Source organism: Rana temporaria, chromosome 3 (genome assembly GCF_905171775.1).
Source record: "Rana temporaria chromosome 3, aRanTem1.1, whole genome shotgun sequence".
Lineage (NCBI taxonomy): Eukaryota > Metazoa > Chordata > Amphibia > Anura > Ranidae > Rana > Rana temporaria.
Genome location: NC_053491.1, coordinates 341,422,841 through 341,494,929, shown reverse-complemented (window position 1 = coordinate 341,494,929; position 72,089 = coordinate 341,422,841).

The following is a 72,089-nucleotide window of genomic DNA, read 5'->3' as shown; positions in this document are numbered from 1 at the left end:
TATGTGGTCCCTAGGGTATCTCCAAAATAACAACTGGCGCACTGCCAGGCATGAACACACGCAAATGCAAATGCAGTGTAAGTCCGGCAAGCATATGTAAACAATGATCACACCACATATGTGAGTTATCGCCACAAAAGTCACAGTTAGAGCAATAATTTTAGGGCTGTGATTAGCAATTAACTCATAACTTGTAAAAGGCTGTCACCCATGGGTAGTTTTAGGTATTATAGTTTGTCGCTATTTCACGGGCATGCACAATTCAAAATCTTGACATGTTTGTTATCTGTTTGAAGATCAGTATTCCTGAGCAAGTTTCTTGCATTTATTTTGCACGTGTTCTTTTTTAACCTTTTACGTGTGAACATGTGTCTTCGCGTTTATTTAACCACTTAAGGACCGCCTAACGCCGATATACGTCGGCAGAATGGCACGCTGGGTACAATCACGACCCTGTCCGAAGCTCCGCGGCCGCGGACCCGATCACCGCGGAGTCCCGCAAACGGTCACAGGAGCTGAAGAACGGGGAGAGGTGTGTGTAAACACACCTTTCCCGCTCTTCACAGTGGCGCTGTCATTGATCGTCTGTTCCCTGATATAGGGAAAGGCGATCAATGATGTCACACGTCCAGCCCCGCCTCCCTACAGTTAGAAACACAAATGAGGTCACACTTAACCCCTTCAGCTCCCCCTAGTGGTTAACTCCCAAACTGCAATTGTCATTTTCACAGTAAACAATGCATTTTTTAAAGCACCTTTTGCTGTTCGATGTGTCCGCCATAATGTCGCAGTCATGAAAAAAATTGCTGATCGCAGCCATTAGTAGTAAAAAAAAATTATTAATAAAAATGCCATAAAACTATCCCCTATTTTGTAAACGCTATACATTTTGCGCAAACCAATCGATAAACGCTTATTGCGATTTTTTTTACAAAAAATAGGTAGAAGAATACGTATTGGCCTAAACTGAGGATTTTTTTTTTATATATATATATATTTTTGGGGGATATTTATTATCGCAAAAAGTGAAAAATATAGATTTTTTTTCAAAATTGACGCTCTATTTTTGTTTATAGCGCAAAAAATAAAAACCGCAGAGGTGATCAAATACCACCAAAAGAAAGCTCTATTTGTGGGAAAAAAAGGACGCCAATTTTGTTTGGCAGCTACGTCGCACAACCGTGCTATTGTTAGTTAAAGCGACGCAGTGCCGAATTGCAAAAAGGGGCCTGGTCCTTTACCTGCATATTGGTCCGGTTCTTAAGTGGTTAAGCACATACGCGCATTATTTTTTTATTTATTTTTTGTTTACACTTCAGACTCCAACCTCATAGAGTGTGCGTTTGTACGCTCATGTTCTGCTTGCCAGCCCTTAGCGTCTCTATTTTGGTTTTGCATCATTAGTGTCACTTTTTCTTGTTTTGTTTTCCTCTTTCTGTTTCTTTTTCTCTTTTTTTTTTTATGTTGTTATTATTAATTTTATTTATATATATATTTAAATTTGCAATTTATCCCTCTTTTTTTCCCCTCACCCCGTCCCCTTATCTCACCATAAATAATCTCTTATGCCTCAGATTCTCTCTGATTTTCTCTTTAGATTGCCTTTAGATCTCTTCCCTTAAATTTTCAGCGTAACTCCATGATTTCTTAAAAGCCCTCCAGTTATCCCATTTCTACACATACGCCCATTAAATACTGACCAGCAATTCCAATTTCTGTGTTTTTTTTTTTTATTTATTTATTTATACACTGCTGACCCTCTAAATGAAAAATAAATAAATACAGGTTACTTTTTTTTTTTTTTATATAATAGGAATGATATCAATTGGCACTATATAAATCATGAATAATAATAATAATAATAATAATAATAATAATAATAATAATTTATTAAAGTATTAGCAGGCTCTTAATAAATAAATATATTATTTAAGGGTTCTTAAGTTTAAATATAAACTTGTATTATATGAATATGTGTATGACGTCAGAAATTAATTGTTAATTTAAAAAAAAAGAACATTTTAAAAATATAGTTACAAATACACACATTTTGATTGAAATATAGATTATATTCATATAAAAAAATGCATAAAAAGCAGTAAATGCATCAGAAGAACCCATTACATAAACACAGATCTGCTAAATCCAGATTAACACATATTTTGTATGTAGTGACATTAAAAATAAATCATACAAAATATATGATAAACCCCTTCTAAGGAATGACATTCGTCTCCTGAAAGCTTGTCTAAAAAAAAAACTGCTGATGCAAATAAAATAAAATGTTATGCACAGTAGTCTATGTACTTCACACATCACAACACAGATCAAATATATGAACAAAAATGTTATATACATTGGTATTGCAGCTTCCCAGTTCTTAGGCCGCGTACACACGATCAAAACCGATGAAAACGGACTGAAGGACCGTTTCATCGGTCCAAACCGATCCTGTGTGCGCCCCATCGGTCAGTTATCCTTGCTTTAAAATTTAACCCGATGGACGCCTAACCGATAGGTCAAAACCAATCGTTAGTATGCAAAAGCATCGGTTAAAAACCTGTGCATGCTCAGAATCAAGTCGACGCATGCTTGGAAGCAGTGAACTTCGTTTTTTTCAGCACGTAGTTGTGTTTTACGTCACCGCGTTCTGACACGATCGGTTCATTAACCGATGGTGTGTAGGCACATCAGACCATCAGTCAGCTTCATCGGTTAACCGATGAGAACGGTCCTTCGTGTGTACGCGGCCTAAGATGTGGTGAATATTTGTCCTTTTTCAGGTTATTTTTCTTTATTTTCCCTGGGTGATCCTGCCAGGAAAAAAACATCCTGTTGTAGGGTGACAACGCTCATGCAATGTACTTTGTCTATGGAGGAGCACTACAGAACATGAAGGGAGGGAGGAGTGTTCTGCAGTCCAGAGAATGCTGAGAACAGAGTAACTAATAACAGTCAGCATAGGCAGAGAACACAGGAACTGATTAGCCAACAAGATTTTAGGTAGGATTAGCAGGTATGTTTTACAGTTGTGAAACAGATATAACAAAACACTTTAAATTGTATATTTAACCACTTAAGACCCGGACCAATATGCAGGTTAAGGGCCTTGCCACTTTTTGCGATTCGGCACTGCGTCGCTCCCATTCAAAATTGGCATCCTTTTTTCCCCACAAATAGAGCTTTCTTTTGGTGGTATTTGATCACCTCTGCGCTTTTTATTTTTTGCGCTATAAACAAAAATAGAGCGACAATTTTGAAAAAATTGCAAGATTTTTTACTTTTTGCTATATTAAATATCTCCAAAAAATATATAAAAAAATTATTTTTTTCTCAGTTTAGGCCAATATGTATTCTTCTACCTTTTTTTGGTAAAAAAATCGCAATAAGCGTTTTATCAATTGGTTTGCGCACAATTTATAGCGTTTACAATATAAGGGATAGTTTTATAGCATTTTTATTAATATTTTTTTTTTTTACTAGTAATGGCGGTGATCAGTGATTTTTTTCGTGACTGCGACATTATGGTGGACACATCAGACACTTTTGACAAATTTTTGGGACCATTGTAATTTTCGCAGCGAAAAGTGCTATAAAAATGCACTGATTACTGTGAAAATGACAATGACAGTGAAGGAGTTAACCACTAGGGGGCACTAAGGGGTTAAGTGTGCTCTAAGGGAGTGATTCTTACTGTGGGGGGGGCGTGGCTGTAGGCATGGCGTCACTGATAGTCGTTCCCTATATCAGGGAACAGACGATCAGTGTCATTGCCACACAGAAGAACGGGGAAGGTGTGTTACACACACCTCTCCCCGTTCTTCAGCTCCTGTGACCGATCGCGGGACACCGGCAGCGATCGGTGTGAATACTTTTTCAAGGCACTGTAATTAATAAATACAGAGCTGCATTAAAGTGTGTCTTAACATTCTGGAGTTCTAAAATATTTACTATATGATAAAGGTTGAGAGAAAGCAAGAAGATGGAGTCCCTAAACGTTCTGGAGTTGAAAAGGCTGAATTTCTTGGTCAATTTACTTTATACTTATCAGGTACAAGAAAACATGGGCTAGAGCCAGATGCTTCTTCAAACAACTGTTTGGATGTCCATCCTGCTGTTCCTTGGATGAGAAAGCACGGCAAAGCAGTGTAGATAAGCTGGTCAGTGCCAAAGCCTTATCCCCTGAGCTGATGCTAGTCAGAAACCATATGCAGGCTTGGATGGCAGGCTGCCTCTGTTGATCAGTGACAAATGGAGAAAAGAAAGTCGGAAAAAGTCTCCCAAAACAAACTTTTATCCAGAGGAAAACCTAATCTTTGCTTTTCTTAATTGTAGCGCTGAGGCAATACATTAAAGCGGGAGTTCACCCATTTCTAAAAAAAAATTTTTTCTTCCCCTAGATTCCTGCTCGTTCGGTCTAGGGGAATCGGCTATTTGTATTAAAATAGGTGCAGTACTTACCCGTTTTCGAGCTGCATCTTCTTCCGTCGCTTCCGGGTATGGTCTTCGGGAGCGGGCGTTCCTTCTTGATTGACAGTCTTCCGAGAGGCTTCCGACGGTCGCATCCATCGCGTCACTCGTAGCCGAAAGAAGCCGAACGTCGGTGCGGCTCTATACTGCGCCTGCGCACCGACGTTCGGCTTCTTTCGGAAAATCGTGACGCGATGGATGCGACCGTCGGAAGCCTCTCGGAAACCTGTCAATCAAGAAGGAACGCCCATTCCCGAAGCCCATACCCGGAAGCGACGGAGAGGATGCGTCTCGTAAACGGGTAAGTACTGCACATATTTTTAAATAAATAGCCGATTCCCCTAGTAATAACGAGCAGGAATCTAAGGGGGAAAAGTGCCCTCTAAGGGTGAACCCCCGCTTTAAGTCCATTTTACAAAGGCTGACAGCTCATCATTTTAATTTCATTGCAAATAAGGTCACATTATATATTCAACACCAAGAAAAATCCATTCAAATCTGTTCTTATTCTTAGCACAAAAACCGCGTGAGACGACTAAAACAAGACAAAAAGCTTTTCTTCATTTTTTTGATTGCAGAATTTGATTTGAGCAGCTAAATGGACCTGACATCATTTATATGTAGCACCCTCTAGTGTGTGCTAGAAGTAGTGTTATGCCGCACACACGCGGTCGGAATTTCCGATGGAAAAAGTCAGGCGTAATTTTTCCATCGGATATTCCGACTGTGTGTATGCCCCATCTGACTTTTTCCGTCGAAAATTACGTCAGACATAGAAAGAGACGGAAAAAAAATATATATTGTAAATTCTGTTCCTCTGTATGGAATTCCGACGGAGAAAAAAAAACATGCATGCTCGGAAGCATTGAACTTCATTATTCTTGGCTCGTCGTAGCGCTGTACGTCACCGCATTTTCGACGGTCGGAATTTGGTGTGTCCGTGTGTATGCAAGACAGCTTGAGCGGAATTCCATCTAGTAGTTACTAGTTAGTAGGGGATGACTGTGTCCTCTATTTCATACCGGGACATTGTATTGTCCCAGAATTAAGGTGCACGGGACCTGGGACAGACATGTCAATTGCGGGACAGTCCCGGGCATTCCGGAACACATGGGCACCCTACACTAGATGCGGTGCAAATTCACAGTGAAAAGGGTCCTGCACGAGTTGGGTGCAAATGCATGGCTCAAATCACACCCCAGAGACACTGGGGCAGATCCACATACATCTGCGTGGGCGCAGCGTATGTGAGATACGCTACGCTGCTGTAACTTACTTTGCTATTTTTTTAATCCTGAAAGAATTTGTGCCGTAAGTTACGGCGGCGTAGGGTATCTCTTGCGGCGTAAGGACGCGGAATTCAAATGCGGCGAGTAGGGGGCGTGTTTCATTTAAATGAAGCGCGTCCCTGCGCCAAACAAACTGCACATGCCTCATCCGTCAAAACTCCCAGGGTGCATTGCTCCAAATGACGTCGCAAGGACGTCATTGTTTTCGACATGAACGTAAATGGCGTCCAGCCCCATTCACGGACGACTTACGCAAACGATGTAAAATTTTCAAAATTATACGCCGGAACGACGGCCATACTTAACATTGAGTACGCCACCAGATAGCAGCTTTAACTATACGCCGGAAAAAAAACGAACGGAAACGACGTAAAAGAATGCGATGGCCGCTCGTACGTTTGTGCGTGCATACTCGACGCGGATTACGACGGGAACACCACCTAGCGGACGTCGAAAAATTGCATCTAAGGCCCCGTCCAGACGACCAAACATGTCTGCTGAAACTGGTCCGCGGACATGTTCGGTCGTCTGTACGTCCGAGCGGACAGGTTTCCAGCGTACATTTGTCCACCCGACCGTTTTCGAGCGGACACATGTTTCTTAGCATGCTAAGAAACATGTCCGCTGGAATCCTGTCCGTCGGGCATGTTCGGTCGTCTGTACAGACTCACCGTACATGTCCGAGCGGCCGCCATCCCTCGCATGCGTCGAATCACTTTGACGCATGCGTGGAAGCATTGACCTTCCAGCGTCGCGCACGTCGCCGCGTCATCGTCGCGGCGACGGCGCGGACACGTCACCGTGCTGTCTGTTCACGCGGATTTCTGTCTGATGGTGTGTACAACCATCAGACAGAAATCTCCGGCCGGACATGTCTGCTGAAAACGGTCCGGCGGACCGATTTTAGCGAATAAAACAGTCCGGTCGTCTGTACGAGGCCTAAGACCCGAAGGCGTACGAAGACATACGCCTGTCGGATCTAACCCAGATGCCGTCGTATCTTGTTTTGAGGATTCAAAACAAAGATACGACGCAGGAATTTTGAAATTACGCCGGCGTATCACTAGATACGCCGGCGTACTTTCTTTGTGGATCTACCCCACTGCATGTAATTCAAACAGGAATGTGCTACGGTTCCTGTGTGAATTACATACGGCATTCCCGCACCACATCAGTGGTAAGGCTGGGTTCACACTACGGTTTTCCCGTCCGTCAGCCGCATACGATTTATATGGAAAACCGTATGCGGCTGAAACGGACGGGAACGTATGGAACCGCACACATGTGCGTTTTCCATTAACATTAATGTTAAAGGAAAACGTATGCGTTTGCCATACTGTCTTAAAAACGACCGCAAAACCGTGGTTGAACACGGTTTTGCGGACGTTTAAAAAACGTTTTGCCAGCAAATCGTACGCACCCGGATGCATCTGAGTGCATACGATTTGCAATGCATTCTCTATCTATACGTTTTCCCGTCCGGGCCCGTACGTTTTCAATACTGAAATCGTATGCGGCTGACGGACGGGAAAACCGTAGTGTGAACCCAGCCTAACCCAGGCTGAGTGTCAGAATATAAAGCTGTCCTATCTCTTGGCTGATATGAAAAAAAACCTCTGAAAAACTGTCACACAACAAGGATTCTGTAAGGAATACATGAAAAAACAATAAGAAAAGCTTTGTTAAAGTACATATTCTAACCTCCTCCAGCAGACCAGACAGTGTATCTGAGACAGGAGACAGGTCAGACTCCATGGGGGGCCTTAAATCCTGACACTTACTGATGTTTGTGCTGTGATTTGAACAGAATACAACTGAGTAACAGCACGCACATATCCCTGAGAGAGAAGACTGCGCTATTACATGGGAATTGTCATTTTTACCTGTTCCTGAACAAGCACTCAGGTTTATGATTTACTGTACTGTTCTTTTATAGCTACATCCAGTTTTATCCGTAAAGTGTTGGCCCACCCAAAACTGATATTCCACATTTTGCTGGATGCTTGGCAGTTAAAGCCCATACTCACGATCAGAAAATCGTACAAAAAATACCAATTTCAAAGCGATCGTACAATAATCTGATCGTTAGTACACAGCTTCTGTCCAAGATTATCCAAAGGGACAAACAAAAAAAATGTTTCTCGTACAATACCAGATCGTCCGATTTTTGTTTAATCAGTACAGTTTTTATCTAAAAATACAAATTTACTACAACACATAACATCACTTCTGAATTTTTACTCTGACCTATGAGAATTTTCGAAAGCCTCGTAAACACGATCGGATTATCCGACGGGAATTGTGTGATGACAGGCTGTTTTCGGAAAATTCAACCTTTTGTATGCTCCATCGAACAATTGTTGTCGGATTTTTCGCAGACAAATGTGGCATAGTAGGCTTTAAAATTATCCGCCAACAATTGTGTGTTGTCGGATTTTCCTATCGTGTGTACACAAGTCTGTCGGACATAACTCCAAAGTACAAACACGCATTCTCAGAAACAATGCTCACCATGACACAACATTAGCACAACACAATCAAATTACTTGCCTGACGAAGAGGTCCTGTGTGGCCTTAAAACGTTGCACTTTTTTGTAATGCCTTATTTGTAATACATTTTTGGACGCTGTCTGCGATCCGTGGTGTGGGATACATTGGGATAAAGAGGAAGTAAACCCTCTCTTAAAAAAAAAAAAAAAACCCTGCAAGACAAAGGCATAGCATACTAGCTCATTATAAATTACTTACCGGAGAACGAAGCCCCCTCAGCGGTCCTCGGACACCTCCTCTGTCGCTGCCATGATACCTGGAGTGACTAGGGGGTATCGCTGCTCCGACGCTGTGTCTGGCCAGGGCAGCGATGACGTCACTCCCGCGCACGCGCGCGGGAGCCGCCACTAACGGCATGATGTCGTTAGTAGCGGCACGCTCAGTGCACCTGAGCCCTGTTTTCTACAGCGTATGCGGCGTAGACAACGGTGCCATCTTTCTTGGAAATATCTCCTTACCCGTGTAGGTTAAGAAGATATTTGTTGCACCTACAGGTAAGCCTTAATCTAGGCTTACCTGTAAGTCAAAGTGGTCTGTAAGGGTTTACAACCACTTTAACAGTACCTTTTGTTATCTTTGCACACGAACAAGGGTAACTCTAAATGTGTGTCATGCTGAAATCTCCATATGTTTTTATATATGTTTTTGCCCGGGGGGGGGGGGGGGGACTCAGAGAAAAAGCAAGCACTGCAGTGAATTGTGCATGTGGCAAATTTGCACTAACAGTGGGAATACATATGAGTGCATATTGCACAAATCGCATGGGATGGGTGAGAAGTGATTAAAGGGGTTGTAAAGGCAGAAGTTTTTTTTTATCTTAATGCACTCTATGCAAGGGAGGACACTGATATAAAGGTCCCCCCCCCCTTCTATCAGTGTCCTCACTCCCCTCTTACATCAATGAACCTCTTTAGCTTAGGCCTCGTACACACGGACGGACTGTCTGCTGAAAACGGTCCGCCGGACCGTTTTCAGCGGACATGTCCGCTCGGAGATTTCTGTCTGATGGTTGTACACACCATCAGACAGAAATCCGCGCGGACACGATACGCGTTGACGTGGCCGCGCCGTCGCCGCGACGATGACTCACAGGAATCACAGGAACCGTCTCCATCTTGGAAGCAGAGGAAAACTGTTGCGACAATGCATTAGCCCTTTCATTCTTAGTACCGGGTAAGAATGAAACTATATAATTGAAGCTTGACAAGAAAAGGAAGGGGAAGCGGAGAGAACCCAGACATACCTTATATAGAAAAAAGATTCCCCTGGCAGCTGGTTCTTTCCCATGGAGGATTGGATCTGAATTCCCCTGGACCCGGTGTTACCACTGTGCGGTTAACCTGTTTCAGGCTATTCCCTCTTATCAATCTGGTAAGAGGCTGTCTATGTGGTGGCGGTTTCACTGATGATTTTGTCCTGCACTGCGGTGTTGTCAGTCTCCAGCTGAATACCATTTATCGCTACATTTATTGCTTCATTATTATTGGGACACTTTTTAGGACTGTTTCACTGTGATCAATTTATTTATTTTGTTCCGGCATCACAGCTGGTTGTATTGAGTTGGTGCAGTTTTTTTCTTTTTTCTATTTGTATTTATGTGTATATGCACTGTTTACTGCTGCCTTCCGGTTTAACATACCTATATATATTTTTTTTATTCTTTATTAATTTAATTTATATTCTTGGGTTAGCGCGAATTTTCTTGTCTCCAATACCTCTTATAGAGGTAATATTCGAGGCAGGTACCTGCACAGAGACTGGAGCATCAGCAGGAATGGCCTGCAACATAGGTTGTACTGGAACAGGATCCAGATGAGCAGTGTGACTCAGGAGCATCCGTAACGTTATGGAAAACTGATCAATCCTGTGATCCTGCTCATCCAATCTGGAAAAAATATTACCAATAAGTGGATTGCCTGCATCTTATGAATTCATGGCCTTTGCCTACTGTCAGGAACCATGAATCAGACTGAGAAAGAAGTGCAGTAAAAATCACACTATTTAATAAAATGGTATAAACAGAACAAATGTAGTCAAAACATAGCCAGAGTTCGGAAAGCAGGACGGGTAGTCAGAACAAGCCAGAGAAACGGGAGTTCAGAGATCAGCAATGTCGGGTGCAGCAAACAGGTTGGGAACCAGAAGGGAAATCAGACAATCAAAATTCTTTCACAGGAAAACACAGCAGAGAGAGTCCGGTTATGTTGACCAAGGCAAAGCCACAAAAGATCTGATTCATGCATTTTAAATAGCTAACTGATGAGCAGGAAATTTAGACCAGGTGAGTCACTGTGGAATAATATATGTGGAAAAAGTTACTAGTGAAAAAAATGCATAATATATATAGCAGCCAGCATCAACAATAAGACATTATTGTGTAAATCAAAATAAAAAGCAAAAAATGCAGCGCTACAGAAAATGACAAGAACCCTAGAGATCCCTCAAGGATTAGTGTACATACAGTGCAATATGAAACATAAATAGTATGTGTCTCAAAACTGGTGAAATAAACATAATGCAAGTGCTCAGTACTTGAATGCGAACAGCAAGGATGTGATCCTGCAAATACACTTGTACTCTATACAGAGCAGAACATCAGTTTCCAAGGGAGGAACCCAGCAGAAGCCATGCAAAGGAAGCAAGTTTGTGCAGGAGGAAAGAAAAAGTGAAATCTGTAAATAGGGAGGAAGTTGTCCCTAGTTTTGTTTGTTGGACATTGTTCAAGTTGGGCATCCCATAATCCCTTACCCCATCCAAGTTATCATCCCCTAATAAAACAACAAAAACAAACCAAAGGACTGATTACTGTGCCTGGATGCAAGAAGGAAATGATGTGTGACTGGCTGTGCAACAGTGAGAAACCCTGACATCTGCAACTAGTAGCATCAAAATCTGTGGCGGTGCTTCCATAGTGGGCGCAGGAGCACTGCCCCCTCTCTCCTGCACCGTCACTTAACAATACATAGATTCATGCATTGCATGAATCGATGTATTCTCGCCGCTGCCACCCACTATTCAGGTGGTCAGCCCTGTTGAGCGCCGGCCATCGGAATAACAGCGGTGGGTGTGTTTTTGAAGTGTCTATCAGAGCCAGCGGCGGGGGGGCAAACTGGCGGTCTTTGATGGGGCAATCTGGCGGCATTTGAGGGGACAATCTGGTGGCATTTGAGGGGGCAAACTGGCGGCATTTTATGAGGCAAACTGGTGGCATATTACGGGGCAAACTGGCGGTCTTTGATGGGGCAATCTGGCGGCATTTGAGGGGGCAATCTGGTGGCATTTTAAGGGGGAAAATGGCGGTATTTGAGGGGACAAACTGGCGGCAATTGATGGGCACAGTGGCAACAATTTATGGACACAGTGGCTGTGTTTGATGGCACAGTGGCTGCATTTGATGGAACAGTGGCTGCGTTTGATGGCACAGTGGCAACAATTGATGGCACAGTGGTGACAATTGATGGGCACAGTGGCTGCGTTTGATGGCACAGTGGCGACAATTGAGGGCACAGTGGCGACAATTGATGGCACAGTGGCGACAACTGATGGGCACAATGAGGCTGCAATTGATGTTTTTTTTTTTTTCATTTGTTTGCACCCCCCAAAAAATTTGGAGCACCAGCCGCCACTGATCAAAATCTGTATCCTGCAACATGCAGCCCTATTAAATATTACTTATAAAGAGATTCAGAAGAATTGTGGATAATTCTACAAGAAAAAAAAGTTCCCAATGATGCCAGTCGAAACCGGTGTGGCATCTGAATTTGTAATGAGTTGACCAGTACTGCATTAAGTATGCCTTATTTCAAGAAAAAAAAGTTAGAATTGAGTAAATATGCTGAGAGAAAATATTTGGGCACATATATAGTACTTCTTATTGCTCAGAGCTCATGAAATTTCATGAAGTGACTCACTAAGGTTACAGGGGATCCAGAACTGAGACTTACAGATTCTGGCTTAGCATAATCAGTAGCTGTTTGACATCATTCTGTATAAGGGATGAACTAATGTGCTCTGAGCTCTTCACTCTTTAATTATATGCCACTGTCATCTGTCTTGTTCCAAAGAACATAAGCAGCATGTTTACTTTTTGTCCAGGGTAATCACCCTGTTTGAGGACATAACCTTCAGGACAAAATAATCACTTATGCACCTTTTTGACACGTTTTTAATGTCTTTTTGGTGCGTTTTTGATGCAGTCCAGTGCATTTTTCCCCCCTTTTTATTTCTTAACCTTTAGGGTCAGTTCACACCACATGCAGTCCAGTGTGGTGAAAACCCGGTAGAACATGCTGCATTTTTCCAGCACTCGACTGTTCTGGAACGCTGTAAAATGCATCAAAAACGCACTGAAACATACTGGAATGCACATAAAAGCACCAAAAATGCACTGGAACAAACATGTCCTTATTTAAGGTTAAGTGGAAAAAAATGCACGGGACTGCATCAAAAATGCACCAAAAATGCGCATGCAGAAAAGCATCTGGAACGCATCCAGACTGCGTTTTTATGGTGTGAACTGGCTCTAAATAAGGACATGTGTGTTCCAGTGCATTTTTTGTTGCGTTTCTGTCGGGGCAGCCATCACAAATTTTGGGGTGCCTTACACAGCTTTAGGCAGGGCCCCCCTGGAGCAGAGAACCAGCCGCGAGATAAGTGGGATGGGGGGTTGGTGTTGACGAACAAAACAAAGTCAAGTCAAGTCTTGAATGAATGAATGAATGAAAAACTTATATAGCGCGGCACATGCGAACTGAATCGCCTCTGGGCGCTTGATGTTTCGTGTCTCATGACATCAAAAGAGCAGAGTTTTAATCTGTCTTCTGAAAGTCAGGTGGTTTTCCTCCAACCGAACGCTGAAGTCTTGTCTTCTGTATCCTGCCACGAGTTGCTAAAGTCAAACGAAAAAAAAAATGGGGGGGGGGGCGGGTCCCTGTCGAGATTTTTTAAAGGTGGGGGGTCAAACAAAAAAAATTGTTAAAAAAAACGGGGGGACCATCGGCCCCTTACAGGTGTAATGCCTGTACCCCTCTGTAAGCAGGCGGCCCTGCTTACAGTTATTATTACCCTGTTAATGGCCTGTTCATTAAGCAGCCAAATCTTCCGGTCTGTAAGTGGTTAACCACTTCGTTACCGAGCCTGTTTTTCAGATTCAGTGTTTACGAGACTAAAACAGTTTTTTATGCTAGAATATTACTTAAAACCCCCAAACATTATATATATTTTTTTTTCTAACACCCTAGAGAATAAAATGGCAGTCATTGCAATACTTTTTGTCACACCGTATTTGCGCAGCGGTCTTACAAGCGCACTTTTTTTGGAAAAAATTCACTTTTTTAAATTAAAAAATAACACAACAATAAATTTGGCCCAATTTTTTTATATATTGTGAAAGATAATGTTACGCCGAGTAAAATGATACCCAACATGTCACGCTTAAAAATTGCGCCCGCTCGTGGCATGGCGTCAAACTTTTACCCTTAAAAATCTTGATAGGCGACGTTTAAAAAATTCTACAGGTTGCATTTTTTGAGTTACAGAGTAGGCCTAAGGCTAAAATTATTGCTCTCGCTCTAACGATCGCGGCGATACCTCACTTGTGTGGTTTGAATACCGTTTTCATATGTCGGCGCTACTGCGTATACGTTCGCTTCTACGCGCGAGCTCGTCGGGACGGGGCGCTTTAAAAACATTTTTTTTTGCTTTTCGCATTTATTTTTAGTTATTTTACAATTTTTAACACTGAAATAAAAAAAAATAAAAAAATTATCACTTTTATTCCTATTACAAGGAATGTAAACATCCCTTGTAATAGAAAAAAGCATGACAGGTCCTCTTAAATATGAGATCTGGGGTCAAAAAGACCTCAGATCTCATATTTGGGCTTAAATGCAAAAAAAAAAAAAAAAATTTGGAAATGTCATTTTCTCAAATGACAAAAAAAAAAAATGTCTCTTTAAGAGGCTGGGCGGGACTGACGTTTTGACGTCACTTCCGCCCAGCAGAGCTATGGGGGACGGGCGAAGGAGATTTTTCCTTCAGTCTCGTCCCCGCTCAGCTGCCGGATGGTCGCGATCCCCTCCGCCGCTACCGACGGCTCCGGTAAGTGGCGGAGGGCGCGTTACAGCGGCGGGAGGGGGGGGGCCCCTCTCCCGCCACCGATAACGGCGATCTCGCGGCGAATTCGCCGCGGAGACCGCCGTTATCGTGTACAGGACCGTCGGCACTAAAGATGGATACCTCAGTTGTGGCAGCAGCTGCTGCCGTTACTGAGATATCCATCTTTAAAAACAGGACGTCATTTGACTATGGGCCAGTAACCAAGTTTAAGGAAGACCTTTTTGAGGCTGTCATCCTCTAGGGGTAGAATAAGATAAAGTTCTCACCTCACTTACTGCTCGTTCTGCAGCCCCCTTTCACTACATGAACTGCACCATACCTCACAACTTTCTGAGATGGGAATGAGGGACACCTATCAGCAAAAGTATGCAGGCATAGGACACACCCCCTTGCCACACCCCCTTAAAGGAGAATTGAACAAAAAAATAAGGTTGGTTAAACCCACAAGTGCTTTTTTTACCACTTCTATTTCTTTATATTGGCTCTTGGAATTTACAAATGCAGCAATTTAGAAATCAGATGAAAGTTTAGTGCTGGGAAACACTTTTTGATAGATAAAAAGTGCATTTTATATACATCTGTATAGATCAGACCAAAATGAGGGACAACTGAGGGGATTGAGGGACAGAGGGACATTGCTCCGAATCAGGGACAGTTCCTCGAAATCAGGGACAGTTAGGAGGTATGACTGCACAGACAGTGCAAGGATGCTGAATATGAAGAAGTGGGGTCTAGTAGATGGTGGGTGAACTTTGCAGCCCTCATACACAAATTTCAACAGTAAACAAAACAAAAAAACAGGCTATAAATATTTAAATATTTACACATTCCAACTTTCCATCTATTAAATCTTCTGCCCTTGTTGTTTTAACTTTGGATAGTAAACATTTTTTTTTCTACCAGTAAATACCTTATACAGCCCACTTCCTGTTTCTTGTCTGGTATAAAGCCTAGGCCAGGGGTCGGCAACCCGCGGCTCCGGAGCCGCATGCAGCTCTTTTAAACCTTTGCCGCGGCTCCGGGGCACCTTTTGATGATGATTTTTTTTTGATGATGATGATGGTGGGGGCTGGCATGATTTTTTGATGATGATGGTGGCGGCTGGCTTGCAATGGTGAGGGGAGCTGATGATTTTTTTATGATGATGGTGGGGGCTGGCATGATTTTTTTGATGATGATGATGATGGTGGCGGCTGGCTTGCGATGGTGAGGGGAGCTGATGATTTTTTTATGATGATGGTGGGGGCTGGCATGATTTTTTTGATGATGATGATGATGGTGGCGGCTGGCTTGCGATGGTGAGGGGAGTTGATGATTTTTTTATGATGATGATAATGGTGGGGGGGGGGGGGGAGCTGGCTTGCGATGCAGATGGGGCTGATGATTTTGTAATGATGATGGTGGGGGGGGGGGCTGATGATGATGATGGTGAGGGGGGATGATGATTTTGTAATGATGATGGTGAGGGGGGCTGATGATTTTGTAATGATGATGATGATGATGATGGTGGGGGGGGGGGGGGGGCTGATGGTGATGTAATTAATGATGGTGATGGCGGGGCTAATGATTTTGTAATGATGATGGTGGAGGGGGGGGGCTGATGATGGTGAGGGGGGGGTGATGATTTTGTAATGATGATGGTGAGGGGAGCTGATGATTTTGTAATGATGATGATGATGATGATTGCATTTGCTGGGCATGTAGATGTGGAATCTTATCCAATATTGGGCATGTGGAGGTGGAATCTTATCCGATATTGGGCATGTGGAGGTGGAATCTTATCCGATATTGGGCATGTGGAGGTGGAATCTTATCCGATATTGGGCATGTGGAGGTGGAATCTTATCCGATATTGGGCATGTGGAGGTGGAATCTTGACAATATCAGATAAGATTCCACCTCCACATGCCCAGCAAATGCAATACTGTACAATATCAATTAGCAGTGTTATATTTGTTTTAAATGTCGCAATGGTTTTGCGGCTCCCAGTTTTTTTTTCATTCAGAAACGGGTCCAAGTGGCTCTTTATGTATTAAAGGTTGCAGACCCCTGGCCTAGGCTTATGACATCATGCACACACTCTCTCTCACTCTCCTGAGACTTTGCCAGGAAGGGAGGGGTGATGAGTCATAAGAGGACTAATGAGAGATGCAGAGCTGGAGGTGTGTCTGTGTAAATCCAGGAAGTCAACAGGCAGCAGCTTCAGCTGCCCACAGTTAAAATGGATGCGGTCAGACTTAGTGAAGGGAGATTTCTGCAGCATATTTGGCAAGTACAAAATCACAGTATATATAAAATATGCAAAGTGGTTGGAGGGAAGCTTCAGAATGGCAAAGATGTTTTTACTACAAATTCCACTTCCACTTTAAGGACTCGTGCACACAAACACATTTGGGCATACAGCCACAGCCAGGAGCCTATGCCAATCAATGAAAGGCTATTGGACATAGTGGCTGAAGCAGCGGTTGAGCAGAAGGGGAGGATCAGGATAAAGCAAATAGGTTCCACAATGAGGATAATAAGCATGCTTTACTGCATACTGTTGTGGGTTTAGTAATACTTTAGAATATATCACTGCAACTTTTCATTATTAGTGAATGAATCTACCTTTTCATCAGATCTTGTATTCTGCCTTTGCATTCTTCACTAAAGGGCTCTTCAAACTTTCTAAACCAAGGGCCAGTTTACTGTTCTTCAGACTTTGAGGGGGCTGGACTGTGGGCAATGTGAGTAGAAAATGCCTGACGTCAATGGGAGTAAACAATGGCCGGTCATTGGTATCACTGGGAGGATAATGCCCCATTGTTGTTATCAGTACAAGGAATAGTGCCCCATTATTGGTGTCAGTAAGAGGAATAGTGCCCCATCGTGGGTGTCAGTGGGAGAAATGGTGCCCCATGTTTGGTGTCAATGGGAGAAATAGTGCCCCATTGTTGGTGTCAGTGGGAGGAATAGTGCCCCAAGGAATGAATAAAGGCAAGCAAAGGGTCACATCTGCGGCAGTTTAGAAACCACTGTTATAAGAAATTTTAAATATTCAGTGCCTTGAATAAGTATTCATACCCCTTGAAATTTTCCAGCTTTTGTCATGTTACAACCTAAAAAAAATCTGGGATTTTATGTGATAGACCAACACAAAGTGGCACATAATTGTGAAGTGGAAGGAAAATGTTTTTCCAAATGTACAAATAAATATGTGAAACGTGTGGCATGCATTTATATTCAGCCCCCCCTGAGTCAGTACTTTGTAGAACCGCCTTTCGCTGCAATTACACCTACAAGTCTTTTTGGGGATAACTCTCTACCAGCTTTGCACATCTAGAGAGTGACATTTTTGCAAAATAACTCAAACTATGTCAGATTGAATGTAGAGCATCTGTGAACAGCAACTTTCAAGTCTCAGTTAGATTTAGGCCTAGACTTTGACTGGACCATTCTAACACATGCATATGCTTTGATCTAAACCATTCCATTGTAGCTCTGGCTGTATGTTTAGGGTCGTTGTCTTGTTGGAAGGTGAACCTCCACCCGTCACAAGTCTTTTGCAGACTCTAATGCCGCGTACAGACGGTCGTTTTATGCGATGTAAAAAAACGACGTTTTCTGTGAAGTAAAAAACAACGTTTTTGAAACTTCAATTTTCAAAAACGACGTTGCCTACACACCATCGTTTTTTCACAGTGCTCTAGCAAAGCGAGGTTACGTTCACCACGTTTTTCCATTGAAGCTTGCTTCATAACTAGCTTCTGGGCATGCGCGGGTGTAAAAACGTTGTTTGAAACGTCGTTTTTTGCTACACACGGTCAATTTCTGTGAAGTAAAAAACGACGTTTTGAAAAACGACACATAAAATTGAAGCATGCTTCAATTTTTTTTTGTCGTTTTTTACAAGACATAAAGCGACGTTTTCCCCCACACACGGTCAATGAAATTGACGTTTTTAAAAACGTCGTTTTTTAACATCGCATAAAACGACCGTCTGTACGCGGCATAAGGCCCCGTACACACGTCCGAGGAACTCGACGGGCAAAACTCATCGTTTTGCTCGTCGAGTTCTGTGTGAAGCCGCCGAGGATCTCGGCGAGCCAACTTTCCTCATTGAACAACGAGGAAATAGAGAACATGTTCTCGATTTGGCTCGACGAGGAACTCGTCGGCTTCCTCGGCCGTAAGTGTACACACGCCGGGTTTCTCGGCAGAATTCAGTTCCGATCGAGTTTCTGGCTAAATTCTGCCGAGAAACTCAGTCGTGTGTACGGGGCCTTATAGGTTTTCATCTAAGATTGCCTTGTATTTGGCTCCATCCTTCTTCCCATCAACTCTGACCAGCTTCCCTGTCACTGCCACCACCATGTTTCACAGTGTTCAATTTTGGTCTCATCTGATCAGAACTCCTTCTTCCACATGTTTGCTGTTTCCCTCACATGGCTTATTTTCGCAAACTGCAACTTTATATGGCTTTCTTTCAACAATGGCTTTCTGCTTGCCACTCTTCCATAAAGGTCAGATTTGTGGAGTGCACAACTAATAGTTGTCCTGTGGACAGAGTCTCCTCCTGAGCTGTGGATCTCTGCAGAGTTACTATGGGCCACTTGGCTGCTTCTCCGATTAACCACTTGCTTACTGGGCATCTAAACACCCTTCCTGCCCAGACCAATTTTCAGCTTTCAGCGCTGTCGCATTTTGAATGACAATTGCGCGCTCATACAACACTGTACCCAAATTAAATTGTTATATATTTTTTTCCCCACAAATAGAGCTTTCTTTTGATCACGGTTTTTATTTTTTGTTAAAATGTAAAAGACAGATTTAGATTTTTTTTTTTTTTTTTACATTTTGTTATAAAATGTACGCTGATGAGGCTGCACTGATTGGCACCGATGGGCTGCATTGATGGGCACCGATGGGCTGCATTGATGAGCACCGATAAGGCGGCACTGGTGGGCACTGATGGGTGGCACTGGTGGGCACTGATGGGCGGCACTGGTGGGCACTGATAGGCGGCACTGGTGGGCACTGAGAGGTGGCTCTGATGGGTGGCACTGAAGGGCATTGATAGGTGGCACTGGTTGGCACTGATCGGCACTGGTAGGTTACACTGATAGGAAGCATTACTAGGTGGCACTGATGAGGCACTGATTGACACCACTGGTGGGCATTGATAGGTGGCACGTGTGGGCATTAATAGGTGGCACTGTGGGCACTGGCAGGTGGCACTGGCACAGGTGGCAGGAGGCACTGGCAGGTGGGCACAGATAAGGCAGAATTGCCTCTTCCTCTTTGGGACCGACGTCCCTTGTACACAAGCCAGTGATCAGCTTTTTTTTCTCCTCGCGCTGTCAGCGTGAGGAGAAAAAAAACGATTACTGATCCTTTGTTTACATCATGTGGTCAGCTGTCATTGGCTGACAGCTGATCACATGGTAAGGGGCCGTGACCGGCCCCTCACACAGATCTGTGATCACCCGAGTCTCAGTGACTCGGTGATCACAGCACGCGCCACGTGCACCATGCAGGGGGCGCTCGTTGCGCGTGCAAAGGAGAGGATGTTTATTGATGTCCTCCCGGATTTTCAGGTCCGCGCTGTAGCCCTCATTCAGCTATAGCGCGGGCCTCTAGTGGTTAATGCTCTCCTTGTCCAGCCTGTCAGTTTAGGTGGACGGTCATGTCTTGGTAGGTTTGCAGTTGTCCCATACTCTTTCCATTTTCAGATGATGGATTGAACTGTGCCCTGTGAGATGTTGAAAGCTTGGGATATTTCTTTATAACCTAATCCTGCTTTAAACTTCTCCACAACTTTATCCCTAACCTGTCTGGTGTGTTCCTTGGCCTCCATGATGCTGTCTGTTAACTAAGGTTCTCTAACAAACCTCTGAGGGCTTCACAGAAAAGCTTTATTTATACTGAGATTTAATTACACACAGGTGGACTCTATTTACTAATTAGGCGACTTCTGAAGGCAATTGGTTCCACTAGATTTAAGTTAGGGGTATCAGACTAAAGGGGACTGAATACAAATGCCTGACGAAGGGGTCCTGCGTGACTTCGAAACGTTGCCCTCTCCTTGTGTTGTGATCATGCAATAAACTATCTGTTTGGATGCTATTTTATGTCGATCCATGCTGTGCTGGCAAATATCTTTGTTGAATACAAATGCACACCACGCTTTTCAGATATTTATTTGTAAAAAAAAATAATTGAAAACCATTTATAATTTTCCTTGCACTTCACAATTACAGTATTTATCGGGGTATTGCGCGCTCTGGCGTATAGCGCGCACCCCTAATTTTGACCTCTTTCAGACAGAAATCCGTCCGTACACGATACACGGTGACGTGGTCGCGGCGACGATGACGCGGCGACGTGCGCGGCCCTGGAAGTTCAATGCTTCCAAGCATGCGTCGAATCACTTTGATGCAAGCGAGGGATGGCGGCCGATCGGACATGTACGGTGAGTCTGTACAGACGACCGAACATGTCTGACGGACAGGCTTCCAGCGGACATGTTTCTTAGCATGCTAAGAAACATTTGTCCGCCGGAAAACGGTCGGCTGGACAAATGTCCGCTGGAAACCTGTCTGGTCGGCCATACACACGACCAAACATGTCTGCTGAAACTGGTCTGCGGACCAGTTTCAGCAGACATGTTCGGTCGTGTGTACGGGGCCTTACAGTTTTGGTGTCTTGCCCGGCGTCCATCGGCGGCCTCGTCCGGTCCGGCGTCCGTCTGCGGCCTAGGTGGTGTCCTCCCGGCTTCTCTCGTCTTCATGGCGAATCCCCGCTTCCCGCGCTCAGTTTGAAGCCTCCGTCGACGTATACTGAGCGCAGTACACTCGCGTATATTCGGCCAGGCTCGGCTTCTCACGCATAAACGTCACAGAGCGTGACTACGCGTGAAGCCGAGCCTGGCCGAATGTACCCGAGTGTACCCGGTATATTGCGGCGCAGGCATTCAAACTAGGCGTGGGAAGCGGGTATCGGCGTATATCGCGCACCCACGATTTTGCCCAGATTTTCAGGGCAAAAAAGTGCGCGATATTTGCCGATAAATACGGTATGTGCCACTTTGTGTTGGTCTATCACACAAAATCCCAATAAAATACATTTACGTCTTTGCTTGTAACATGACAAAATGTGGAAAATTTGAAGGGGTATGAATACTTTTTCAAGGCACTGTATCTCCCCCATTTTGTGGTACATTTAGTTGTAATTAGATAGATGTCGGCCCTCTGAGGTTTTAGTCCCCAGTAATAATCCACTAGAGTTCACAACTTTGTTTGATTTTTGAAGATGAATTTCTGCTGGTTTTACCCAGCAGGCAATTATTCGTTATATCAATAGATTTTTAATTCAACCGGCACACTGACAGTTTTTTGCATGTGAGTTGCAGTGAAGGCCTGAAACACAGATACATTATTAAAACATTCTGTTCCCGGCTGAGCCATTGTACCCAGAATTACAATTCTGTGTGCAGGGGAGGGAGATAATAAGTATAATTACATGAAATCTGTTCTAGGCTGGTTTTATTCTGCCATTTCAGTGGCAGACAAAAAAATATTAAACACAAAACAGTATCATCCCTAATATGCAAAACCGTGCTTTCTAATATATTAGAAAAAAAAAAAAAGTGTACCTGTTTACTGATTAATGGTGGGCTTCTTTGTAAATCATATCTATGGCTAAGATATAAAATAGTTATATTAATTTCCACATTTTATTTTTATTATTGTTCGCCTAATAGTATTACTCTGAACGATCTTGAAATTTGCACACTTACTTTGTGAGGATCAGTGGTGTATTTAGGTTTTGTGCTGCCCTAGGCCTGACTAAACTCATGCACCCCCTAATTTAAATTTGACCCACCCCTCCCTATTTAAGAATTTAAGAATTTTTGAGTGGAGACACTAGCTCTTGGGGCCTGGGGGGGGGGGGGGGCATTGGATTCCCTTAATTTGCATAGATTTCCTCTCACTTCCTGTTTGGCTATGGGGCAGGAAGTGAAGGGAAATCTATGCAATGGGACAGGGATGGTAAAAAATAAACTGACATGGGCTATAATTCTCTCTTACTCTATCCAAAATGGAAAAAAAAGTGTTGCCTATAGTTCTACTTTAAGCACAAATTTCTGATAATTGTATGGAGAGGACTAAGAAGCATGGGCGTCCGCTGAAATTTTTTCAGGGGGGGGCGCTTCGGCACTGGCGATACACAGTCGCATTTAACCCTTTCTTCGACCGCTAGCGGGGGTTAAAAGTGCCCCCCACATTGAAATGTAAAAACATCCCACTGTGCCCCCTGCATCTTTCAATATCTCTTTATCACTACTGTGTACCCCCTCTCCACAACTGCATTACTGCACCCCTTTTTACATTACACAGCACCCTGCGCCTCTCGACCCCTTACATTACACAGCAAACTGCACCTCTGGACCCCTTACATTACACAGCACCCTGCACCACTGGACCCCTTACATTACACAGCACCCTGCATCCCTCGACCCCTTTACATTGCACAGCACCCTGCATCCCTCGACCCCTTTACATTACACAGCACCCTGCATCCCTCTACCCCTTTACATTACACAGCACCCTGCATCCCTCGACCCCTTTACATTACACAGCACCCTGCAAAGCCACCAGAGACAGCCAAACAACTAGCACTTTAAGCAACAAAAACCTTCACATTTTTGTTTGTATATAATATATATACCCTTAAAATGCCAGGAGCCGGGTGCACTGGTCAGTGATCATAGTAACTCATGTATTAAAGCGGTAGTTCACCCTCTCGTACTTGATTTTACCATCGAGACAGGCATTGTAGCGCGAGCTACAGTATGCCTGTCCCGATTTTTTTAACCCCGTACTCACCTCGTAGTCGTCCATCGTAGATTTCGGCTCCCGCGGGGAATGGGCGTGCCTATGGAGAGGGAGGATGATTGACGGCCGGCCCTGGCACGTCACTCTCCCCGAAGACAGCCGGAGTAGGTCTCGGCTCTTCACGGCGCCTGCGCACAGGCTATGCGCACGCGTCGTGAAGACAAAGCCTATTTCGGCTATTTCCGGAGAAGCGTGACGCGCCAGAGCCGGCCGTCAATCATCCTCCGTCTCCAGAGGCACGCCCATTCCCCGGTATCTTCGATGGACGACTACAAGGTGAGTATGGGGGGAAAAAATTCGGGACAGGCATACTGTAGCTCGCGCTACAATGCCTGATTTAAAGGTAAAAGAAAAAAAATTATTTTTTTTCCCGTCGATAGGGTGAACCCCCGCTTTAATGTCAGTGCAGGACATTTACCCCCCTCCCCCCCCCCCCGCCGCCATGCTGCATATTAAAAAAATCACAGACAGTCATCACAGTTAATAATCTTCAGACTGCATCATTCCGTATGGCATGATGCCATACGGAATGCAGTCTGAAGATTTTTTTAATATGCAGCATGGCGGCGGGGGGGGGGGGGGGTAAATGTCCTGCACTGACATTAATACATGAGTTACTATGATCACTGACCAGTGCACCCTCCTGGCATTTTAAGGGTATATATATTATATACAAACAAAAATGTGAAGGTTTTTGTTGCTTAAAGTGCTAGTTGTTTGGCTGTCTCTGGTGGCTTTGCAGCCAAGAAACTAGTATTTTCAGAAGGGAAGTCAGTAAAAGCAGGCTGGCTTTGCAGTGCAGTAATGCAACACACATTGGCACACTTTGCACATAATAATGTTTGCACTGAATTTTTTTTATTTTCCAATAATTTGTATTGAAAATTATTCATATCAAGTTTACAAAGCAAAAGCACGGACATTTTTTTAATGGCTCCCCAATGCACTAAAGGGGCACACCTGCTGCATAGTAATACACTTTGATTTTTACTATATGAAATTGTGATTGTTATTATTCGATTAGTGAGCCATTTTACAAGTGTGTGTGTGTGTGTGTGTGTCACACACACACACACACACACTTGTAAAATGGCTCACTAATCGAATAATAACAATCACAATTTCATATAGTAAAAATCTAAGTGTATTACCATGCAGCAGGTGTGCCCCTTTAGTGCATTGGGGAGCCATTAAAAAAATGTCAGTGCAAACATGTACAAAGTGTGCTAATGTGTGTTGCATTACTGCACTGTCTGCAAAGCCAGCCTGCTTTTACGGACGTCCCTTCTGAAAATTAGCAAACAATTAGCGCTTTACAGACTGTCTGTGTCTGTGTGTTAGACTTACCTCAACAGCGTGCGGGCTCCTCTCGGTACGGCTCTCTACGCTCCTCCCAGCCATCAGTATCACGACGTGATCCCCTCCCGGCGTGAGTGACGTCACGCCACCAGGACGAGCACCAGGCTGGACTGCAAAGTTAGGGGGAGTGAGCGATCATTGGCTGGCCGGAAAACAAGGGGCGGGGAGCGGAAGGTAAACAAACACAGTCACAGACTGACTTGATATGCCGCGGACATGAGAGAGACAGTGACAATCGGCGGCGCTGGTTCGAGAGGCGGCCGCAGATAAATCTAAATGTGTGTCAGTGTCTTACTACTGATTCTAGGGGGGGGCAAACGCCCTGCCTTGCCCTATGGAGCGGACGCCCATGCTAAGAAGATATAACCATGCCAATGGTGCAGCAGAAAACATATAGCACAGTGAGGAGGGTTTGTGGTCCAGGATGATAGGATAGTCAAAATTAGAAGCAGTTTGCGTTACACTAACAGTGTAGCGCAAGCCGACAGGGACTTTTTCCGTGTTGCCCCCCTGCAAAGTGCTGCCCTAGGCCTGGGCCTTGTTGGCCTAGGCCAGGATACAGCGCTGGTGAGGATCCCCACAATATTACTTCCTTGAATTTCATGACAGGTATGTACTTTGCCCTTTGAGTGGGACTGCTGTGTCACACATTACACAGAGCCTGTGTCCTGTCACAATAGCGAACCCGTCAGATTAGGTAACTGAAGTGACGTTCCGTCAGCTGCACATGTGCCCACCGCTACCGGGTTTGCTAATCTGACATAACACCTGCAGTCAGAAGGCGGTAGTGGACATCTTACAACATTCACAAACGTCTGGCATTTCAGAGTCATTTTAGCAATAAAGTGAGCGTATACAGTATAAATAAATATAGTATATTGACATTTGTGATGTTGTTTTGACGTTACATTTTGAAAGAAGCTGGACGCCAGCAGTAGGAAGGTGGAGGAGGTCATGTTGGTTCACCCCACACTGCTCAGCGCTAAACCTTTAGGCTTTCAAAATTAAACATCCAAACAGCATCACAGATGTCATTATACTATATGTATTTACTAGCTGAATACCCGGCGTTGCCCGGTCTTCCTATCTTAACCTTTTGGGGAGGAAAATCATAGTAATATAAATATACCCATCTTTTATATAACGGTGTAGGTAAGGGTCAATTTAACTGTCATATATTTTTATTTGGCATATAAGTAATATGTGTACCAGGTATTATTGAAATATCTCCAGGCGTACAGAAGTTATGTGGGAACATACATTTCCCATTGATTTGCATGGGACTTTAAACAAAAACCCCGACCCTCACAAATGGGGGTAGTTAAGGGATAAATTAACTATCCTACAGTTTAAGTGGACATATAAGTAACATGTGACCAAGTGTTATTGAAATATCTACAGCCGTTTGGAAGTTATGAAGTAACATGTATTTCCCATAGAGTTGAATGGGACTTTAAAGGAAAACCCCGTCCATTGGCAAATGGGGGTGGGTAAGGGTTAAATCACCTATCCTATGTTTGTTGCTGACATATAAGTAACATGTGTGCCAAGTTTCATGTTAATATCTTTAGCCGTTTGGACATGATGCTGGAACATGAAGTAACATGTATTTCCCATAGAGTTGAATGGGACTTTAAAGAAAAACCCCGACCATGGCAAATGGGGGTGAGTAAGGGTTAAACCACCTATCCTATGTTTGTTGCTGACATATAAGTAACATGTGTGCCAAGTTTCATGTTAATATCTTTAGCCGTTTGGACGTGATGCTGGAACATATATACATACATACATACATACATACACACACAGACACGTTGAGTTTTATATATATAGATATACGCTCACGCTATTGCTAAAATTACTTTGAAATTCAAGACATAGCTGGGTGTAGTAAGTTGTCTGCTGCCTTCTTCTACATTAGCAAACCTGGTAGTGGTGGAACACATGTGCAGCTGACGGAACATCACTTCCTTTACATTATCTGACGGGTTAGCTAATCTGATAGAACACCTGCCTTCTGAACTACAGAGGTGCCAGGAGGGGGAGTTTCAGGAAGTGGAGTCAGTACAGGAATCACTGCTTGCATGCAGCAAAGTCCCATGGGATATGTAGTCCTTAAAATTTAAAAGTAAACAGCAGATGAAAAGCTGTAAGCATGCAGAGAATCCATGAAATTGTGGAAAGAGATGACCAGCAGACAGGCTGCACTCACAGCATGAGCAACTGCTTTTCCCGGCAGGAAAACTGCCAGGAGAGCATTTGGCTGGGAATTCCCGGCCGTGTGTATGCTCCCTAGCAGTTTTCCTATCAGGAAAACAGCTGGGAATCACGACGGGAAATTAGAGAACCTTGCTCTCTATTTTCCCGTCGGGATTCAGTGTTTCCTGCCGAGAAAAATGCTCATCTGCATGCTTACCTGAGTGTAGAAAAACCGTGCATGCTCGATAACACTTTGATGCATGCGCAGTAGCATACAACGTTAGTCTGGGGTGTAGCAAGATGGCGGGGACGGAATCGAATGTGTTCTTGCCATTCAAAAGAACGGCGGGTTTTTGTGTGGCAGTGTGTATACACGGCTTTTCAGGGCAAGCCTGCCAGGAATCTCGTCAGAAAAACCAACGTTTTTTTTCCCGACAGGATTCCCGGTCATGTGTACAGGGCTTAAAAGGAGATTTTTTCAAGCTGTTGATGGTAAAAAATTAAAGTGTATGCTGTGAGCATATTTTTTTTCTTTACCTTATAGAAAAACATTCATAACGATACTGTCTCTGGAAAGGGGCATTGCCAATTAGTAAGGAAACTAGTGTTGTTTGCTTATAGTAGTAAGAATAAAGTTTAGTAGTAGTGTTCTGTTCAAATACTAGTGTTTTAAGTATTAGTAGTGTAGTAGTGTAAAAATTGTGTTATTACTATTTGTAGGAGTGGTAACAGTATTAGCTGAAGTAGCAGTTCTAGTTGGTGGTGATAACATTAGGAATATTACTAATAGTGTATACAGTAATAGTGCTGTTGTTTTTTGTATTGTGGTTGTTAGGAATAGTGGAACAGCAATTTTGATGTTATTATTAGTAGTAGTAATAGTATTATAAAGTGTTGTATTAGTAGTAGTATTAGCAGCTGTACTATTATTATTTGTAGTAGTATTAAAAGTAGCAGTGTTTTTAGCACTAGCCAGAGTAGTATAATTGTTATTAGCAGCAGCAACAGGACTATTAGTTAATAGCATAAGTAGTAGATTATTGTGGTAGCTGTTGGTTTGTTGGTATTAGTAGTATTAATAGTTGTAGCAGTTGTATTATTAGTAGTTCCTGTGTTGTTAGTATTACAAGTGGTAGTAGTTTTAATATTATTAACATTAGCAATAATAGTTGTTTTTAGAGTATTCTTCTTATTATTAGTAGTAGTAGTAGTAGTAGTAGTAGTAGTAGTAGTAGTAGTAGTAGTAGTAGTAGTTGTTGTTGTTGTATTATTGGTGTTGGTGGTGTTGACATTTCTAAAGGAAAAAAGTAATTTAAAACTACTAGCGGCTATAATGAATTGTCGGGTCCCGGCAATACAGATAAAAGTCATTGAAAAAAAATGACATGGGTCCCCCCCAGTACATTACCAGGCCCTTTGGGTCTGGTATGAATATTAAGGGGAACCCCAAACCAAAAAATGCCTGGGGGTCCCCCCAAATTCCATTACCAGACCCTTATACGAGCATGCAACCTGGCAGGCTGCAGGAAAAGAGAGGGGGATGAGAGAGCGCCCAACCTCCTGAACCATACCAGGCCACATGCCCTCAACATGGGGACAAGGGCATCATCCCCACAACCCTTGCCCCGTGGTTGTGGGGTTCTGCAGGCAGGGAGCTTATCGGAATCTGGAAGCCCCTTTAACAAAGGGGACCCACAGATGCCGGCCCCCCCCTATGTGAATTGGTAACAGACCATTTCACCCAAAAAAGTGACAAAAAAGGTAAAAAAACACACACACAGCTTGGGACAAGTCCTTTAACAAAAAAAAAATTCCAGCGCTGTAATCCTTCTACGACCCGCCACCACAAACGATACAGCCCCCTCTGACGCAACGGGGGTTTCCCGTGACACATCAGAGGGGGCGGTGGGGTCACCCGGGACACCACAGGGAAAACCGCCAGAAACCCTGTTGCATCAGAGGGGGGCTGGGTCACTCATCCACGTTACGGGTGGCCCAGCCCTCGGTTATTTAAGAGCTGTCAGACGGGTCGTGCATCATTCGGCCGGGCGCCTCCTATGGAGGCTGTATCATTTGTGGTGGCGGGTCGTAGAAGGATTACAGCGCTGGAATTTTTTTTTTGTTAAAGGACTTGTCCCAAGCTTCCAGATTCCGATAAGCCCCCCGCCTGCAGAACCCCACAACCACCGGGCAAGGGTTGTGGGGATGATGCCCTTGTCCCCATGTTGAGGGCATATGGCTTGGTATGGTTCAGGAGGGGGGGGCGCTCTCTCATCCCCCTCTCTTTTCCTGCCGCCTGCCAGGTTGCATGCTCGTATAAGGGTCTTGTTCCGGGCTTCCCCTTAATATTCATACCAGACCCAAAGGGCCTGGTAATGTACTGGGGGGGGGGGGGGGACCCATGTTGTTTTTTTTCAATTACTTTTATCTGTATTGCCGGGACCCGACAATTCATTATAGCCGCTAGTAGTTTTAAATTACTTTTTTTCCATTAGAAATGTCATTTTGAGCAGAGACTTTTCTAAGCACGGAAAAAATGCGCTAATTTACAGGCATACTATAGACACCCCCTTGCCCGGTACGAAATTTAAAGGAATATTTCACTTTTATTGTTTCACTTCAAGCATTATTAAAATCACTGCTCCCGAAAAAAATTAAGTTTTTAAAACTTTTTTTTGCATTGATACATGTCCCCTGGGGCAGGACCCAGGTCACTAAACACTTTTTATGACAATAACTTTCACATTAACCTTTAAAATTAGCACTTTTGATTTATCCAATAGACTTTTAAAGGGTGTTCCGCAGGTTTTGAAATTTGCTGCGAACACCCCAAATTGTTCGCTATTCAGCGAACGGGCGAACAGCCAATGTTTGAGTCGAACTTAAAGCTCATCCCTAGTGGTGAGTATAAATCCTCCTCTTACATAGATGGCCAGTATAGAAATCCCCTTTTATTGGTTATGTGTAGGACTCTGGCAGGTGCGAAATAGCATGGAGGGGAGAGGGGGGGCGCCCAAGAAAATGTTTGCCCAGGGTCTAAACAATATTAAAGATGGCTCTGGTAGTAGTAGCTGTAGCATTGTTGTTATTAATGTTAGAATAGCAGTGCTATTAATAATAATGTAACATGCTTGTAAAGCTCTTCTCCAGAACAAGTGAGGACACAGCAGAGTTGGGGAATTCAGCAGTTCATGAGATAGGCCAGGGGCAATTATGTAGGTCAGGGACAGAATAAGATCTGAACAGCATATTAGGAACACATATTTTCTCTTGTGTTACTATTGAAACAACGTTGAATTAACGCTACTAGGTTTCCCAAAAGGTCACTTAGTGGTCAAAGAACAGAGTGGCTCTGGGCAGTCCAATTTTCACCTTATTTGTATTAACCTTGTTCAATGCTCTTTCAATAAATCTTGCTTCTCAACACTTTAAAGAAAAGTACAAGTCACAAGGGGAGAATGTTTCATTACTACTGTATGTGACAGGACCCTGGAGCAGTATGTGAGCCCAGCTACAACATATCATTACATGAGGTTCTCTCATACAACAAGCTGCCAGCCAGATCACATCCCCAGAGCTCCAAGCACCTGCCTGGGGCCACTGTCACTGGCCAGCTTGTATTGTGCTGAATCACCAGCTTGGCCTACTAACATTTAAAAGCAAATACAAACAGACACACATACCTACAAGATTGTAGCCTATATTACCATGAATGTAAGCAGTCTGTCTTATCACAGAAAATAAAGCAGTCTCTGCAAAAAGAATGACGGAGGGAACAAAGTGATGAAGGAAGGCAGGAAAATCTTGTACAAAGTACTAGTATAAAGTACATTCATTGACCGTTTTATAATGCATATTTAGTTGGTAATTTGCTCAGTCCAGTAGCAGATTGTATGGCTGTTATATAAAACTTGCAGACATGGTCAAAAAAGATAAGTGGTTGTTTAACTAATTGCAGATGAAACTCGAAAAATTTGAATATCGTGCAAAAGTTCACTTATTTCACTAATGCAACTTAAAAGGTAAACCTTATATATGAGATAGACTCATTACATGCAAAGCAAGATAGTTAAAGCCATGATTTGTCATAATTGTGATGATTATGGTTTACAGCTCATGAAAACCCCAAATCCACAATCTCAGAAAATTTGAATATTACATGCAATCAATAAAACAAGGATTGTACATAGAACAATATCGGACCTCTGAAAAGTAGAAGCATGCATATGTACTCAGTACTTGGTTTGGAACCCTTTTGCAGCAATTACTGCCTCAATGCGGCGTGGCTTGGAAGCTATCAGCCTGTGGCACTGCTGAGGTATTATGGAAGACCAGGATGCTTCAATAGCGGCCTTCAGCTCTTCTGCATTGTTCAATCTCGTGTCTCTCATCTTTCTCTTGGCAATGCTCCATAGATTCTCTATGGGGTTCATGTCAGGCGAGTTTGCTGGCCAATAGAGCACAGTAATCCCACGGTCATTGAACCAGGTTTTGGTGCTTTTGGCAGTGTGGGAAAATGAAGTCAGCATCCCCATAGAGCTCGTCTGCCGAAGGAAGCATGAAGTGCTCCAAAATCTCCTGGTAGACGGCTGTGTTGACCCTGGACTTAATGAAGCACAGTGGACCAACAACATCAGATGACATGGCTTCCCAAATCAACACAGACTGTAGAAACTTCACACTGGACTTCAAGCATCTTGCAGTGTGTGCCTCTTCATTCTTCCTCCATACTCTGGGTCCTTGGTTTCCAAATGAGATGCAAAATTTGCTCTCATCAGAAAAGAGGACTTTGGACCACTGGGCAACAGACCAGGTCTGTTTTTCTTTAGCCCAGGTAAGACGCTTCTGATGTTTGTTGTTCAGGAGTGACTTGACAAGAGGAATACGACATTTGAAGCCCATGTCCAGGATCCGTCTGTATGTGGTGGCTCTTGATGCACTCTCTCCAGCCTCAGTCCACTCCTTGTGAAAGTCCCCAACACTTTTGAATGGCCTTTTCCTGACAATCCTCTCCAGGCTGCGGTCATCCCTGCTGCTTGTGCACCTTTTTCTTCCACACTTTTCCCTTCCACATAACTTTCTATTTATGTGATTTAATACAGCACTTTGGGAACATCCAACTTCTTTTGCAATTACCTTTTGAGGCTTTCCCTCCTTATGGAGAGTGTCAATGATGGTTTTCTGCACAACTGTCCGGTCAGCAGTCTTTCCCATGATTGTGATTCCTACTGAACCAAACTGAGAGACCATTTGAAGGCTCAGGAACCCTTTGCAGGTGTTATGGCTTAATTAGCTGATCAGAGTGGGACACTTTGAGCCTAGAATATTGCACCATTTCACAATTCTTCTAATTTTCTGAGATTGTGGATTTGGGGTTTTCATGAGCTGTAAGCCATAATCATCACAATTATGACAAATCACAGCTTGAACTATCTTGCTTTACATGTAATGAGTCTATCTCATATATTATTTTCACCTTTGAAGTTGCATTAGTGAAATAACTAAACGTGTTCACGATATTCTAGTTTCACCTGTATTACAATTTGGAAGATTCATGGCCTAAGCACCTCCTTTGACTCGCACTCAATTTTTGGTGCCTACCTTGATAGTTGGAACATATCAAAAACGTTGAAATTCTTTGGTCGTGCATGCACTACAGTCTCTAGAGTAGTGGTGGCCAACATGAACATTTTAGAGGGACTCATGATACTTCCAGAGGTCTAGACAATAGCAGTTTAGTTTATTTTACAAAAGACTTTATTGGCATGTAATCCAACATACTGTATAACAAATTTGTTTCCCTCAGATGGTTACATTGCGTGGTAGGCAAACAAGGAAATAAGGCAAACAGAATACACAATGATATGTAGAGGCATGTATTATACACTCAAGCAGGTTACAAACCTAATGTCCCCTAAAATTTAAAGGAGAAACAGAAGACCAACATTTGCACTTCAAAATGTCCCTGGGCGGGTAGGGTGTCTATGGTCAGAATGTCCCAGTTATATTGCCTGGACATATGTCAGCGAAGTTTCATGGCCAGGTGTTTCCCCATCAGGCAGGGTACATTATTTAAAGTTAACAGGAACAGAAGGTAACGTGAAAGATATGATGTTTCAATGATAACCATCTCGGCTCGGTCCATACCTGATGGCCTAATAATAATATGGATTAAATGCATAGAACGTAGCAAAAGAAAAAGAAGGAAATGTTGAAAAGGAAAGTCCAGTATAAAGGAGAAGAGTGAGGAAAGAGGATAGAAGGAAGGAGGGAGGGGGAGGGGGGAGTCCACGGGCAGGGCAGGACTTAGGGTGGTGGGGGCCCCTGGGCTTGAGTGTTGAAGGGGCCCCCTGGAGCCGAGAATTGGGGGGATCGAAGTTGTTGAGCGGGGGGGGGGGGGCGAATTGAAGTTGTTGAGCGGGGGGAGCGCATTAAAGTTGTTGAGCGGGGGGGGGATTTTGCAGTTGTTGATGAGGGGGGGAGTGCCTCTCACCTGTGCCAACAGCCGGGGCCACATACTGTCATTAGCCCGGCTCTCGGCTTTCTTCCCTTCAGCAGCCACAGTCCTCCACACACCACTCCGGTTCCTCCTGCTTCCGTGCTGCCTCCTCTTGCAGTGCGGGAAAATTAACCCTTTTGCGGGACTGCGGGAAGAAGCTGTCTGTGCGGGAAAGTCCCACAGAATCCGTGCGTGTTGGGAGGTATGCGCAGGGCCGCCATCAGGAATTTTGGGGCCCCTTGCACAGCTTAAGGCATGGGCCCCCTGAAGCAGAGAACCTAGGGGGGGTGGGGGTGCTGCCGCCTGAAATTGAGAAGCGTGGGGGCTTCCGCAAATTGAGAAGCGGGGGGGCCTTTACAAAAAAAAGAAGAAATAAAGAAGAAAACAAATATATATAAATATATGTAGCCATCCGGGGCCCTGGGGACCTCTGGGCCTTTTAATAAAAATAAAAAATAAACCTCTGGGCCCTTTAATAATAAAAAAAAAAAACATTTATAAAAAATACATAAAAAAAGGGAGGTTGCCAAACCCGGGGGCCCTGGGGACCTCTGGGCCCCTGGGAACCTCTGGACCTTTTAATAAAAAATAAAAAAATAAACAAAAATAAAAAAATAAACATTTATAAAAAAATAAAAAAAAAGGGGGGTTGCCACATGGGGCCCTGGGGACCTCTGAGCCCTTTAATAAAAACATATATATACATATATATATATATAAAAAAAAATGTAATTTTTTTTATAAAAAAGGTGGGTTGCCATTCGGGGGCCCTGGAGACCCCTGGGCCCTTTAATAATAATAATAAAATATATATATATATATATATATATATATATATATATATATATATATATATATATATATATATATATATATATATATATATATATATTATATATATAAAAATAAAAAATATATAAAAAAAACATTTTTTTACAAAAAAGAAATAAAAAAAAGGGGGGTTGCCATCCGGGGCCCTGGAGACCCCTGGGCCCTTTAATAATAATAATAAAATATATATATATATATATATATATATATATATATATATATATATATATATATATATATATATATATATATATATATATAATATATATAAAAATAAAAAATATATATAAAAAAAAACATTTTTTTACAAAAAATAAATAAAAAAAAGGGGGGTTGCCGTCCGGGGCCCTGGGGGCCTCCGGGCCCCTGGGGACCTCCGGACCCCTAAAAAAAAAAAAAAAAAAAAAAATTTTTTTTTTTTTTTTTTAAAGGGGGCCCCCTATTGGGTGGGGCCCCTGGGCTTCAGCCCAGTCAAGGCCAATGGTAAGTCCGGCCCTGTCCACGGGATATGCGCAGGGGAGTATCAGATCAGAAGAAGTGTGCCATTAAATCGAGAGGGTTGAGAGTACGTGATCCATGTCTGCCAGGTTTTTCATTTACCATGACCTCATTCATACAGTTCTTTACTGCTTCAAAACTAAGAGATTTCCAGGCTTTTGCGATCGTCAATTTAGTTGCAGTAAAGAGATGTTGGGGTAATTGCTGCTCCGGACGTAATAATTCTACAATTGGTTTCCCAAGGAGGGCTTCGTAGGGGTCCCTTTTAAGGTTTATGTGGAACATGTTACGAATAATAGTATAAACTCTGACCCATATCCTGCACGCCCTTGGGCATGACCACCATATATGTGCCATAGAGCCTTCCTCGAAAGCAAAGTGGAGAATAGGTTTGAATGAATCGGACCAATCTAGCTGGTGTATAGTACCACTGATATAATACTTTATAGGCATTCTCCAATATAAGGACATTTCTAGAGCACTTGGAGAGAGCCATGGTCATAGTTCGCCAGTCCTCTGGGTCTAACTGTCTTCCCAATTCCTTCTCCTATTGGAGATGATAGAGCCTCAACTGAGGTTTTTTTGTAGAAATTATAGATGAATATATTACAGGCATACCCCATTTTTAAGTACACAATGGGGTTTATTTACTATCGCTGGAAAGTGCAAAATCAGGCTTACTTCTGCATAGAAACCAATGAGCTTCTAACCCCAGCTTATTCAATTGAGCCTGGTAATAAAATCTAAAAGCTCATTGGTTTCTTTGCAGATGTGAGCCTGATTTTGCACTTTCCAGCGTTAGTAAATAAACTCTATTGTGTACTTAAAAGTGGGGTATGCCTGTAGTGATATCATATCTGGGGAGTGGGGTCTGGCTCTACATAAGCTCTCACAAGGAGTCAGGGTGTATGGAGTGGGACGGGACCTAATAAGTTGTTGGAGGAAATGTCTCAGTTGTAAGTATCTATAGTGTTCTCTCAATGGGATATCATGAGAAGAGCGTAAAACATCAAATGTTAATCTCCTAGTGGGGGTAAACATAGCGTGAACATCTGTAAATCCATTTGTGGTCCACCAGCATAATTGCACCGGATTATCACATCTGGAGGGAACAATGGGCAATGAAGGAGTTTCAATAGTGGGAGACGGGGGGGAGATCAGGTATTTGACTGAGTCCCATAGTTGCAGGGAATGAGTCAAACAGTAGCTTAGTTTCATACATTGAAGTACCTTGTGCAAAGTTGGGCAGCCCTTTCGAGATGAAAGGGTTGTAACACACCATAATGTCCTAAAGTTTTGGTCTAGGACATTGGTAGTGATAGTAAACTAAGCCCCAATCAATTGTGTCAGTGGTAATATTTGTAGCTCTCGGCATTGCTGTCAGTGGCCACAATAATAGCCCCCAGAAATGGTGTCAGTGGATGCAATAATAAACCCCACTACTGGTGCTAATGTCCACAACATTTTCTTCCAACATAGGTATCAGTGACTGCAAAAATAACCTCAATATTGGTGGTCAGTGACTATGCGGTTAACTCCCACCTCAAATGTGTGGCCACTGGCAGGGATAAACTCCACTCAGTGTTTAATTACCAGATCACGCACTGCCACACCACTTTTTCCCCAATAATATTGGGTTGATAGAAATTTACCTGGCATTTCAGTGTTGGGTGTGGAAATTCAAAGAGCGTCCCAGCACCTAGCATCCTGTTGCCTCTCTGCAAAGTGATCCCATGGGCTGCGTGTTGGACACTAGGGCTCAGGTTCTCAAAGGGCTTACGACAGCGCAACGCAATGTGCGCCGTCGTAAGTCCTAATCTGGGCTGTCGTATCTATGCGACTGATTCTTAGAATCAGTTACGCATAGATAACCATTATATCCGACAGACGTAAGGCTTTTTTCGCCGCTAGGTGTCGCCTCCATCGTTTTCTCGATCGAGTATGCAAATTAGCAAAATATGCGAATTCCTGAACGTTCGCGCGGTCGACGGGGTGAAGATACAACGTTTACGTTAGATTTGCGACGCGTAAAGTTGAGGGGCAACCAATGTTAAGTATGGCCGTCGTTCCCGCGTCGAAATTTAAAAATTTACGTTGTTTGCGTAAGTCGTCAGTGAATGGTGCTGGACGCCATTTACGTTCACGTCGAAAATAAATGACGTCCTTGCGACGTCATTTAGTGCAATGCACGTCGGGAAATTTTAGGGATGGCGCATGCGCAGTACGTTCGGCGCGGGAACGCGCCTAATTTAAATGATCCACGCCCCCTACCCGAATCATTTGAATTAGGCGCGCTTGCGCCGGGGGATTTACGCTATGCCGCCGCAACTTTACAGGCAAGTGCTTTGTGAATCAAGCACTTGCCCGTAAAACTTGCAGCGGCGTAACGTAAATGAGATACGTTACGCCGCCGCAGAGATGCGGCGATCTACGAGAATCTGCCCCTAGAGTTTAGAAAATAGGTTGAACAGCAAAAAAAGAAAAAAATTCAGTGAGCAGCAGTATACCTTACCTAAAGATGTGATTTATCAAGAAATGCATGGGGGGGGAGGATACATTTATGACATCATCACGCACGGCGCTGGTCGGACAATGGTGCTGTTTTTAATGCTGATCAATACCTATGCTTGTGAGAATTGTATCTTAAAATAAATGTAAGTTGAGATATTGGGCCATGGTTCTGTGAATTGTTCTCTTGGAGTGACTCGAGCCAGATCTCTTTGAGGGTGTGCTGTAACCTTGGGGCACAGGGGGAGAGAACTGACAAGTGGGAAGATAGACTGTGGCTGTGAAGTCTATGCGGAGTGATATTCTGCTGTTTAACCTCTTCTATCTTTCTTCTTTGCATCTTGTTGGATTTTCCGCAGAATTTGTGTAATATTGCAGTAAAAAAAATCACCAGAACTATAAATTGAAAAAGAGTCAACTTTTTTGAACTATGCTCAATACTACAAGACATCAATTGGGACCTAATCCTAGAAACATCGAGGAAAATGGGAATGTTTTAGGAACATATTAAACAAAGGTATCACACAGTGCATTCCAATGGGAAATAAATAATAAAATAGAAAGACAAAATATTGGTTTATTCTGACTGAGGATCCCATCTTTGGAAGTTTTGTGACATCCAACCCACAAAACTTGGGGTACCAACTGTGGGGGGTACAGGCTGGCGCTGGTTGTCCTTAGACAGTCTCAGTGTGTTTAGTCCGGGTAATCACCCATGAGAGAGATCTCAGTTACAGGAAAATAAGACACACACGCAGCACGTAGATGAAATCATCTCTGGCTTTAGTGATAACATCATGACAATATATGCATTACAAAAAAGGGGAAGGGCCGTATTATCTAAACAATATGTGATTTGCTAATAGAGATTTTTCTATTCATTAAGCGAGGCACCTGCATGGACTAATTGGGGAAAAAGGAGTAAATTATGACATAGTTGAAGTTAAAGATAAGAGTGTACAAAGTTAATTAGTTTTAACAATTACTAAGGACACCTGTGAAAATAATAAGGAGGAAGAAAGATACATTTTTCCCAATTATTAAAGAACGTTACATGTGTAATGTTTTGTTCAGAGATAAGAATTAACCAGCAATTATATGTATGCAAGGCCATCTTAGAATTCTACTACAAAGAAAGAAATAATATTCACTCTAAAAATCTCTAAACACCTTACAGTATATGTAACAGTTAAGGAAGCACCCTAGCTTCAGAACCTTAACCCCTTACACCTACCCTTGTGGATCCTGTTTGCAATGTGTAGTCATTGGTAGGAGAACCTCACTGACACTGCCTAATGGGGAAGATTCCTGCCTTAGGCATTTTGCTAATTGCAGAATGCAGGACGTTGTCTACCTCATGCAATGTTTTTACACAGGGAAAGAAGGGGTGTATTGACCATGACAGTATTGTTAGTAACACATCATATGATATACCCTTGTGGCCAACATAGGCCAGAATCAAGGAAAGACTAGAGGACCGGAAGGTTAATGCCGCTTACACACGATCATTTTTCAGCATGAAAAAAAAGTTGTTTTTAAAAAACGTCATTTAAAATGATCGTGTGTACGCGGCATTACACCCGAGAGTCCTCAGAACTCGGTCAGGTTATAGCCAGACAATTGTTCCTAATCTTTGCAGACAGCATACTGTCAGGAATTGTACCAGCTGATTGGAGAAAAGCCAATGTGGTACTAATATTGGAGCTGGAAATACTGTTGCTTGGGTGGATAGTGGCCTCTGTACTGTTTGTGGGAGAACCATTTAAAACCAGTGGCCCCTGCATGGGTAGTGCTACATGAGTAAAGTGAGTTCAATCAACAGTAAAACCCGTCTACATTTTTATGATTCTAGTGTGTGTAGCAATCTCCTTAAATCAACCCTACTGGCATCAGTCAAATCCCTGCAAAGGCAACAATATGGAACTGTATCAGGGTGGCCAGAGGTCTCTAACCACTGATGCCAGAAAAATATCTTCCGAAGTCAGTCTAGACATCCTTTCTGGGAGGGGTTTCCCACTCAAACCTGTTTTTTTTCTCCTCTATGGAGTCCCAAGGGTAGACTTTCTGGGGTTTTCTCCTCTGCTTTCAAGACAGTACAGCAGCTCCATTCTCTCTGCTAGAGAGCACCTACTGATGTCACCTGGGATTCTGTTGCTGTCTACACTCCCCTGCACACAGGGGTCAAGTCCTGGGGAAAAAAGTGTGGGAACTCTCACCCAAGATCCACTCCCCCACCAAAAAAAAAAAAATGATACACTCATATGCATAATTACTAAACCGCATGTTTTTTTTTTAAGCAAGTTCTTTCTAAATCCTGTGATAACTCGCAGCAGACCTCCGCAATGTCTCCTGGGAACAATGACAAAAGCTCCCAGGAGACATTGCGGCATTGAAGGAAGTGACGGAATACCCGCACACTACCTGATGAATCCATATACAGGAAGTGGCCGGTAACATAAAGGATTACTAAGGTTCGCCTGCCCCTGACATTGACTCGAGCTGGGCATCGCCGCTTAGTGAAGGATTGGCTCAGGCAGCTCGGCTGCTCTCGGCTGCTCTAGTCCTGCAAAGGGAACTGCGTTCCTGCTGTGAAAAAAGTGCAGGAACTCCGTTCCCACGCGTTCCCGCAGGACTTGAGCCCTGCCTGCAGCAGTCCTCTCTACAACTTGGCTTTTTTTGTTCCTCTGTATCTCTGCATAAAGCATAGCTCCTAACTGTCCCTGATTTCAAGGGACTGTGCCTGATTTGGAACAATATCCCTCTGTCCCTATTTCCCCCTCATTTTGGTCTGATCTATATAGTTGTATATAAAATGCACTATTTATCTTTCAATAAATGTTTCCAGTGCTAAAGCTTTCATCCAATTTCTAAATGGTTGTATTTGTAAATTCCAAAAGCCAATATAAAGGAATAGTAGTGGTAAAAAAAACTAAACATTTTTTCGTACAATTATTCATTAGTTGGGCGTGTCCTATGTGTAAATATGTTTGCTAATAGGTGTGCCTCATTCCCATTTTAGAAAGTTGGGAGGTATGCATAAAGCAGTTCCCTTATAGCTTTCCCACGCTCTCCTGATCCACGCCTCCAACAAGATGGCTGTTGTCCCTTGTGGACTGAAGAAACTACCTCTTCTCACCTGGCTCCTGTAGACATGGATACAGTCAAAGGTCACATAGGTGGCCAATCAGGTGTCTCATCTCCTTGTTTGTCCTGATAAGCTGTCCGTCAAATGCCAGGGACAGAGAGGTTAGCTGTGATGCCACCTGGGATGTGAAGGCTCTGAGTTTAATGCACTGCCAGCCAAGCTACACTTTTAATAGGCTTAAAGTATATGTAAACCCTAAATGTATTTTTATTTAGCTTTATGATCTGCAGTATACAGTTTTCTTAAGCAATTTTTTGTTTGAAAGAAGCCTTCTGTAGCACTACCCCCTCAGGAGCCGCTGATTGTTTTGGGATCGGCGTATTTAGTTACCTCTATATGTTGTGTAGGGGTGAAGGTAGTGAGTAGAGCAATAAGCGAATGTCCAGTTCGAAGATAAGGTTTTCTGAATGCTTTATTTCTTGGCCCAACACGACCAACATCAACGTGAGGTAGACAGAAAAGGTTGATGAAGTAAAGAACTTTGCGGTATCAGGCTTGGATGAAAGGAAAGCAATCCTGCTCTCAGCAATAATAGTACAGTTCGTCGCCACTCCAGCCAGAGTGGGTGAAGTGCCTCCGGACAGACCCCTGCCACAGGCCTGGCAGCCAAAATGCCACTTTATGGTTGCTGGGAGGAACAGGCCTCTGCCACAGACCTGGCTCTAGTGGGGCCTCTGCCACAGGCGTAGAACTTGGATGAGCTAAATAGTTGAGCTTATCCTCCCAGTAAATTGTGCTAGGGTCACCGTTGACAGTGGAAGTGTACCTGTCAATGCTCCGGTCACCAGATCCCCGATGGTTCGTTCAAGCCCTTTTGGATAACCTGCCTCCGGGTTCTCCTCAAGCCGATCCCCCACCGAACGACACACAGCCTGGGATCCTCTCAATAGACGGGGGACCCAGTAAGTCACTGGGGCCCCTTAGTTGCATCAGTTGCTCCAAGCCAGGAGGGCCCAGAGTCTGGAACTCCGCGTAGCGCTCGACCCCAGGCCAGGTAGGCCATAGTGGTGGGGCCCGCAATGTGCGCACACCCTAAAGGTGGGTGCCGCACCTGGAACCAGGAGCCCGCGAAGAACCCTGAACAACGGCCTCCGCCACAGAAATACTCCTCGCGCCCCGCGAGGGAAAACTCCTCTAATTGGCTGCTGAGGAAGAGCGACTCCGCCTGGACCTCTCTGGTGCCACCTGCCGCCCAGGGATGGTACCACATCCCTAGAACGCAGTCTGACCCACGGAACAATCCAGATTTGGTGACAGCCAAATTTAACACAATTAGAAATGAGAGCAATTTATCTCTCTCATTTCTCCACTAACTTTAGCGTAGTGCCCTTACTGAAAGTAAAGGGGGCGCTACACTTCTTTTTTGTGAAGCCGGCCATTGGACTGCTGACCTGCACACGATAAGCAGACAACTCTGCAGCAGCATAGCATTGTTAGCCTGCGACAGGAAGGTTATTGGCAGATTTTCTAGACAAAAAAACATATTTACAAAAAAAAAATTGTTTAAGAAAACTGTATACAGCATATACTGAAAACTGTTGTAAATGTTTGGATTGCATACATTTTAAGTGGGATCAAAAAGACAACAAAGCAAAAATGCAGTATATGGAACTTTTGCCTTCAAGTCTTGTTTAAAGAAGAAGGAATAGATTTCCATTTGTCCATGCAATTTTCCTGCAATGCAAAATACTGAAAAACCATGGCACCATGCCCAGTGTGAATGAGTCCTGAGAGAGCTCTAACTGGAGTTTCACTTTTAAATTTCAAGTCTGTCGCTAAAAAATTACAATATAGGGCTTCTGAGAGTAATTTTCAGAGGCCTTGTTGGTATTTATTGACATTATCATGTAATGTGTATAAGAAATTAAAAAGTGTAATAATAAAAGACACACAAATCAGTTCCAATTAAAATTTAGTCAAAGCTGTCCACATACTTCCAAGGAAAGAAAAAGGGCAAAGCGCCACCTAAGTGCAGATTTTATAACAAGCTGGTTTATTACATGAGTTTAAAAACACTCACAAGATGAATAGTAAAACACGCTCATCTGTTGTGGGTGCAGTGCAGGTCTCTCCTCTCCGTCCTGCAGGTACAGCCAGTAAAAGTTCTGACAGCTGTCAATGAAGTAGGCTGGGGAGCTTGGAAGTACCCAGGAAGTCCAGGCCAACCAGTGTGGAATGCATGAGCAGATGTGACATCACCAAAAGAGTAGAAGGAAATATGCAAAAGGTAGGCTATGTGCTCGGAGCCTCTAGCTCCTTCTACAGGCCTGTGACGTCACACGCCCCATGCGTTTCACGCTGGTTAGCGTGGACTTCCTGGGTCCTTCTGGGCTCCCCACCTCAGCCTACACCATTAACAGCTGTAGGGACTTTCACTGGCTGTACCTGTGGGATGGAGAGGAGGGACCTGCACTGCACCCACTGCAGATGAGCGTGTTTAACTATCCATCTTTCGAGTGTTTTAAATATCATGCAATAAACCAGCTTGTTATAATACTGCACTTAGGTGGCGCTCCCCCACTTTCTTTCCTTGGTGTCTTCACAGAGTTGTCTCAATCTCTGAGGATAGCAGCCGCCAGTGCATATTGTTACCTTCTTCAACATATACAGTATGGACAATTTTACTTTTTAGTCCCGTTTGGCCACTTGTTTTCATCCCAAGTGCCGTTTTTATACATATTTGCCTGCTTGCTGGGCATTAACTCCCCCCCCCCCCTGTGCGCCAGAACATCTACATTTTCCTATACACAATAGTACTACAAGTGCACACTTTATCCATCAAGTCCAGTCAAAGGGTCAGTTCACCCTGAATTGATATTTCATGTTTTGGTAGAAGTCACCAGATGGCAGCTGCTGCAGCAAAGAAAAATAAAAAATAAGTTTGCTGCTATCCACATGCCCAGCGTCTAAATTCCAGCTTGTCCAAATTGCTGGCTTTACAACTCCTGCCTTTCTATCTCGTTGATTCTGCCCCCTTACATGAATTTTCAGAATGCGCTGTACCACAATGGCAGGTTCTCAGTTGCTATTTCTTTGCATGTAAGGCGTTTCCAGCTCTGTACCGTCACATGGAAGGCAATGTTTTGAGAGTAAGACATGCGTCAAACCTTAAGTTTTCAGTCCCCATAAACCTTGGGAGTGGTACGTGGCTGGGAAGAGGCAGATACTGTAATCATCAGTGACCCAGAGGACTCTGCTTCTTATGCCTCAGCAAACTTGCAGTGCACGGGCTGCCTTATTCTTCAAAGCTTGCGAAAGGACCCAAGAATTTGTGGCACCAAGGATAAGGATTATTATTGGTTGGAAACCCTCCTTGACCACCGTTACAAGGGGAACGTCTCGGAACTCATCCTGCCCTCTCAGAGGAAGCACAGGAAAAAATATCTTGAGGACACGTTAAAAAGGAGTTTATGTAACGCCTTTCCAGACTCGGGTAGGTTTCAGTCCCATGGAAAAGCTAGTTTTGAGGCGTCTGTTGGTCAAAGGAGAATCGGTGACGAAGGGGGCCGCCTCAGTGATGCATTTTAAATTTTATTTTAGTCTCCAGCGCCCAGGGCTTTCAACTTCAAGATCCCATCAGCAGTGTCTGTATCATATGGTGGAAGATTATCTAAGGGCGAATAAATACAGACATGGAGAGCTTTCCATGAAGACGATCCACTGAATTTCTGGGTCATGAGAATAGACCACTGGACAGAACTTACCCAATATGCAATTGAGCTGCTGGGCTGCCCTGCATCCAGTGTGCTTTCCGAACGGGCATTCAGTGCTGCCAGAGATTTTGTGACAGATAAAAGAGCGTGTCTGTCCACAGACTCCATTGACCGGCTGATATTTGTCAAAATAAATCAGTCCTGGATTAGCAGCATCTATCAAGCCCCTGATGCCAATGTCACTGATTAAGTGTCATTGGGGTCTCAAATCCCTACTAGGCTGCCTAATAGGGATGAGCCTGCGTTTCGAGTCGAACGTAAGTTCAACACGAACATCGGGTGTTCATTTGCTCGCAAACTAACTGAACATGTGGGGCGTTCGCAACAATTCGATTGCCACTGAACGCCCCAATCATAGCTCAGATGGTCCACGCCCCATACTATATAAGGATGCTTATATAGCGGTCGTGTATAGTGTGTGGACGGTGATAGATTAAGCTAGATTAGGCAGGCAGGTTAGTTGCATGCAGGCAGTGTATAGAAAGAACTTGCGCCCTTAGTTACGGTGGAGTAACGTATGTGTTTTGCGGCGTAAGGCCGCGTAATTCAAATGGGGATGTTGGGGGCGTGTATTTTTTAAATCTAACTTGACCCCGCGTTTTTGACGTATTTTTTTCATTCCTACATTTTACCATCTTGAGGAATTTCTGCGCCATGTTTGGGATGTCCTTTAGTGCTTTGCAAAGTTGAAAACGCTGTGACTGATACACTCTGGCTCCACACAGACTTCGGCCTCTGAAGAAGGGAAAACCCGAAACGCGTAGGGCCTTGTACTCACTATGTGGATCATTTTCAACTTGTCTTTCGATGTCATTTGTTTTTAAAACTATTATGTTGTATACCTCCATATTCTAATGGTTATCTAATGGTTATCTATGCATAGATACGGCGGCCCAGATTAAGACTTATGACGGCGCACATTGCGTTGCACCGTCGTAAGCCCTTTGAGAATCTGGGCCATAATCTTTATTTTTTTCATTTTTATATTTTTGTTTGTAAAACGTGAAAAATCACAACATATGAGTTGAAGTAGAACAAAAACCAGCATAACTGGGGAAGCATGGGAAAGGGGATAGGGAGTGGGGAAAAAAAAAATAACCACATTCCATTGCAATGCCATCCCGGTGACCCCAGCATAGGCCCACACCTCATTATAGCTCTCGACCAATGTGTTAGGGCATAACTCCACCCATAGGCCAGCAGGGTCCCGACAGGAACTCCCCTCCCCCAGGAAGAGGGCTATAAAACCTCCTTCATACCTCCATCTAGGGGGGACACCCCTCGGGCCCTATCTGCAGCCTGCTTAGGTGTAGGTCCCACCGGGGCACCCGGGTTGCAAGATGAGTTCTCTACCAAGTGTAACCACAAAATATCGAACAAAAATAAATTAACTAAAGGGAAATTAAACAACAAGTTGCAAAGAACGTGATGCACCATAGGGTAGGTCTCCAATATTGGCCATATAGACCGTGGAGGGGGAGAGACAGAGGGACACACGACACCCTTCTGCAAGCAGGGAGCATGAAAGGACACCATCATTCATGCGCATCACCACCAGCACGTCTTCTCAGCTTCAGTGAGGGCTCTGCTAACTCCAGCAGCGCAACATCCAGGCTTGATGGCACAGGTTCAGGGTCGGCAGTATAGGTCCGCCACTGTGCCCAGATCCCATCAAAATGGTCACTCCTGTCCTTGCACCTCGCCGCCCACTCCTCCGCCTCTCTAATGTCCTCTACCTTTTTCAGCCACTCTGTGATAGTAGGAATCTGTGGGCGTTTCCAGTAGAGAGGTATAAGCCGTTTAGCAGCGTTCAAGAGATGAGGAAGTGCGCTTTTCTTCTAGCAGCTCAGAGGAAGAGCAGGGGGGTGCAGGAGAAAGTGAGTTGGGGGAAACGAGACGTCATTCTGCAGGGCATCTTTGATATGGTCACGAACTTCTAGCCAGAATGGTCTGACCACTGGGCAGTCCCACCAAATATGGAGGAGAGTGCCCTTCTGGCCACACCAACGCCAGAAGCGGTCCGTGACTAAAGGGTAGATACGAGATTGTGCCGCAGGTATGCGGTACCAACGGGCCAGCAGTTTGTAATTAGTTTCCTGCGTCCTGGAATCAATGGAGCTGGAGTGTACGAGTCTGTACATGTGTGACTGTTGCTCTGTTGAGAACTCAAAGATGTGTTTTATTTTCAAAATTGTCACAAAAAATAAAAACTGCAGAGGTGATCAATTACCACCAAAAGACAGCTCTATTTGTGGGGAAATAAGTACATAAATCTTGTTTGGGTACAGCGTCACAGGACCGCGCAATTGTCAGTTATAGAAATGCAGTGCCGTATCCCAAAAAATGGTCTGGTCGGGAAGGGAGTAAAACCTTCCAAAGCTGAAGTGGTTAAAATGCATTTAAAGCGTGTTTGCAGCGCAAAGCTATACAAACACATCATACACTTCATAATGTTAATAAACAGGAATTGGTATCGCAATGCATTTGGAGTAATTCAATAATGATAAGAAAAGACCTCTCCTTTACACCCATGTGAATGAGGCATACTAGTGAGTTCTCTGTGTTAGAGTTCCCTGGATTCCCTGGCTAACAGCTGAATCAGCCATCCCAGGATGACTCATGGTTGTCAGAATGTCTGCAGTTGCTGGCTTTCTAATAGCCATCCTGAGGGGAAGCTGTTACATTTTGCAGCGGTAGTAATAAAATCGAAGTGCAAAAGTGATTGGAAGTGTGGGTGGGTAAGAGTGCTAACTGCTTGTGTCTAAGTAAGCATAAAGTAGTTTCAAAGGGAGAGGCTGTTATTTGTGTTTACATTTCAAGAGCCCTTACCTTCTTCCTTTAGCAGCACACCGCTCCAATCCTCTTCCTTCCTCCTCTGCCAGTGCCTCCCACTGATCCGCCAGTGTAAGGGGCACACCAATGTAAGGGGGGTATTACCCTGGCCACCAATGTAAGGAGGCACAGACCTTGATCAAAAAAGTGACCACCAGGGTTAGGGGCAAAACACTCACCACCAATGTAAAAGGGCACAAAACTAACCACTAATGAAAAGCGCGCACAGACACTGACCACTGAGCTGAGGTGCATGACCACCAATGAAAGGGACATTACACAGACCACTAATGTAAGGGGGCACAGACTTTGGCCACAAGTGTAAGTGGCACAATACTGAACACCAATGTAAAGGGAATGACACTGACTACTAATGTAAAGTGGGCACAGACAGTGACCACCAAGGTGAGTTGCACTACACTGACTACCAATGTAAGAGACATTACACTGACCTCCAAAGCAAGGGGCACAATAGTGACCAGTGGCACAATAGTGACCCCCAATGTAAGGCGCACACCACTGAGTAGCAAGGGGGTACACAACAGGCACATTCACCTTCAATGTAGGGGTTCACAGACACTTACCACTTAAAGTAAGGGGGAACAGACACTGACCACCAATGTAAGGCGCACAATACTGACAACTAAGGGGCACAGACCTTGACCACCAGTGTAAGGGGGCACAGACCCTGATCACCAATTTTAGGGACACAAGACCGATTAATAATGCATGGAGCACAAACACTGTGACCACCAATATACACACTAAGCATGTCAGTATGATCAAATGTGCTGCTGTCTTTTAAATGCCAACATTTGGCTTAGGTACAGTCTTCTTGGGCACATTGGAGTTGATTTATAAAACTGGAGAGTGCAAAATCTATTGCCAATCAGTTTCCATTTTTTTTTTTTTGCCAAAGCTAAATTGAACAAGCTGAAGTTTGAAGCTGATTGGATATCATGAGCATATGCACCAGATTTTGCACTCTCAAGTTTTAGTAAAGCAACTCCATTGTTTCCATTAATGGTACCATTTGGTTTTTACACTTTTTTAGACCAGGGTGCCTCCAGATTTTGAATGCTTTGAAAGGGTGCTAAGAATGAAAAAAAGGAAGAACAAAAAAAGACATTGCTAATTGTGACTCTCTGCCAGTTTTTACCCTAGATCCAAGACCCTTGGTCCTTTTAGCAATACCCCTGATTCTGGTGTAGGGGGCCCCTTGGTGACTGTACACCACTAGAGAGGATCATCCTGCAACCACAGATAAAACGACTCGTCAAAAAATAAATTGTAACTAGAATAGTAATAGATGGGAAATCTTCCAACTGGGACGCATGTTTTGGTGACAGTGTCTAAAAGGGGACTTCACTTATCTCAGTCTGAAGAGATTCCTCTCACTTTTTATTTTGACTACAGGAAAGGTAGTTAAACTGGATCTCCCCAGTGGGGATTGTTTTAAAAATGTTACAGGAGATGTACCGTATTTTCTGGCGTATAAGACGACTTTCTGGATGCAAAAAAATGCATCCAAAGTCGGGGGTCGTCTTATACGCCGGGTACGGTCTCTGTGTCCGCTGGAGACCTGTCCAGTCAGCAGGAAAATTGTCCGATCGGCCCTACACACGACCGAACATGTCTGCTGAAACTGGTCCGACGGACCAGTTTCAGCGGACATGTTCGGTCGTGTGTACGAGGCCTGAGAAGAACTTTTACCTATGACACATCCATCAGGTGGTACAGGACAGCCAATTGAGACATTTCAGCACATGGACATACCCCCCTACCTTATAAATAGACCTGATTTGGTGGCCATTTTACATTCTGCTTTTTGTCAGTGTAGGGAGAGGTTGCTGTGTGGAGCAGGGACAGACTGTAGTGACACAAATCGTTAGCTAACAGGTCCACAAAAGTCCTGTTAAGGACTGGTATAGGTGTACTATTGTTTGGTGTGCAGTATATAGGGGTGTAATACACTTATAATATACTTTCTAATATAGGAAGCATATTATAGTGGATTTGTATTGTGCAGCATTGTGACTTGTGGTGTATTCGGGTACTGCAGAATTTTATTTTCTGTTTTGCTGCGTTACCTCTGCTACACACAGTGACAAACGTTACTGGAAAAAAAGTTTTATAACTGGTGCGATAAACCAGTGGCCCCCAAAACGACTGATTGAAGCGGTGTGTTATATAAAAATATACTTTCATAATAGTGTATTTGGGTACTGCTGAATTTTTGCCTCTTTTGCTGCCTTACCTCTGCTACACACAGTGTCAACATTTACTGAAAAAAAGTTTTATAACTGGTGCAATAAACCAGTGGCCCCCCAAAATGACAGATTGAAGTGGGGTGTTATATAAAAATATACTTTCATAATAGTGTATTTGGGTACTGCAGAATTTTGCTTTCTGTTTTGCTGCTTTACCTCAGCTACACGCAGAGACAAAAGTTACTGAAAAAAAAGTTTTATAACTGGTGCGATAAACCAGTGGCCCCCCAAAACGACAGATTGAAGCGGGGTGTTATATACCTTCTTCCACATATACTGCGCTTCTCTAGAGACTTTTGTCACAGGGTCATTTAAAAAATGACAGGCAGAGGAAGAGGCAGGCCCTTCCACAGGGGTGGTAGGGGTAGGGCAGGAGCACCAGGCCGGAGCCAAAGTGGGAAGTGGCACAAGGTTCGTTCGATTGCATCAAAGGACGCACCAGACTTGGTTGAGTGGCTCACCACCAACACCACCACCACCATATACCCTCCGCTTGAGTCACAGGAATTATTTTCCGATCCATCAGAAGACATTTCGGATGCGCAGCCATTCTTGGCATTGGATCAGGAAGAGGAGGTAGCAACAGCTACCACTCAGCAGTCTGACGACAGTACCCAGATCAGCCCAAAGAGGTTGGTCCCCGCTGTTGCTGCCTACTCCGAGATCTCTAATGTTAGTGGTGGGGAAGGTGACATCGATGATGACGTGTCTACAGATGTCACGTGGGTGCCCATAAGAGAGGAAAAGGAGGGGAGTTCAGAGGGAGAGATGGACTAGCAGATAGGGAGGAGAAGCAGGCTGAACTTACATTGCACAGGAGGGACAAACCAGACTGCTAATGTATCAGGAGCGAGTCTTCAACCATGTACAGTCACACCTGGCGCTCCCAGGACGCCGGCCCATGGCTCCGCAGTGTGGGCTTTTTTTAACGTGTCCGCTGCTGACAATAGTGTTGCTATCTGCAGCCTTTGCAGTCAACGCATAAGTCGCGGTAAGCCCAACACTCACCTAGGGACGACCACCTTAAGAAGGCACCAGGCCTCCCATCACCGAGCCCAGTGGGAGCAACGCCATCAGAACCCACAAAGCCACACTCCAGGCTCTACCCGTCCAGCCTCTTCTCCTTCTCCTTCTCCTCTATACTCACAATTGTCCTCCACCTTCCATCATGCCGTCCTCATGGCCCAAACATCCTGCTTCCGTGGCCCAAATGTTCAATCGTAAAAAAACGATGACGCCCGATAACCCTCTTGCCCAGCGGTTGAACGCTGGCTTGTCGGAACTGATAGCCCGCCAACTACTGCCATATAAACTGGTGGACTCGAAGGCCTTTCGAAAATTTGTGGCCATTGGAACACCACAATGGAAGGTCCCGGGATGGAAATATTTCTCACAGAAGGGCATCCCAGAGCTATATGGCCATGTTCAGCGGGAAGTGAATGTATCTCTGGCACACAGTGTCGGTGCCAAGATACATCTGACCACAGACACGTGGTCTAGCAAACACGGGCAGGGAAGGTATATAACTTTTATTTCCCACTGGGTGAACCTTCTGACGGCCGTCAAGCATGTAATCCGTGGCACCCATGTAGATTTGGTTTTATTAACTCAGGAGAGAGCTGCGTCCACAGTAGGGAGCGCCCCCCTTTCATGAAAAACTATCTTACATGGGATAGAGGACCGAGAACCTTTTAGGAGATATAAACAATCTTATCAAGTCGCACCCAGTCCTGAAATATCAGATCCTCCAAAGAGGATGGACTGGAAGACCGCGTTACTCAGTGGTGGCTTTAAGGAGCCCAAAGAAGATACTGCAGGGACCTGTGGTCCTAGTAAAGGTAGTTTAAATGCCCAGCGGACCATGTCCGTCAAGGACTGGATCCACAGACTCTCCTGGGAGAGAAGGTTACCTCTATAGTGGATACCTCCATATCGGAACCCACCAGGTTCTGATCTTGCTTGATCCTCTTGAGATTCCCACTCCTCAAGGGAGAGGACCTCTGCATCCGAGGAAACAAACTTAGGAGACGGGGATCTAACCCGTTTTATCCCAGAGATTGAGTTTGCAATCAACATTGTCAATCTCTGCTCTAGCCCACCTAGGGTGGCAGCTAGTATATCCTCCGTAACATGGATGGGGTTGGGTTGATTAGGGCCAGCCACAGCACCTAGCAACCCTGATGGCTCATCCAAGGCGACGCCCTCTGGTCTTTCAGGTGAGGATGGACCTGGCAGAGCCTGACCGAGATCCTCAGAGCCTGAGGGGGAACCCTTTTGTTTTTAACATTCATCTTTAGCTATTCCTGAGCCTTTGGGAGCCATGGTACAATATTGAGGTACTCCGCTGACAACAACTGTTGTCGCAAGAAGATACACAAAACTACTCCAAACAAGGGGGTAAGGGTAGTCTAGGAAAAACCTATTGTCCCTTAAGCCACTAGGAAGGTAAATCAGTAAGGAATACCACCCTCCTATATGCTGAGTTAGCTTGGATAACAAAAACATCCCGGCTGCTGTAAGAGACCTTGGCTAAATAATAATGACAGTCAATGTGGAGCCAGCTCCAGACCCGCAGGTCTCTATACCGCCACTGGGTGCTGCTATGGTCCGGTGAATCCTAGGATTCTGATGCTCCTAGCAGCGCCGCTCTGTGTTCCTCAGCCGTTCGCTAGCAGCTTAGGCTGCAAATGAGCTCTCTCCCGCTGACGTCAGTGAGGAAGAACACACCCCCCCCGACGTGGCCTCAACGTGCCTGCGCACGCCGCCGTGCACATAAAAGTCGTGTATTCGCGCGCGTCACACGATTCGTCCTGGAGGGGGGACAGAGGCGCCACGCAGAGGAGGAAACATGTGGGCGGATTGTGGAGCAGCCGGAACCGGCCTCCCTGTAGTGGGTAAGACAAACCTAGCCAAGCTATGGTTCATTGTCTGTACTAGATGGGGCGGCTGTCCCTTTTTATTTAGTAAGAAAACAGGAGTGAGCCCTTACCCCATCCTAAACCCTGCGGCAACAGCAGCAATTGCTAACACAGCCAGAGAGATATAACACATATGGGAATAAACAAACCATCTCTAGCTAGACATAGTGGAATTAGTTGCCGATGCAGAGCATACTAAAGGCTATCCCAAAAATCTCCCGTTGGCGAGTCCTGCTGTCGAACCAAGTCCCGCAGGCCCCCATCTTACCTGTCCACGCTGCAGGGTATTGCATAGCAAGAGGCCCAACCTTCTCCCATCTCCGTGGGAATTGTGCTAGACCTTCAGGGACCGGAGTTCTGGAAAGGAACACCACTCCCCTGGACCTATACAGCATCCTGGCAGCAGGGGCTTTTGGATTTTTAAAAAGTCCAAAGCTCTGGAACCCAGGATCCAGCCCTCCGAAGGAGAGGCATTATAGGCAAAACCCCACGACTTGGGGCCCGGGTACTGTCCACCTTGGCTCTGAGGCACTCTGGACAGATCCGGTTAGCCTGCCCCGATCCCAAGGACGTTAGAGACATAGCTATTCCGTGACCAACACCTAAGACACTGCCGAAAAACTGAGGAGCTCCCAGTATGGGAGGGGTTATATAGGGAGGGAACTTCCTGTTCTAATTGATTACACCAGTGTCCAGAACCTGATGGTAGAACATATAACCCACATAGTAATGGTTAAGACTCTGTGTCCCGTGATGTACGATAAAGAAATTGCCTTTTTGATTTAAAGGAGAGTCGGTAGAGATTCTCTTTTGCTGAATAATTTCACAATTCCAATTTTCCAATTTTGTTAATTAAATAATCCGATAATAAGCTATACGTTCCATAGAGTTGGGCTTTATTGCAGAGTGGCCAGAAGAAAGCCATTACTTTCAGCAAAAAACAAAATGGCACGTTTTGAGTTTGCGAAAAGGCATGTGGGAGACTCCCAAAATGTATAGAGGAAGGTGCTCTGGTCGGATGAGACTAAAATTTTACTTTGAAGGCATCAAGGAAAACGCTATGTCTGGCGCAAACCCAACACATCACATCACCTAAAGAACATCATCTCCACAGTGAAACATAGTGGTGGCAGCATCATGCTGTGGGGATGTTTTTCAGCAGTCGGGATTGGGAAACTGGTCAGAGTTGAGGGAAAGATGAATGGTGCTAAATACATGGATATTCTTGAGAAAAACCTGTAACACTCTGTGTGTGATTTGAGGCTAGGACGGAGGTTCACCTTCCAGCAGGACAATGACCCCAAGCACACTACTAAAGCAACACTTGAGTTGTTTAAGGGGAAACATGTAAATGTGTTGGAATGGCCTAGTCAAAGCCTAGACCTCAATCCAATGGAAAATCTGTGGTCAGACTTAAAGATTGCTGTTCACAAGCGCTACCATCCAACTTGAAGGAGCTGGAGCAGTTTTTCAAGGAGGAATGGGCAAAAATACCAGTGGTAAGATGTGGCAAGCTCATAGAGACTTATCCAAAGCGACTTGGAGCTGTGATAGATGCAAAAGGTGGCTCTACAAAGTATTGAGTTAAGGTGGGTGAATAGTTATGCACATGGACTTTTTCTGTTATTTTGTCCTATTTGTTGTTTGCTTCACAATAAAAAAAAAACATCTTCAAAGTTGTGGGCATGTTCTGTAAATTAAATGAAGTAAATCTTCAAATAATCCATGTAAATTCCAGGTTGTGAGGCAACAAAACACAAAAAATGCCAAGGGGGGTGAATACTTTTGCAAGGCACTGTACTAGTAACAGCAACCCCTGTTTAGAGCAGGGTGGCTAAAGGAGGATTTCCCTTACTTTGGAGTGATCTCCTCTCACTTCCTGTTGTGGGACAGTAATTGAAGAAAAATAGACTACAGATGGTGTAGAAATCATATTAAGGAGTGTTAACCACTCCGTACACACGAGCGGTTTTCCTGTCGGAAAAACTGCGATGAGAGCTTGTCGTCGGGAATCCCGACCGTGTGTATGCTCCATCAGACTTTTTCCCACAGGAAAACTTCCAGGAAAAAAAAGAGAGTAGGCTCTCTTTTTATCCCATCAGGAAAAAATCCTAGCGGAAAACCGTTTGTCTGTATGCTTTTCCCGACAGGGAAAAAAAGGTGCATGCTCAGAATCAAGTCGACACATGCTCAGAAGCATTGCAATTCATTTTCTTGGCTCGTCGTAGTGATGTACGTCTCCACATTCTTGGCAGTCTAAAGTTCACCGAACTTTTGTGTGACCGTGTGTATGCAAGGCAGGCTTGAGAGGAATTCCGTCGGGAAAACCATCAGTTTTTCTTTCAGACGGGAAAACCGCTCGTGTGTACGGGTCATAACAAAAAGGTTTTGACTTTAGATATTCTAAAAATAGACTTTAAGGGCCAGATCCACAGATAAATAGATGGGCGCAGCGTATCAGAGATACGCTATGCCGCCGTACCTTACCTGGCGGATCTTTGAATCCTCAAAGAATTCGCACCTTAAGTTACGGTGGCGTAGTGTATTTCTGGCGGCGGAATTCAAATCGGTGGGTAGGGGGCGTGATTCATTTAAATGAAGCGTGTCCCCGCGCCGAATGAACTGCGCATGCGTCGTTCCGAAATTTCCCGCCGTGCATTGCGCTAAATGACGTAATTTTTTTTTAACTTAGACGTGAGTTACGTCCATCCCTATTCACGGATGACTTACACAAAAAAAATAAAAATTTCAAATTTCGACGCGGGAACGACGCCCATACTTAACATGGCAAGTCTATCTATACGCCGCAAAATACCAGCTTTAACTATACGCCGGAAAAAGCCGACTACAGACGACGTTAGAAAATGCGACGCCCGTGCGTACGTTCGTGGATCGTCGTAAATCGCTAATTTGAATACCCGACGCGGAAAACAACGCGAACTCCACCCAGCGGGCACCGAAGTATTGTATCTAAGATCCGAAGGCGTACGAAGCCGTACGCCTGTCGGATCTTACCTAGATGCCGTCGGATCTTGGTTTGAGGATTCAAACTAAAGATACGACGCGGGAAATTTGAAAGTACACCGGCGTATTAGTAGATACGCTGGCATACTTGCTCTGTGTATCTGCCCCTAAGTTTCTAAGTCCTTGAAGGTATTGATGAATGCCACGTTTGGGAAGAGGTTAAAGAGTTTCACCGAAGCATTACAAATGTACTGTTGTATGAAGCTCCATACAATATGAAATCTTCTCTTCCTTCTTCAGATAGACCTGAGTGCAAGTGGAATGCTGAAGATAAGCCTGCCTTCATGCTTGTGATTATGTATGAAGATTTCCTCCCACTTCGTAGCTAACCAAATTTTTGGCTTGTTTACAATATAACTTTGCATTTTATTTGAAGAATTAAAAAGTCGCTGATAATAAAAAAAAATAAAGCATTTCATTTTGTTTGAGGGATAGAAACTGTTTATATTTTGATTTCCACTGGGAGTTTCAAGTTTGAAGGGCATTTTATTGCTGGTATGGTTCTTAGAACCATCACAAATTCTGTTTCCAAGGAAACCATCTGTGGCCTACAGCCTGCCCCCTTTATTCGCTGTAATCATGCAATTGCTGCTGAACATATTGTGCCTGAAGATGTACAGGGGGTTCTCTCGAGAAGCATAAGTGGCCGTTCTGTCTGTTATTGTTATAACATATTTACATTTTTTTTTTTTTATATAGACAAATTATCTCTTTCTCAGTTGTTTTATTTTATAAAGAGAGATAACACAGTCAAAGGGAGAATAAACGTTTTTAGTGTTTAAATGAAATGTATAGTTTTTTTTTTACATACGCACATAAAAAATCAGTTTGATGTAAATACCCTTAATAGTGTGAAATAATATTTAACCTATTGTTAATGTTTAACCTATTGAGTACAGGTCTGTATATACCTCTTTATTACCAGGTAATTTTTCATTTTTTTTAGTGCTGTTATAGTTTGACTGACAATTACTCTGTCATGCAACACTGTACTCAAATTAATTTTATATATATATTTTTTGATTTTTTTAATATAAAAGCAATTAAAAAAAAAAAGTTATCTTTACTTTTAATTCTGACAGCTGATTGGAGGGGAGAGATACACCTCTCTTTTGAAAATCTTATCTAAGAATTTCCATTCTAATTTTGCACCATGGGCTGCAGCTACAGCCGATTTCCATGCGGTCATTGAATTTGAGTAATCGGGCATGTTAAGCCTCGTACACAGGATCGGATATCTGATGGATTTTTTCGTCGGATATCCGATGAAGCTGACTCTCAACAGTCTTGCCTACACACCATCAGTCAAAAATCGGACCGTGCCAAAACGCGGTGACGTAAAACACTACGACGTGCTGAGAAAAATGAAGTTCAATGCTTCTGAGCATGCGTCGACTTGATTCTGAGCATGCGTGGATTTTTGACCAATGGACTTCCAACACAGACGATCGTTTTTTTCTATCGGTTTTTTATCCATAGGAAAATTTTAAAACATGTTCTATTTTTTTTTACCGATGGAGAAGAAACCGATGCGGCCCACACACGATCGATTTGTCAGATGAAAACAGTACATCGGTCTGTTTTCATCGGACAAACCGATCGTGTTTACAGTGCTTTAGAATTTTTATGAAAAACAAACGATTTGCTTATCAATGATGGCAGAATTGTGCAAGAAATGTAATTGAAAAAGAAAATGCGCATGTGCAAGAAAATAAAATTCCCCGAAATAAAGGAAGATTCCCAGCCATGAAAATTATTTTCTGTAGCAACATGAGGTGAAATTAAAGGCTTGGTTGGCTGAATTTCAAAAATCAATGGTGGCACCATCAGATCACAAAACGCACAACATTTCTGATTTTCAAAAGAAATTTATTTCGAAATTCGTACATGTATGGCCAGCCTTAGTGCTATTTATTGAGATAAATACACACTAGAGGAATATGCATTGTTCATATTTCATGTCTGAGGTTTACAACCACTTTAATCACTTCAATACAGGGCACTTATACACCTTCCTTCCCAGACAAATTTTCAGTTTCAGCGCTATTTTGGATGACAATTGCTCCGTCATGTGAAGCTGTACCCAAACAAATTTTATGTTTTTTCCCCCCACAAATAGAGATTTCTTTTGGTGGTATTTGATCACCTCTGGGGTTTTTATTTTTTGTGCTATGAATAAAAAAGGCCCAAATTTTTTTTAAAAAAAATATTTTCTTTGTTTCTGTTACAAAACTTTGTAAATAAGTAAGGCACTGATGAGGTGGCACTGATACGAATAACTGATGGGCACTGAAATAGAGCATGGATGGGCACTCAAAGGTGTCACTGATGTGCACTGATAGGCAGCACTGATAGGCACTCATAGGTGGCACTGATGGGCACTCATAGGTGGCACTGATGGGCACTCATAGGTGGCACTGGAGGGCATGTATAGGTAGCACTTATGGGCACTGGTGGGCACTTAAGGGGCGGCACTGATAGCACTAATGGGCAATGATTGCCATCTCTGGTGGGCTCTAGTGGTCTTACCTGTTGGTCATGGGTGGGCATCCCTGGTGACCATGGGTGGGCATCCTTGTTGGCCATGGGTGGGCCTCCCTGGTTGTAGCCTAGTACACACGGGTCGAATGTCAGGCAGCATTGGCTGGTTCAATAGAAATCGTCCGACATTCGGCCTATATGTACTGCTGCCGGTCCAACAGAAGACGATCGTCGTGTCAGCTTCTATCAAAGGGGCATGACTGAAAAAAGTCTACTGACTGTCTCCCGATCACTGGCGGGGGGGACGTCCCCTTGTCACAACACAATAGCACAGTAGGGGAGATTGTTGTACTAACATCCCACTGGGTTGAACTAAGAAAAAAGATAGTAGTGTTACAAGGCTTAGGTCTTCATTCATAAAATACTACTTTCTCTACTTCCTCCATTGTGAGAAGAAGGGGAGGGCTCTCAAATGTAAACACTAGAAGGTACAGTGCCTCTCCAATCAGCTCTGTACATCCAGTTACCTACCTTCAGCGTGTTACAAACCTCCATAAAATCTGCTCCCGTGTACACAAGGAGTCTTCTGTACGCCCAGTAGACTGCCTGCAGTTTATTATCTCCCCTGCTTTCTCCCATGCACAGCCCCATGAGACCCGATGTCTGTAGAAATATATGCTTCCAATATGATTGGGAGTCAGTCAGATGCCTTCCTCATAAATGATCTCTGTGACTGTGACAGCCAATTACAGCGATCATTCAGTGTTATTAGTAAATAATAACAAATGCAACACAGTAGCTATCTTATCTCCTCCTTTCCCAGACAGACAGCATCTGTAAGTGAGAGAGCTGCAGCTGACAAGGAAGAATGTTTATTGTGAGCACAGGGAATTAGTTAACTCCTAATAAACCAGGACATGCCCTTATTTTATTAGTTAACCCATTCATTTCAGTGGATCACCCTGTATAAGCACTATTTAACAGTTTCATCTCCTGTTCAATGTTTCTATTTTAAAGTGTTTGTTTGAAAAAAAAAATGTATATAGCACATATATACATTGTTATCTTTAAACTAGAACAATTTGGACAGAGCAAGGGAGGATTATAACTTTTATCATAATTGTTTCACCATCTTATTGCAGAGATTTCCCTTCACTTCCTATCCCATAGACAAGCAGGAACTGAGTGGAATTCCCTGCAAATAAATGGAATTTCTTGGGGACCCCCAGGTCACTAGAACTAGTATATGCTGATAGGCAGCACTGATAAGCAGCATTGATGAGCACTGAAAGGTAGTACTGATGGGCACTGATGGGCACTCATAGGTGTAGTTCTTACAAAATCCTCTTGAAACAGCCTTGACTGAAGGTGATAGGGAATGCCAAGTAATTCTAGGTCCCCGTAGGAGAGGCCCAGTCCATCTAGTTCCCTCAAGCACATGCACACCAGAGAGTCCAAAACTGGGTCCTATGCACAATGTTCTAGGACAGCTGTCTGCCACCCAGCTTGATACTCTTCAGTGAGGGAGACAAAGATCCCTCTCAGGACAAGGCTCCAGATGATACCCTTTAGCAAAATTCCTTTTAGCATATCTTCTCCAGGCCCTCAATGCAGCACCTTCTGAGGCCCACACAGTAACTCCAGTACAGGCTGCTGAGAGTTATCTCTGGTTTCTAATGTAAATAATTCTAGAAATGAAGCAATAACAAAAACATCTGTAGCACCTTGCTAGTTAGGCTGCTAGGGTGTTAGAGAAATGTAGTTCTTTTTGGCTTCTCTGTAATCAGTGAAGCAGTTGTTGATTGCTTTTGGCTGCTCTGGATCTCACAGGTTGCAGGTTTGGTGGCTCTCCACTGTCTTCCAGAGTCTTCGGCAACATAGAGGGCTAAGCAAGGCGAATGGGCAGTCTGAATATTTATTATGCTCAAGCCAATCTCTGGGGAGGTGTGCCTAGAAGTTGGCTAGAGAGGCATATAAATAGTCTGAGACTTATGCCGCGTACACACCATCACTTTATGTGATGAAAAAAAACGAATTAAAATTACCATGTGTGGGGGAAAATTTTGTTTTATGTCTTGTGAAAAAACTTCGTTTTTTGTGTCAATTAAAATGATAGTATGTGGGCAAAACGACATTTAAAACTACGTTTTTAAACCCGCGCATTCTCAGAAGCAAGTTATGAAGCAAGCTTCAATGGAAAAGAGTGCTGAACGTAACCGCGCTTTGCTAGAGAATTGTAACGGAACTATGTATTTCAGAAGATGGGACATTACTCCATTATTCACCTTTACCATCAGCTACCGACCTGGTAAGCCAAATGGCAATGCTGATGGTTTATCCAGGCAAACGGAACTTTTACCCTAACAGCAGACCGGACATCCCCAAGTTGACCCGAAAAGGATCAATCCGGGTCTGCCGGAGTGTTCCACAAAAGGGGAGCAGTGTAACGGAACTATGTATTTCAGAAGATGGGACATTACTGACAGTTCATTGCAGAAGATACTGGACACATTACAAGTGGTTTATTTTGTCCTGACTAGGTCAATAGGACAATGACCCTTCAATGCTTAGCTCAGGCTATTGAAATGCTAAGTGGAGCCGGCTTGTGAAATACCTTGTTATTGTGTTCTGCAGGTTAATAGCTGTTGTCAGAGATGGGACGTCTCTAGGAGATAATTACCTCCACTAAATGACTTTTAGAATGTGATTGAAGTTCATTATATGTGTGGGGAATTGCAGACGAGACGCTTAGTCACCTCGTCAGGCTAAATGATAGATAATTGGCTCATGTTAATTATTCTGATGGCAAGGGGGTGGGATGTTCCAAATTCTGTATAAAAGTGTGCTGTGTACTTGAAAATAAAGAGTCTACTTGACCCTTCAAAACGTAGCCCCGTCTCGTTCTTGGAAGGGGATTCTATTGGACTATTATTCTGCTCTTTTTACAGCTGAACCGGACTCTCTCTCTGGATCTCGTGGATGGGGATATACCAGCTGTACTTGCATATCGCAACTTGCCAGGGAAAAGGACGTCTCCAATGTCTGATACCCTCTCACTACTTGGGTAGCCGTTACAAGCATTTTGAAAAAACGATGGTGTGTAGGCAACGTCGTTTTTGAAAATGAAGTTTCAAAAACGTTGTTTTATTTCATGATTTAAAACTTCGGGATTTTTTCATCACATAAAGTGATGGTGTGTACGCAGCATTCCTGCAGCAGGGCTTTCTGTTCCCTGTGTAGGGAATCCACCAGTTTGGGTGGGGGTAGGGGTGGCTACCGGGGGGGAGTGCAACTTGCTGTATATTGTTGAGTTTTACCCTAATTTTCTCAGTGGTCATTTGCACAGAAAGTTAGCAAGATCACACAAAATGGGGACACAGACAGCAATAAAAACATTTACTGAGATAGAAAAGACACATGGTGGAAAGGAAAAAGTGTTGCTCACCCCGAGAAAATAGTGATATGGGAAAATCCTCCAATGGAGTTTTTAGGCAGCTGATTCAAAGATTCACACAGGTGTATAATAAAAAGTTTTATTGTATAAAATTAATTGGAATCATAACAGTTGAGATATGAGCTCTGGTAAAAATCTTAAATTGTATGTACACACAAGGATGCAAGCATACAAATTGTCATGCAATCCGATATTTAACATGCAGGCAAATGACAATTCCTAAAAACGTTTACTTTAACAAACTGGGCAATAGATAAGACCTTTGTTTTTTTTTTAATGCTGTCTCTATCCCCTTTGCGGCATTTTTCCTCTCTATGTGGTCGCTGAGACAAGACGTGATGGGAACGTTACCCAACAGTTGATGAAGCCTGCAACTTAAAAAAATTGACACATGTTCTAACCCTGTACCACCCAAAACTAAAAATATTGTTTTGCCTGAAGTTGAGCTTCAACACTTTACCTTGTCTCCTTGTTGTTAAAGGTTTTTATACAAAGTGGAATTCCTGAAGAACCATGAGCTACTCTTAAAACAAAAAGCAAATATTTAATATAGTGCAGCTTATCAATATTTACATGCGGTGGCAGCATTTGTTTTCTTTTTTATGCTTCTTTCTTCTATTTTCATCTGGTGATCTAGCCAGTAAGTCTTTTGTTTTTCAAACAGGCTTTCTTCCAGATGTATCAGTTACAGTTTACAGTTAACACTGGCATGGTGCTTACAATGATTAGCTTTTATTTATTTATGTTAAACCTTCACCCCAAAAGGAAAAAAAATAACTATTGCTGTCTCTATTTAAAAGTTTTAGCTATTGATTGTCTTCAATGTGTTAGTGCAGGGATCCTCAAACTACGGCCCTCCAGCTGTGGTAGAACTACACATCCCTTGAGGCATTGTAACACACTGACATTCACAAGACATGACTAGGCATGATGGGAATTGTAGTTCCTGAACAAATGGAGGGCCATAGTTTGAAGACCCACAGTTTGTGTATTTAAATATGCTAGTAAATCTAAACCCCCCCACCACAGACTTACAATGTTTCTGTCTACTGTGCCCCCTCCTTTATCCAGAGTAGCAGCACTCTAATACAGGAGGTGTGTTACTGTACAGATCACCAGGTGAAATCCGAGGGGAAAAAAAGCTTTAAAAAAAAAAAGCAGTCACCACATCTAATGATTGGTAAGCTGCAATATATTACAGGCATACCCAACTTTTAAGTACACAATGGGGTTTATTTACTAAAGATGGAAAGTGCAAAATCAGGCTCACTTCTGCATAAAAACCAATGAGCTTCCATTTTTTTTTTTTACCAAAGCTTAATTGAACAAACTGGGTTTAGAAGCTCATTGGCTTCTATGCAGAAGTGAGCATGAGATTTGGCTGGAGAGCATCAGATTGTTTTTTTATTGTTGTTTTTGAATATGATGTTTTCCAGGTTGGAGGAGAGATGTGGGGTCTTATAGACCCCACATCTCTCCATAAAGAGGACCTGTCATGCACCATTCCTATTACAAGGGATGTTTACATTCCATGTACTAGGAATAAAAGTGATAAAAAATTATAATTTTAAAGGAAAAGTTAAAAAAAAATGTAAATAAAATACATAATAAGGAAAAAATGAATGCCCCACTGTCCCCGCAAGCTTGCACGCAGAAGCAAACGTATATGTAGGTCGCACCCGCATATGTAAACAATGTTCAAACCACGCATGTGAGGTATCACCGTGAACGTTAGAGGGAGAGTAATAATTCTAGCACTAGACCTTCTCTGTAACTCTAAGGCCCCATACACACGATAGAATCCATCCGCAGATAAATCCCAGCAAATGGGTTTCTGCGGATAGATCCTATGGTGTGTACACGCCAACGGATCTTTTTCCGCGGATAAATCTCCCCTGGGATGGATTCCAGCAGATCGGATATTTGCTGACATGCACAACAAATCCATCTGCTGGAATCCATCCCAACGGATGGATCCGCTGGTCTGTACAGACTCACCGAATCCATCCGTCCGAAGGGATCCCCCGCATGTGTCGTAATGAATTGACGCATGCGTAGAATTCCTTATATGACAGCGTCGCGCACGTCGCCGCGTCATAATCGCGGCGACGGCGCGACACGTCATCGCCAGAGGATTTCGGCGCGGATTTCAATGCGATGGTGTGTACACGCCATCGCATAGAAATCTGCTGAAATCCTCGAGAGGATTTATCCGCGGAAACGGTCCGCTGGACCGTATTCGCGGATAAATTCTCCCGTGTGTATGGGGCCTTCTTCGTGACAATGTTTTTTTTTTTTTTTTTTAAATTACATTTGAAAAATTACTGTGCAAATATTATTCCCTAGGGCAGTGGTTCTCAACCTGGGGGTCAAGACCCCCTTGGGGGTCAAATGACAATTTACCAGGTGTCACTGAATCCTAGGCTGTTCCTGAAGCCTGCGCTGCTCTCCTATACTTTTCTAGGCTGCCTAGCAGGGCTGTCCCTGAAGCCTGTGACCGCCCAGCTGGGCTGTTCCTGAAGCCTGCGGCCGCCCACTAAGCCTCTTCACAGCCACCCATTCAGTTCAAGGCATGGCTGGGGGGCAGAGACTAGAGGTCAGCTGACTGGTGAGAAATGTAAAGTGGGAGGGACGGGAAATGACCATATCTCCTGATTTGGGCATAGGTGTCACTGTTATGAGACACCACAAAGTCGGAGACACAGTAAATCCGGAGACACATTGAGTAACACTACCTCTGATTATAGTTGCCATTAAAAGTCCCCACTACATTTCTCAGATCAGCAGATGACCTTGATCAAAAGCACCTAAGTTGGCTGATCAGAAGTCCCCCCAAGCACTGCCACTCAGCCCATTCTACCCTACCCCCCCCCCCCCCCCACACACACACACACACACACACCAAGTAGAACAGAGAGAGAGTGATACATCCTAAAATGTACTGTAAGGGCTTTTAATACTGTACGAGTGGAAGGAACTCAGGGAGCGCTAAATGTCCATGGGTTAGGGGCGCAAATTACTTGTCTTGCCTTGGGTGCCGACAACCCACGCTACAAAAATAATTTTACTGTTAGGGGTCCCCACAACTTGTGAAATTTTATCAAAGGGTCACGCCTCTAGAAAGGTTGAGAACCACTGCCCTAGGGTGTTTTCTAAAATATATATATATATATATATATATATATATATATATATATATATATATATATATATATATATATATATATATATATATATAATTTTTGGGGGTTCTGAGTAATTTTCTAGCAAAAAAAATATGAATTTTACATGTAAGAGAGGAGTGCTGGAATTTGCGTGGTATGGAAGTGATTAATAGGTGTTGTTCTGTCATATTCCAGGCTACCAATAAAAAATGGGCTCCATCACTAACATTTCCATGTTTTGACTGCAGGAGGTTGGCAACACTGGCATGTATACCCAACTTAACAGTCCAAAATCCTTTATTACTGATAGCAATTTATAGGTAACACCTAGCACTAAAATATGGCGTGATTAAACAAAGCTATCCTGTACAATTATAAAGCTTACAGAAGCCTGGTAAGTAAAATATACTTCTATTATATTGGAAACAATGAATTGGAGCTGGTGGTTAATTTTTTTTATCTAATAGATTCTAATGAGCCATAGCAGAACAGTCCATGTAAGATTGCAGTACTGGCAAGCTGTTTACATCATGATATAACACATTTCAAATGATTTCAGTAGGCGAAGTAGATTCTACTACTGACGAGATATATTGCTTCTGGCATGAGTTTGTGAAGTATTCTTGAATGACTGGATAATTTAGATTTTATGTATTGTATGAATTAGTATTCAATTGCATTTATTGTTGCTTTTGCAGAACATCTCCTTTATTTCTACGATGATAAATGTATGTTAAACCTCAAATTCAATCAATTTTTTCCCTAAAGGAATGATGTGGTCTGACCCCTTTGTACACAGGTAATAACAGATAGGTTGCATATAAAATGAGTATTGAGCTCATGAGTGAACCGGTGACCAGGCTGTGGACATTGGGATTTGCAAATTTATAACAATCAGTAAGGCTGGATTTACACCTATGCAGTTTTAGTGATTTTTGCATTTTTCAGATTTATACTACAGTCCATTTTACATGGTTTCCTATGGAACACGTTCTGTAGTGCAAATCTGCATAATGCAAAAAGTACTAAAAATGCATAGGTGTGAATCCAGCCTTAATGAGCTTTAAAACAAGACATCTCTGATCTCTCTAGCTGTGGGTACTGTGGAGCACCAGGGTGATCTAATCTGGTAAAAAAAATTACTAGAACAACATCAGTGCATTTGCTGTGAAGGTTGACTATGAATTGTTTCATAGTGCCAGTAGCTACAAAGGTCAGTAAGGGATAGTTTTAAAGCTCATTTTCCACTTGCTTAAAATACTGTAGGTAAATACAGTATTTGAATGTCCACAGCTTAGCTACATGTTTATTTTAACCTCCCTGGCGGTATAATTCTTTCAGATTTTTGGTGCTGAAAGCGGTACAATTATTTTGCATGGAAATTTGGCGTTTTATATTGTAGGTCTGTAATTCTTAGGAATAACTCACTTAAATCTGTCCAAACAAGAGTCTAGTAGACATCCCGGGTATGATAAAGTTTGAAACACAAAATCATATATTATAATATAATAAATAACTATAAATAATTATAACAAATAATAATGTAATTATAATAAAAATTATTCAATAATGTAATCAAATCAAAAACACTGAAATTTGCTCAGTTGCAGAATTGTCGCTGTCAGTACTTTCAGTGTTTGATGATGAATTTCCCCACAAATCACTATCGCTCAATTCTGAAAGTGGTTCTAATTTATTATCGCTGTTTTCTAGCTGCTCTAAAACCATTTTTGCCGAAAACTGACACTTTTTGGTTGCTATGGAAAATCTCCAGTTTCCAGGCAGAAAGAACAGTTTTTATAATATAAAACTGCATGCAGGACACTGGACAGACCTCTAAGGAGAAAGGGGATGTGTAATTATTTGATACAGTACTGTAATCTGTATCTATATTGTGTTTTTCATTTTTTTGAATTTGGCACCAAACTCTGCCCCGTGCGTTGCGCCGTTCGGGAATGGAGTTTGGCACTCGGCAGTCATCAGTGTGAATCGAGCGAGATGACAGCTTGCACACACAGCGGGGACACATCGCAGGATCCAGGGACAAGGTAAGTAACTTCCCCTGTACCCTGCAATGCGATCCCGAGTCTGGCTCGGGGTTACCGCTTTTGGTATGTAAAATTCACCCCGAGCCAGACTCGGGAATACCGCCAGGGAGGTTAACTACTTGCCGACCAGCTGCCGCAGTTATACGGCGGCAGGTCGGCACAGCTGGGCAAGATCACGTAGCTATACCTCATCTTGCCGTTCAGCCAATAGGGGCGCCCGCTCACCCCTGACCCCGACACACGTGGCCGGTGGTCGTGATCACCGCCGGGCACCCGCGATCGCTCGTTACAGAGCGAGAACCGGGAGCTGTGTGTGTAAACACACAGCTCCCGGTCCTGTCAGGGGGAGAAATTACCTATCGCCTGTTCATACAATGTATGAACAGCGATTTGTCATTTCCACATGTCAGTCCCACCCCCCTTCAGTTAGAACACACCCAGGAAACATGATTAACCCCTTCCCCGCCCCCTATTGTTAACCCCTTCCCTGCCAGTGGCATTTTTATAGTAATCAATGCATTTTTATAGCACTGATCGCTATAAAAATGCCAATGGTCCCAAAAATGTGTCCAAAGTGTCCGAAGTGTCCGCCATAATGTCGCAGTACCGATAAAAATCGATGATCGCCGCTATTACTAGTAAAAAAAATATTAATAAAAATGCCATAAAACTATACCCTATATTGTAAAAGCTATAACTTTTGCAAAATATGTAGAAGAATTTTTTTTTTTTATATATATATATATATATATTTTTGGGGGATATTTATTATAGCAAAAAGTAAAAAATATAATTATTTTTCAAAATTGTCGCTCTATTTTTGTTTATAGCGCAAAAACTAAAAACCGCAGAGGTGATCAAATACCAGCAAAAGAAAGCTCTATTTGTGGGGAAAAAAAGGATGCCAATTGTGTTTGGGAGCCACGTCGCACGACCGCACAATTGTCAGTTAAAGTGACGCAGTGCCGAATCGCAAAAAGTGGCCTGGTCATTGACCAGCAATATGGTCCAGGGCTGAAGTGGTTAAGACAGACCTAAATGTCTTTGGGTTCATCTTCCCCTTTTGCTGATGCTGTGAGTTGTTTTTAAATTTCAAAATATTTCAAATGTTTCCTTTAAAGTAACCCAAATTACCAAAAAGTTATATTTTTGTTAAATCCTAGTGTTCTTTGTAAATCCTAGTGTTCTGGGTCAGCCCCTGGTTTCTCAAGGATACCTCAACTGTGAGATTTTCCTGCCCTAATTTCTGTCTCTTTTCCTGTTCACCTGGGAGTTTTGGGTGTCACCACCATCCTTCATCACCTCCTGCTCTATTCTCTATGAATTTTAAATAAATAAAATGTTCAACAGTGAGAATGGGGGACACTTAAAATGGACACAGCTGGTGTGCAGACCTGAGAACTGTCCAGACACACATAGTCCAGAAGAAATGTTAAAAAAGTCAGGTGGTTTACCAGCGTGAACCAAAAACAGAAATATACATTTTGGGAGGATTGACCCTTTAAATGGAATTAGCAATATGCACGAAAACTGCATTAAAAATACATCAGATTGTTCTTGCATGAGTAATCATGCATATGTCATATGAAGAGCTCTAGCACTTTAATTCAGCAGCATTATATATGTTAATACATCTATTATCCCACTCACAAACACGTGACTGTGCTCTCACATTCCCTTATCTCGCTGCAAGCACCTGCCACTAAGAGATGGTTTAAACTTGCAAATCCACAGCTCAAATAGGCTAGTATTCTTACTTCAATCAAGATGCCTGGGAAAGGCAATGTATAGTCTAAATTTGGTCTTTGGATTAAACACTTCCTATCTATAAAGAGCAAGCATGAAGCAGTGTGTGGATATAGCAGCTTAATATGGGACACAGAACAGCAATAATTCTGATGCAGCATAATTTTTTTGCACAAATGTAAAGTGTTTAATTCCAGATAAAAGTTAAACATCAGAAAATGCTGGTTACTCTGTTAAAATGTTTTTAAAAAAAAGTGTTGCTCAAGTATATCTAAAATATACATATACCAAAATGACCCTAAAAGAAAAAAAAATGCACTGCAAGGGATATATCTAAATATTGTGTCAGAGATACAGTTGAATCTAGTTCATTTTATGGGAAAAAAAATGTTGTCTCAAATAGCACATAGCTATATAAACTGCACATTTAAACATGATAAAAATTCAATTCATCAGGCAGATGTAAACTGAATTCAGCTTAAAAAAAAAAAAAAATGGAAACCAGGTCAATGTGAGCAGTTGCTCTAGCACAATAATGTGCAGCCAATTTTGGAGGGGGTACAATAAAAAGTTAGGAGAAAAAAAAAATGTAGCACCCTCTAGGGTGCTAGATTGGGAGTTGTACATAGTTGTTTAGTGTAGGTAAATTTGGCTTGGCTGGGTTTATTCTGTGTCAGGGGGTAAGTGACTCAGGGAGGCTGGAATGACTCATCAGGTAGCAATTCTGAATGGGAGAGAGGTTAGGAGGAGCTGCCTGGAGTATTGAAGTGGGCCTGAACCGATCCCTGGCCAACTGGGCTGGCAGGGGGAGGGACCTCTTAAATACTCAGGGTCAGTTTAGCAAGAGCAGTGGAGTTTGGATGGAAGATTAGAGATATAGTGTTGAGGAGGCTGTTGTAGGCCCTTGAGGGAGCCTCCTAGTCTGGGTGGTGGTGTGACCTCAGGCCTGGGGCTTGGGTGCTGGAGGGATCCTGTACAACACATGGAGGAATCCTGTCCTGGATGCACAGGAGCAGGTGTGAGGACAGCGGGAGAGAGTCAGCATGGACAGGAGATCTCCAGGAGAAGTCAGCCAAGAGGGCTGGTGAGTGTGCAGTCTGGGAGGACTGTGGAAGGACTAGTCAGGAGGGCTAGGAAGGGGGCAACTGCAGCCAGGTGGGCTGGCAGTGCCCGAAGAGGTGGTGCTGGGATCAGTAACCACAGTAACCTCAAGAGTTGTGTCCTCCTTACACAACTCTTGAGTAAGGTGATCCTGTTCATTCCCCTTGGTGCTGCTTTCTGTATACATCCACAAGGCCTGCAATCCCTTAAAGTAATGGGCCTTTTATCTGACTGATACCTTTTTTTCAGATCATCTAACAGTGTGCCAGCTGGGTCTGAGAAGTTGTTCTGCAAGCAAGTGGTGTGCTGGAGGTAGCTGAGAAGTGTGTAAATAGACTGTTCATCGAAAAGTTGTCCCTGAAGAGTTTGCTAAAGTCAAGTGGGCATCCCATAATACCCCTAACCCCATCCAAGTTGAATACCCCTAATAAACAAAAAACAAAAACAAAGCTGCTAGACTATTTTTTGACTCGAGAGTGCTGTCCAAATTTGGTGTGCCTGGCTGTGCAGGATGGGGGTTCCCGATTTACCAGCAGATCCTGCAGGGGTAGTGCTACAAAAAACTGTAGGAGATCAGCATTACTCAGAGGCGAAAAAGGATAAAGAAATAAAGGCAGGTGAAAACAGTATTTTATGGAAACAAAAAGGGCAGTTGTTTACAGCGTACACAGTACTTTTGCAAAATATATATCACCAAGTTACAGATTAGATCTACTTTTACCTCTTGCCAACCATGCGTTGGGTGTAAGGGTGGACCTTAATGCCCACACACCCGATTAATGATAAATTCAATGAAGATATAAACACATGTAATGCATTTGTATTACCCTAAATAGTGAGAGATATTTTTACATACAACCAGTAAGTATCTAAATCTGTCTTGATGCCCCTGCACAGCGGGCATTTGAAGAGAGGAAGCACCAGGAGTCAATTAGGATCTGCTGCATGCACATGTGCTGACAGGGAGCATGTAGAGAGGTAAGGGGAGCAGAGTGAGCCGTGTTGCTGAATTGTCAGCATGTTATGCTTTACTGTTCAGTCAGCAGGTGGGGAAGTGGCATCTTCATATCTCTTAAAACCCATTTCAGGCAGTAACATGGTTACCATAAAAAAGGCTCACATCCACTGCAAGGAAGAAGGCAGAAGACTCATGACCTGGAGTGTCACCTGACCTGATTTAGGCATGTGCCCAGAGTTCAGCCCCATTCACACTTGAGCGTGTTGTAGCTCAAAGTTCCAAAATGCACAACATCCAAAATCCCATGTATTTCAATGGTGACTGTTCACATCTGAACGCTTAGGCACCTGTAGCTCAAGACCTAAGTTGTAAAAAAGCTTAAAAGCTACTTACATTTGAAGCAGGTTTGGATTTTTTGGCCCAAAGACTTTCAAAACATTAAAATCAAGCACTTTCGAGCATTTTGTTTTGGTGTATGTCAGGCATTTTTGAGGCTGTAATGCCCCATTCACACCTGAGCGTTTTGTAGCTTGAAGCCTGAAGCTACAAAATGCTGGAGGGTAAAAAATCAATTATTCTCTATGGAGATGGTTCACATCTCCACTCCAAAATACCTGAAGCCAGAAGCTCCAAAACGACTGAAGCTCAAACAAGTTCTGGAACTTTTTTCTTTGGCAGATTTAGGCATTTTTCTGCTTTTTACATTGGTAACCTTTTGACCTGTACAAAATCGCAGCAAAAAACTGAAAAAAATCAATGCAAATATTAATAAATTAGTACTTTGTAGAATAAAGTAACTGTGTCACACTTCTCAGCAGAACAAGATGGCTGACCCTAAACTTGACAGACTTTTACCTCAGAACACCTTTAGAACACTTCTTTCTCAGCACATACCACAAAAGAACACTTCTTCCTCCAGCACACTACTTCACTGTCCAAGTCCAGTAATCCTGTCACGCCATCAGAACATGACTAGACCTCACTCTGAATAAGTCCCAGTGTCTTTACTTGATGACTCTTTGTAGGTCGGGGGCTGCAGTTCCCCTTTATGGCAGCAACCAATTTACTTTAGAAGTCTGACTTGCAAATCCTGCCCGCCCTCATGGCTGCATCTATTTGACACAAAACTCCCACAGTTTCTCCCTCTGGCTCAACAACCCCCTGGCATGTCTCTTCCAGATCTCTCCACTGTGCTTTCTGCTCACCAACATCTGACCTGGATCTTTCCTGAATGACTTTACTCCGGACGTGCGGACCAACTGTCTCCTCCAGCTCCTGTTCCAGGACACATCTCCATGACTGTGTAAGGAGAGGCTCCCTTCCAGATCTCGAGCTCCCCATCTAAGGTAGACCCCCCAGAAAGGGGTTCCCTATGACACGACAGTCTAACACTCCATCATCCAGTTCACCCAGCCGACAACTTCTCCCCCAGCAGGCTGACCATGGGTATATGTAGGAGGCCTGCCAATCCTAGTTGGGGATTGGTCAGAGCTCCTCACATGCACCCCATGTCACTCCAGCTCTCTGCCCTGCCACATTTTCAGAACATTCTTCCTGGAAACAGGGGAGGCACCCAAGAGCTGAAATACATGTCAGTCACCTACTGCTATACAAAACCACTCCCCTATGCCCAGATCAAAACAAATAGGCCTAGCTCACAACATAGGCCTACTTAAATATACCTGCAATGGCAGCTTACACAAAACCTACACCTAGCACCTACCTAAGGTAGAGAATTCTACATTTGCAAAAATGGTCTAACAAAAATGGCTGAAATCACTCTGCTTAAGTGTGAATGCATACTGAGAAATTGGTGGTAATCTTCTTGCAGGCCTAAAACAATTTGCATAAATAATACAATAAACTTTAACACATACACAAATTCCAGCCAAAATTCTCACCAGATCTGCGCGTCCGCTCACTGATGGAATATTTCACAGAACTTTCAGGACCACTCAAGTGGGGCTTCAGAATTTATGAACCAGCACAAATCTTGTCCACAGAAGAGGAATGCTTTCAGTTCTGGGTCTTTTGTAGGG